Consider the following 71,623-nt stretch of genomic DNA (forward strand, 5'->3'; position numbering starts at 1 on the left):
AACATGAATATTTTGTTGAGTTTATAAAATCCCTGTGCCCTAACTTTCCTACCAAGTCTCGTATCACTGTTAGAAAGGATATAATGGACCTCTATTTGGAAGAAAAGGGTAAGGTGTATGCATATTTTAAAACTCTTCAATGCCGCTTGAGTGCAACTATGGATATGTGGACATCAAATCAGAACAAGGGGTATATGTGTGTCACTGTCCATTGGGTAGATGATGATTGGCGTATTCAGAAGAGGATTATCAATTTCTTCCATGTGCTAGGACGACATACTGGTGAGAATATATCATACCTTAAGTTCATGTATGTTGAAATGGAACATCGAGAAGAAAATATTTTCTTTGACTCTAGACAATACTGCTGTAAATGAAGTTGTTGTTAAGGATGTCATCTTAGGACTCAAGAAGCATTGTCCATTAATCTATGATGGTCTATTTTTTCATGTGAGATGTGCTAATCACATTCTTAATTTGGTTGCTAAAGATGGTATGAGTGCGATTGCATCTTCAATTCAGAATATTAGAGCATTTGTGGTGGCTGTGAAGGGTTTTCCATTGCAGTGGGAGGAGTTCCTAAAGTGTGCTATTGAGTGTGGATTGGACACAAAGTCGGACATCTCACTTGATGTTTCTACAAGGTGGAATTCAACGTATACCATGTTGAGGGATGTCTTATATTATAGGGCTGCTTTGAGAGGCTCATGTCCTGTGAACGTGGCAGGTACGAGAAAATTGCTCCTTCCTCTGCAGAATGGGAAAAGGCAAAATCTCTTTTACCATGCTTGAAAAAGTTCTTTGATCTCACTGAGTTATTTTCTGGTACATTATATCCAACTGCAAACTTATTTTTTAAAGGCTTCTGTGAGGTTAAGTTCTCACTTACTGATTAGCGTCATAGTGATGATCCTACTATTAATAGCATGGTAACTTCTATGAGTTCTAAGTTTAAGAAGTATTGGAAGAAGTCCAATGTTGCTCTTGCTATTGCAAGTGTTCTTAACCCTTGGTTCAAGAGAAAAATTATAAAATTTTACTTGAGAATGGTGTATAAAAATTCCTATCAAGATGAACTTAACAAATTTAATTGTGTTATGAGGAAGATGTATGAATGCTATGCTGCTAGTAATCCTTCATCTTTAAAGAGTACAACACCTACACCTTCATCAGAGACAGATCTGTTTTATGGACACTGTAGATGAGGAACTTGATAACTACCTATATGACACATATGACCTAGATGATGATGCAAATGACTTGGATAAGTACTTGACATAACCACCATTAAAGGTTACCAAAGCCAATTATCATACATTTGATATTTTAGCATGGTGGAAGGGTCAAAGGGACGAGTATCCTATTCTGTGGCTGCTTGCTCGTGATGTGCTTACCATGCAAATGTCAATGGTAGCTTATGAATCGGCTTTTAGTGCTGGTGGCCGTGTCGTTGATCCATATCGTTCTCGTCTTGATCTGAGATGGAACAAGCACTGATTTGCACCAAAGATTGGATAGCTGCACCAAAAAAAGGTGACAATTTAAACTTCTACTCATGTAAAGTCTTTACATTTTTACTAATGTACCTGCCTTGACATTTCATGTTCTAAGAATGTTTCGTCATTGGTCATTGATCTTGACGCTCTTGAGGTTGTTGCTAATAATCTGATGTTTGAGATATAAAATATAAATTGTACAACTACTTCTATTTTCTGTTCTCATTTGTGTAAAAAGACTTGTTGGAGATTAATTAAATAATTTTCCTACAAAACACAGGACGAAGACTTGGCAAGTGACGATAATGAGCTTGAGGTTGAGCTGTAGGCCGCCAAACAAAGTGAAGAAAGAGGAAACTCTGAAGTGATGAGTTTGTGTTGTGCTTGGTCAAATAACATTTGTATGGACAAAACTTATATGGAGACTTAGTGTTGTGCTTGTATGGAGACTTTAATCCTTGTGACGAGGTTATGTTGTGCTTGTATGGAAACTTAAATCCTTGTGCTAAACATTTGCGCTTGTATGGAGATTTTTATCCTTGTTCTTGTCAATTATCATTTGTCTTATCATATAAGATATATTTATATATCATATACTCATGTCGATTATAGTCATGTCATGTATGACTTTGTTAAATTTCTCATATGTGATGTATAACTTGTGAGCTACATTTTGGTGTTTCTGTTTAGAATTATCGATTCCCAATCGATATCGACATATTATCGATCCGACAATACCGTTTTCGATTTTCCGATACAACCGATACCGTATTCGTTTCCAGCATTACCACTCCCGATTCCGTTTTCAAGAAAAAAAAAAGGGAAACAGAAATGGTTTTAGCGTATTTCGACCGTTTTCATCCCTAAGGATAACAACCAACTGACATGAGTGGATAGAAGGGATGTCAATTTTGATCCAATAGCAGAGAAAAGAAACTTAAATTTTGGATGACATATAAGGAAAAAATATACTCCCTCCAGTAAAAAATACATGATGTTGTTGACTCTTCACGATTTTTAACATTCAACTTTGACCACTATTTTATATTAGAATATAGCTATAATATCTAATAAAAGTAATTTTCAAAATAAATCTACACATATAATTTTTATATTTTTAATAAATATATTAGAAGTTATTAACGGTTAAAGTTTTAAAAATTTAATCGAATCTTGATCAAAACATAAAATATTTACAAACGAAGAGAGTAGGTTTTAGTGGCATACAACGAATTGGCTCGATGTTAATCCCCCAATACTTGTTTCCTTATGTGCCATCCAAAATTTACATTTCTCTTCTCTGCCGCTGGATTAAATTTGCTATTCTTTCTATGCCACTCCCGTTACTCCTTTCAGAAAGTCTCGCCGTTTTAGTATTGAATCTTGTTAGATTTTTGTTCTAATGCCCATTTTGCCCCTATGTTCAATGACGACGTGGACTTCAAACCCCATCGGTTGACCACTCGCATCTTCTCACCCAGTCACCTGGCCGATCCTCAAATCGATCCCTAAATCAAACCCATAGTTCAACCCCCTCACCCGACCATCTACAGTAGAACCAAATCGTGAGTGAGAGGAGGGCAAAGCGTGGCTGGGCGACGACATCGGGAGCGATGCGAGATGCGTCCTCAGGCCAGCAGTTGTGATCAGAGCACACGACTAGGGCTATGACGTCGAGAGAGGAGCATAGGCTCGAGCAATGAGGGAGGGCGTTATATATGAATTGTAGTTGTTGTTATTTTGCTTGATTTGTGTGAACCAATGGTCGGAACATGTGGTTATTTTGCTTGGACCCTATGAACCAAGTTGAGAATTTTATGGACAAATGACTCTACCCTAAATCTTGTTATTTTGTTTTTGCTTGGTCTATTTGAACCAATGATATCAACATGTGTGTGTGTATTCATCTATATCCATGTATGTGTGGTGATTCAAAGTTTTTTTGTTATTATTTTGTCTCACATATATATGTACTAGAGTACTTATTCATCCAAATTCATGTATCTATGTATGTATTTTCCCGTTCAAATTGTGTGTTAGTATTGAAATGTAACTTGAGTGAAATGGCAGGAAAGAGAACTAGCGAAATTTTAGTTTATCCATCTAGAGGGGCAAAAATGTCTTTTTAGCCATCACTTCACAGCTGGATAACAAGCAACTGACATGAGTGGATAGAAGGGATGTCAATTTTGATCCAATTGCAGAGAAAAGAAACTTAAATTTTGGATGGCATATAAGGAAAAAATATACTCCCTTCAATAAAAAATACATAACGTTGTTGACTTTTCATAGTTTTCGATATGAAAATTTAACCACTATTTTATATTAGAATATAGCTTTAATATCTAACAAAAATATAATATTATAAAAATAACTTTCAAAATAAATCTACACATATAATTTTTATATTTTTAAAATAAATATTTTAAAAATTATTAATAATCATAATTTTAAAATTTTAAACATAAAATATTTACGACCGAAGAGAGTAGGTTTTAATGGCATACAAAGAATTGGCTCGATGTTAATCCCCCTGCCCACTATTCGTTTCCTTTCTCTCTTTTTTTAGTGAAACAGTACTAAATAAATAATCAACGGGAAAAAAATCTGCAGATATTCATTCCATGGAGATGGAAATCATGGCGTGTTATTTCCTCAAGCTTATACCAGTCCAAAAACCTTTTTCTTTACCCATTTTGGAAACTCCCCGTTGCCCCGGCCCCCGTGGTTGAAGAGATCAGGCTCCTCCGAAAGCATGGTTCCCGTTCGGGCACGCGTGACGTGGCCGTGTCACGGCACTGGGTGGCCAGCGTTAACTCCAATCTCTTCTCCGTGGCCATGGCTGCCTGTACGCCACTACACACCACAGAAAGAGAGCCAGAAGAGTGGAGCCCAAATCAAGGGCGTGTCGAGGTAATAGAGAGCACCGCGAGTCAGTGCGGGAGCGGGACTGGGCGCCGAGGTGAGGGTTGATCGAATTCGCAGGGACTGGGCAAAGGAGAGGTTTTTCGCCGCCGGTTCCGTCGTCAGCGACTGCCGTCGAGCCCAGAAGGTGAGAGCTGCCCTCTGATGCCTGCTGTTCCCCTCTCTCTGATTCTTGGGGCGGGGGGATGGGGGGCAGGGTCGCCCGTGCAGCTGGATTCCCTTCCGCGGCAGCGGCGTACTGGCCCAGCCGTCGGTGCCGGTTTGACCGCCGCCGCCATGACGACGGAAGAACCGATATAGAGGGATGTTGAGGGTGTGGTCGATTTGAGGGTCTAGACAATCTGTGGCAATAGAGCTCCCTTTCCCCTCATCAACTGTTTGCTATTGCTAAACTGCTACCATGCACTAGCTCATATTTGGAATGTTCCTTAGTTAGTTGTCAGTCTGTCACAAATTTGAGCTTGCACTGAGCTTTACGGCCACTAGCCTTGCTATGTTTTAAATCTTGTTAAGATTCTGTCTTGCGCGTTTCTGCAATTGCAGCAGTTTATATATATACACATTGAAATGGTAGGTGCATGTATTGTATACCAAGAGAACATTATAACTGCTACTCCCCTGAGATCGGCAGCCCGCCCATCCTAATAACTTTTTTTTTCTGAGATCCCATTCAGTCTTCAATGATTAGTTATGTTGAATATTGAATGTGCTATGCCTTTTATACTTTCAGTGTTAAAAGTTTGACTTGGATTCCGCAAATTCCTTGCTCTGCCACTATCTACCAAGTAACAAGAACTGAACTTTTGATTTTGTAGAGTTTTATAAAAAAACAAAGGAACAGTAGCTTTGTTCACTGGTTGTGGGTTGTAGAAGGCAGGTGATATTGAAAACCAAAAACAAACTCAGTGAGTGATTGACAGGACACCTTTTTTAGGAATTTGTGTTGTAATGGCGCTCTGTTTCTGATGCAGCTTGCTATCTTGTCTACATATCAACACTTGAGGCTCAACTCTCAAGGATGGCGCTCTGCACAGCTTCTATCTGGAGTTCAGCTCAGTGGTCTCATATATTAACGCCTGGCCCTCATGTGGCGTTCTATGGATCTGCACTTTCAGGTTCCTCAGTGACCCAAAGGAGAAGGCGATCAGCACTTTATGTCGTGAATGCCGTACCAACTGGTGCTCCACCCTCTTCTCAGAGCATAACCGAACTTTCACGCACCAATGGAGCAGCTTTTAAAAGTATATCTAGCGACAAACCCAGCAGTGCACTGGAGCAACTTGATATCGAACGCGGTGTCTGTATCCCATTCCGGAAGTACACGCCAGAACTGGTACTAAACTCTGCAAGTGTTCATGTTTATAGGCTTGAGTTGCGAACAAGTATTGTAATTGTGTCATTTCCACAATTGCTAGGTCAGGAATAAAGTCTTGGAATCAAGAGGCTCCATACTATCCCTCGCTAGTCGGGGAGTGGAGATAATTTGGAAACTCGGATTTTACTGGTCATCTCTAATGTATGACTTCTTGGTTGGACGGGATGAAGAAATTGTTCCATTCCGTGCTCGCCAGCTCCGTAATCTTTTATGTGATCTGGGGCCATCATTCATAAAAGCAGGACAGGTTATATCATTTTTCTCTTTATAATATAGGATAAATCTCATTGTAAAATAAAACTTCACTGGTGCCATCTTTTCTATATAATTGTCCTAACTTTGTTTATTTCCATTCGTTTTTGTTAGGTTCTAGCTAATAGGCCAGATATAATTCGCGAGGATTATATGAATGAACTCTGCATCTTGCAAGATGATGTTCCTCCATTTCCTAACCAGGTATATGGTTACAACAGGAGTTTCTTGCAACAAATTTTCAATATTATACATATTAGGGTTGTGCAGATGAAAGCACGATGATTAACTAAGTTTTGTACTGCTGGATACTTGGTAGGTGGCTTTTGCGATAATTGAGGAGGAACTTGGACAACCTCTAGAGAGATTGTTCAGCAGAATTTCATCAAAGACAATAGCAGCTGCAAGTTTGGGCCAAGTTTACCGTGCCACACTTAGAGAAACTGGGGAGGATGTTGCTATAAAGGTTCCCATTTGCTTCATTTTCTTTATTAGTTTACTTCTTTTCTTACTTGAAATACTCTGAAGTTTTATGACTTGATGCATCATTTTTCTGAGTATGGTCTTTTATCGAGGATGAGTGCGAATGCATTCTCTCACCATGATGAAATTCATTACCTTTTTAAAGCTCATATGTCATGAGCCAAATACTTAAATATGCTTTGGCAGAGTGTCCAGTATCTGACACTACTAGGATTGTTTTATGTCATAGTATGTCACCTGTTTCAATTTTATACTGAATGAAGTGTGTTTTATTTTATGCTTATCTCTTTGATTTCTATGATTCAACATCACAGGTTCAGAGACCAGGGATTGAGCCAATAATATACAGAGATCTTTTCCTGTTTCGCACTCTGGCTTCCTTTTTGAATGGGATTAGCCTTCAAAAACTAGGCTGCAATGCAGAGCTTATTGTTGATGAATTCGGGGAAAAACTTTTGGAAGAACTTGATTACACTCTTGTAAGTATTTTTTGTGCCTTCTTATTGTTGCTGTCAAGTTTTGTGTGTTCTTAACATAAACTAGATATGCTTTTTCTCAGCAACAAAGTATCTTTCTTGGCTTTGCTTTATAGTGAATGGAAGGCTAATGCTTTTAAGTTTTTTGCAAAATATTAGGAAGCTACAAATATTGAGGACTTTCTAGAAAATTTTAAGGACGATCCAACCGTCAAGATCCCTCAAGTCTATAAGCAGTTTTCAGGTTCTCGTGTTTTGGTGATGGAGTGGATAGATGGAATCCGATGCACTGATCCACAGGTTTGTAGCATTCATCATATCCTCTTTTTTCCTTGTTTGAACTGTGGAATAGTTCATTCTAAATCTGTAGCGACATTGAGTCCACAAGTTATTCATGCAGGCTATAAAAGAAGCTGGGATTGATTTGGACGGATTTCTCACAGTTGGAGTGAGTGCAGCGTTGCGTCAGTTACTCGAATTCGGCCTTTTCCATGGAGATCCACATCCTGGAAATATTTTTGCGATGCGTGATGGTCGTATTGCTTATGTTGACTTTGGCAATGTGGCCGTTCTTAGCCAGGTCTGCAAAATTGCTTTTTTTGTAGTTGTATAGCTCATCTTTGCACTTACAATTAATTAGATTCATATTGTTTATTTTCTGTCGATATGTGTCAAGGGCGTCGGCGCCCAAGACAGCAGGACCGCGGCTACGAAGTTCGTAGCCCAATCCGATAGTGGCGCCGGGGTCCTTCCTTGGGCGTTCAATGGTGAAGGGGGCGAGATTAAGAGAGAAAGGGGGAGATTAGGGAATTGGTTGTTATTGCTTGCCGCCAAAGGGAGCTGGGTACATCCCTTATGTAGGCACTTGGCCTGCTAAATAAAAGGAAACAAACTCTAAGAATCCCTTAAATCTAGCCTTCCTTGCATGCTGATCCGCATGCTGCTCTCCCCTGAATGGCAGCCTAGCCACTAATTTCTGCCGGCTGCTGTGGCTGCGCCCCTTCTGGCGCGCCAGACATGCTCCTGGCGGCGTCGCGCGTGCCGGGACGTCGCTGGTATTGCCGTCCCCACATGACAATATGTACATGGGCTAATTGTATTTCTGCGATCTGTTAGCGCTGCTGAGAATGTCTTACCATAGCCTCTCTGTGTTGTCAATGCACTCTTGCAACATGTTGCATTAGCAGATTATATGAGAAACAAAAATTGGTTAACATGTTTTCTGTCATTGCTTGTCCTGTATGCAGCAAAACAAACAAATCCTAATTGATGCTGTTGTTCATGCTGTGAATGAAGACTATGCTGAAATGGCAAATGACTTCACAAGGCTGGGTTTTCTTGCTAGTGGAACAGATGTATCCCCAATCATTCCAGCTCTGGAAGCCATTTGGCAAAACTCAGCTGGAAAAGGCTTGTCAGACTTCAATTTCCGGAGTGTGACTGGTAATGTTGATTTGCTTAACGTTGTATTTACTGCTGATAAATGGAAGCCTGTTTATTTTCGTTTTCTCACGCTGTATGCAAATTCTTGTTTCCTCAATGTGTGGTCCACTTATATGTTTTTTGGAGTGGAAGCACTTGGTCATACAAGTCGTCAATATAATTTTCGAAGGCATTTATGCGCGGTTGCTCATTCATGTTTAAGTACATGTGTTTTTTCCTTCCATTAATGAGGTGTAACATGTTATATGTTCAGATATCTTCATTTTTTTCTAATGGAAATCAAAATCACAGGGAAGTTCAATCAGCTTGTGTACAATTACCCCATCCGCATCCCAGAAAGGTTTTCTTTGGTTATCCGTTCTTTATTGACACAAGAAGGAATTTGCTTTACGCTAAAGCCTGACTTTAAGTTTCTTGAGGTATGGCATGTGCCACCCTTTGAGCTCCCAAGAAAACAACAATGTACACTTCTTTATTTACTTACATCTTTCTCTGTTTGTTTCTTCATATTTAGGTTGCATATCCATATATAGCAAAGCGTCTTTTGACAGATCCAAACCCTGCTCTCCGTGAACGACTGATTCAGGTAACTTGTTCAGACCCTACCAACACAACTGTATGGACTATGGTCCATTGATAGTTTCGACGATTTGATCCTCCACTCTATATGAGCCAAATTGTGAAACAAAGCGTCGGTACAGATAAAGAAAAGGCAACTTTATGCTGTCAAAATGGGGAAGCAGCAAGTTTTATCTTGGATAGCTATACCTTTAACACTTAACAGTTGTGTAGTTTAGAAGGATGTTCCAGTGCTTTATCCATACAATTTTGATATTTTACAATTGTTTATATAATTTTTTAGACTTTAGCACTATTTCCTCATATTATTTTTCTGTGCAGGTACTATTCAAAGATGGGGCATTCCAGTGGAAACGACTAGAAAACCTTATAGTTCTTGCCAAGGAAAATGTGACCAAGATGAGCAGCAATCCTGCACTAAAAAAGAATAGCTCGTGAGTATCAATAAGGAACCACTGTCTTGCCATCCTGTATATCTTCTTCCTAGAAGTTTTCTGACCCTGTGAACTGTCAGGCAAACTGTGAGAAGTCGACAATTGGAGAGTAAACTAGATCTCACTGAAACAATAAAAGATGGAGCACGCATGTTCCTTATTGATGCTGGGATCAGGAGACAACTTATCCTGGCTTTCACTGAAGACTCTAAGTTGCACGTCGAAGAGGCACGCACTCTACATATATTGCTCGATGTTCATGCAAATTGGGGATGTAGCTGTAGAGGATAATAAGATAGATTGCTTTATGAATTACAGTAACTCATTTATCTCTTTTTGCAGCTTTTTGATGTTTACAGACTGGTTGAAGATCAAATAGATATGCCTTCAGTTGCCCTTGAGGTTCTTCAAGGTAAGTTCAATTAAACTCTGTTTACTTGCTCATGTCATCATGGGAGACATTCTCCGTGCTTAAAATGTCATGAATTTATTTGCACCTATTATATGCAGATTTACCATCTGTTGCACGAGATTTTATGCTTTCTTGGAGCGATTCCATCCTATCAGACCGCCAGTACTAACCACCCTTACAGCTGGAACAGAAAGCAGAGTGAAGTAAGCACCCTGCAAGATCATGGTACCTCAAGACAATCTGAACCAAAATAACTAGACAGGCGCATTCCTTCTTGTTGTATACAATTTGTTTTTCGTTTAATTTTTGTATAGCAAAATCTTCAATCTGAAGTTTGTTTTAGAACTTCTCAGCTGTTCTTCCTCTGCCATTTGTATAGCACAAAGGGACTTGTATTATTGTATATAACATGAGCTTGTAATCTCGAACACTGTAGGTGTACGCAGAAAGAATACAGATATATAGCAAGCATGTAGGTGTACAAAGAAATTTGTCTTGTTGTCGACTTCTTTGATCTTTCTGAAGTGTGTTGTTGATCGACGACATGTATAATATGAATGTGGTCAGAACGTTACATGAATGAAATATTTTTTCCTTTTGTCCAACATCAATGAATAAACTTGTTTTTGTAGTGGTTCGCACCAAACGAACGGGGATGTAGCTCAAATGGTAGAGCGCTCGCTTTGCATGCGAGAGGCACGGGGTTCGATCCCCCGCATCTCCATGTTTTTCTTTCATTTTTTGACTCCCCCTGTTTTTCTTTCTCCACAATAGCAACAAGCCAAGAAAACATGCACGTAAAAGGAAAACTTGAGGCTGGACAGCTTGCGTGCGAACTTAAGTGTTTCTGTGGCACACGGATTTTACGGAGATCGGGAAAACTTGCAGTTTTCGCTCCAAGCTATGGCCACCGTTTCTTTTCTGTGGCCACTGGAAGGCAGCAGCTATTTTCATCAATTTCATCCTTCACATGCGTCAGGCACGCTCGTGAAAATCTTGCCCTGGATTGGGACACATTGAACCTGACGCATGAGCAGAGGAAGCATCATCGATTTTGTCTTTTTTCCTTTTGCGTGTTGTATCTTAATAGATCGACAGAACTCCACTGTTCACAAGGAATTATCTTAGCTTGCAGCTGGCATTTTTTCCTCCAATCTTTTTTATTTCTTGTTCTAAAATTACTACTGGCATTTTGTTAAATTATGATCCTGAATACAACATAAAACTCCATGGCTGCATGTCCGGAGAAAATGCATTACCGGTTGCAAATACATTTCCAGGTCGCTATACATTCCATAATTTTAACATATAGTCAGACAAAGTGAAATTTTTACCTTTTAGCCCTTTTGAAAAATATTTTCACGGCGCCATGACCTTTCGTGCCATAGGTCCGTTGCACGGTGTCACCGGACTTGGTGACGTGCACTGTCACGTGGGATCTACACTAGATGCCCATGGCTGACGTGGCCTAGCACGGTGCCATAACTTTGGTGATGTATGTCAATGTCACGGCGCCATAAAATTTGGCGACATGCAATGTACGAAGGAAAACACACCAAGTACTGGAGGGTTTGGGCTCAAGGCACGGCGCCATAACATGTGTCAGCGCAGTATGCAAGTATGGCACCAAAGGTTATGGCATCATACCCCTTCAACATGATGCCATGAATCCCTTCTTCGTAGAAGGATTGGTCTCGGGCCTAGGGCACAACGCTATTATCTGTGGTGTTGTAGTATGCAAATACATTGTCACATATAATGGCGCCGTGCATTGCAAACAAGTAAATATACATTGAACATCAACATACAAACATGCGCCATACTTCTTGTTTCACATCCAAATATCCGCTGCACAACATTCAACATCAACACGACTTCACATCCAAATATCCGCTGCACAACATTCAACATCAACACGACTTCACATCCAAATATCCGCTGCACAACATTCAACATCAACACGACTTCACATCCAAACATCCACTGCACACATTGAACATCAACATATATATCCACAACTTCATATCCATACATCCAAACCGAGTTTACACATGCAAATGACCAAGTAACAGAGTTTATTGCCTCAACCTCTTCCCTGTTCCCTTGCCCTTACCTAGAGCATCTGTACTCGAGGTGTATTGATGAGCCTCACTACGTCAGAATAGGTTTTTAGTGACGGGTAAAATCCCTATCACTCCGAACACATCACTAATGTGTCTACATTAGTGGCGGATCTAGATCCAACCAGTCGCTAATGACACACATCAGTGATGGGTCTGGTATCCAGACCCATCACTGATGAGCACTTGAAAACCTAAAAAAAAAGGAAATGGCCCACAATTTATATCATTGTCCCACTTTCATACTTCAACACCACAGCCTAGAAGCAACATTCTACTTAATTTCACTACCACCGTCTATTTCTGACTAAAAAGACAATGCTCATAACTTTGGATGATTCAACCTGGTATTTAGGAATAGCAGGAAGATTTAGTGAACACAAACATCTAAAAAAGTTGGAAGATTTAAAATGACAAGGTCAGGAAAAAAAAGGATAACAGGGAGGTCCTAAATTATTTTTCTGGAATATGTAAATGATAGAAACAACTTTAAAATGAGAAGACACAAGGCCTGAGACTGTTAGATAAGATAAAGTATCACATTGAAGCACATGTATCCACAAATTAGAAGAGTTTTCAATGTGTATATAGTAAGTATCATTTTAGTTCCTAAATCAACGGAAGGCAATAACAACACTTAGAAAACTCTGGTTAACAGCCATATTTGTGATTACAAACTTTGTAAAGCAGTAATCTAAAATATATTTTCATTTACTCAAAATAGAAAACATTTTCTTACCATTGAGCACCTTAATTAGGTAGATCATGTAAGAACCAGAAACAATTGGACACATATCAAGTATATCAATTGATAATCCTTTTGTGTATTCCAGTTCTTCTAGAATTTAATTGACTCTAACATAGCCTATCAGTTTTCATTTTTTTTTAAACTTGCTGGAACACGCTAAAGCAACATGATATATTAAGGATGAAGTAATGAAAATGAATAGAAGATTACTTTTCAGATACAATCAGAAAAGTCAATTGAAATAGGAAATGCAATGCGATTGCAACTAGGATTGAGGCCTATATACGTTGTCCTAAGGTTCTCAATCAGCTTATGTATTGCCCTTGTCCTGAACACCATAAAACACACACAAATACACAGTCAACAAGATTCAACAAAAAAATGCGCAAATTAGCAATCACAATCGACTAATCAAATTCACAATTTTACCCATGGACATTGAGGGAGATCGGGATGAGCAAGAAGGGGTCGCCGATGAGTTTGAGCACAAGTGCCATCCTCTACTTGGCATCGCAAACAGTGAGAAGCTTCTGCATGAGATAGTTCCTGAACGGGTCCACCATCAGCTACACTTCCTTGGGTAAATGAAGTCGAAGAAGCTGAGGTCGTCGGCGGCGACCGGCTCCGGTGGCTCATCGTCGCCATCGACAACGCCCATCGTGGCGAGCTCATGGATGAGGTATGAGAGGTCCTCTACTTTCGCATCTGCCTCACTGCCGCTAAGGAGGCTGCCATGGTGGAGGAGGGGGATCTCGTTGAGTAGCATCTCCATCTCCTTATCGAGCTTCATCTGTAACACCCTATTTTTTAATTTTCTAATTCCCTAAAATTTTGCTAGAATTTAATTAGGGTTTAAATCAACAGAATAGGTTAAAACCTATTTTCTAAAATAAATTGAATTTTGCCCTAGGTTATATTTTTGTGTTGCATTCATGTTGAGTATAGGTGCATTAGGGTTTTATGGTGTGAAAAGAAATTTTGAAAACCCTGAGGCGCGCCGTTTGATTTTTGAAAATTTTGAAAAGGTTTCATAAAAGAAAAATTAATTTTTCTCCTATGGGCCGAACTCCCTCCTTCAGCCCATCCTTTCTTTTCCTCTTCTCGGGCCAAGCCCACTCTCCTCTCCTCCCCACCTCCCTCTCGGCCTTCTCTTCCGCCTGGGCTGCGGCTCTGCAGCCCGTCTCTGCGCCCGCCTCCTACCTAGGCTGGCCGAAGGCCAGGCCCGGCAATCCCGCGCCGCCGCTGCGCTAAGGCACCCTACCAAATCCTGCCTCCTCCTCACGCGTCGTCGCCAGGTGGGCCCGCATGCGCCATCTCATTCCTCGCGCTACGTCAGTCGAGTCTGAGACTAACCCGACACCATGCGCCGCCTCTCCAAGCCCAAATCCCAACCAACCCAACCAAATCTGAATGCCCTACGCGTTCTTCCGTCTATATAAGTGTGTGCCCCCCCCCACCCGGTTTCATCTATTTTCGCCCCCATGTCGAGCCTCCACCACTGCCATTGTTGCCGCTCGACCAAGCTCTCCACCGGTCGAAAACCGTCGCCTTTTGCTGCATCTGAGCACATCCCCAGGATTGTGTGCCTGCAGGGAGTCGATCCCGCCGCTTTTTGTCACCTCTCCACCGTCGGAACACCACCATTGACAAAGACTCGTACGTCATTGCCTCCTCCATCGCTGCCAACTTCCTTCCCGAGCCACGCCGCCGAAGGTAAGCCTTCAAACGGGTTCCCCGTACCCCTAGGTACGTTTTCTGCCGCTCGCCGTCGTTCTCCACGCCCGGCGACGAGGTTTTCGCCCTCACCGGTGAGTCTGCCGCCACGCAATCCCCTTCCACCGCCGCGCCATTAACTGGCGGAAGCCCTCTCGCCCTCAGCTGTCTGATCCGAATCGAGCGGCCCAGATGGGATCTGGCCAAGCGGGTACGAGCCCGGTCGACTGTGGACTCCTCCGCCCGCCTGGTCCACCGCACCCGTGTGCATGGTCCACCGCCCCGGTCTGACGTGGCAGCCACATCATCATCTGCCTCAGCAGCCCCATCAACCATTTTGACGACATCTTTGCTGAGTCACTAGCCACGTTATCCATCCATTTACCGAGTCAATTCTAATTTCTTTTAATTCGAGAAAAAGGTCAATTTTTTAATAAAGCCCATGGACTTTTCTAAATGCACCAAAAAGCCCCTATCTTTTTACATCTTAGCCCCTAAACTTTCCCATCATTACAAATAGGTGCCTATGTTTTTACAACAAGGCCCTTAAACTTTCTGTTTAATTCAAAATAGGTCCTTTTCTTTTTCAGATTTAACCCTAAACTTGTTTTTAGCGTAACTTTCTCATTTTAGCTCTGTTTTAGGCGTTTTTTTTGCGCTCTCGTGTTCGTAGTAGCGTGTACTATCTTTTAGTACCATTTTCATAGATGTTAGCTATTGTTTGGTATACTGTTCTTAGCTAGTTTTGTGTGTGCTTTTCTGGTGTGTTCGAAAGCAGACGAAGAGCAGTTCAAGAATCTCTAGGATCAAGCCTTTGAAGAGTCTGAGCAGCAAGTTGGAAGAGACAAGTGTCCTTGAACATTTTGATCCCAGTTTTTGAATGCGTTCTTTATTTCAAACATGCATGCTATTAATTTTGAATCCCATTTACTTATAGTACCATGTTTCATATATTCCTTGTCACCTATCTGTCAATAGTAGTTTATGGGTAGTTTATGCTTAGCTTTGCAAAGGGTATGTGTCACACCCGGTTTTAACGGCCAAAACCAAGTGCGGCTTATGTGTGTCCAGAAAGTTTAACACACATAAGGACGTCATAGGTGAAGTAACAAAAGTAATACTTTATTTAATTAAACGTTTACCTCTTACAATAAAAGACTTCACCTAAGCAATCTCAAAATTAACCTAAATGACATCATCTAAATGACGGCAGCAGGATGAAAACATTAGCGACCAAAACTCCACAGGCACCGATCGGAAGACACGCTCCTTAGAACACCAGGTCGTCGTCTTGGAAATCCTCAAAGTCTTCCACTGAGCAGCATATATTTTTGTATGAGAAAGCAAGGGTGAGCACATAATGTACTCAGCAAGTGTGGGAAAATAATGACATGCAGGCTTATATCAAGAATAGGCTGACACAAGGTTTTATTTGCGTAAATGCGAGTAATGAAAACACATTTGGACTCAAAAGCATTAGGCAAGAATTAAATGAATGTAACCCAACAATCCATCATCTAGCATACAAGGTTCCCCACACTGCATACCACAACCGTCTAGTACTCCCTGTACTAAGACCAAAAACCACACCATCTAGTACTCCCTGTACCAGAACCAAACCAAACCAAACCAAACCACCATCTAATCATGTGAGGATCCAAGTCTCTCATATCCGTGAGCACGGCTATTATAACAGTTTTACACTCTGCAGAGGTTGTCCAACTTTACCCACGAGTCAGTGAATTCCATGTTGCCGTGTTTGCAAGACACTTAACACACGTCAGTGATGTGCCACCAAGAATCACTGTATAACACTTTTCACTAACTAGAGACTAATCCAGTGTGTGTCTACCCACTAGGTTTCACCGCCAGGCTTTACGCAAGCAAAGCTCCTACCCAGAAGCCCCCTTTTGTGCCGACCCAACGCACACTGGACAAACTCTAATCAGTATTTCACGCCTTACCCATATCAGCCTCGTGGTTGGTACGTTACTTCTTGGGTTGTCGCTCCACGAACCGGTCCTTACTTAGGTTACTTGAGCAAACACTAATCCAACGTCATAACCATAACAACTATCACCAACATCCCTATGCTCAAGACCTAAGGTTCCATGTTGCTAAATCATTATCATATTATCCATCATTACTGCATATGTTCATTAGTCAAAATTATGACACTTCCCAATATCCCAAAGCAAGCTAAGCAGTCTACCCATAAAAGACTCCTAACCATAACCATTTAGGTTCCAAGGGAATATCTAGGGAAAAACCCTAACATAGGTGACTACCCATCATATTGACAGACATTGCATGCAGTTTTATAGAACAAAACATTTAAAAACATAGGTTCAATATGATCAAGGACACTTGCCTTCTCCTTGCTGCTGCTCAGTGTATTCTTGCTCCTGGTCTTGATGTTTTTCAAATTGATCCGGAACGTTATCGGCTAATCACACAATCACCAGCAAATAAACAAACAAGATACACTAAGAACAGAGCACAAACAAAAGAACAACGAGATAAAAACTAGCTAAAAAAAAGAACACTGAAAAACGAATCCATCGGCGCAAGAATCGCTTAAATCGGAGTTACGATGAAAAAGTTAGGGCTAAAACAAGTCTAGGGTTAAATCTGGAAAAAGAAAAGGGCCTAAATTGAATTAACAGAAAGTTCAGTGACCTTTTTGTAAAAATAGAGGGACCTAAATGTAAATATGAAAAAGTATAGGGACCTAACTACAAAAAGATAGGGCTCTTTTTGTTATTTCATAAAAGTTCAGGGGCTAAATTGCAAAATTACCAATTAAAGGAATTATCTGGGATTTTTGGAATTATCTTTGTACTGGAAAAGCTTGAATTGCTGACTGAGCTGGCATGGCTGACATGGCACGATGACAGGGATGACACATCAGCATATATGTCGACGTGGCAAGATGAGGTGGTAGGGTATTGCTGACTGGTTTAAGTGGACAGGTGGCGGCATGGGATTGGTGGCCGAAGGGGTATAAAGGGTGATCTAATCTGGGCCGTGCGGACTAGATCGGACGGCTCAGGACAGATGGATACCGCTGGGAAGGGAGTTCACGGCGGAGCCGAGCTTGGGCATGGCGGTGACACGCCGGAGACAAGCGCTAACCTCATCGCCGGCCTCGTATCACGACAACAAGCGGCGGAACACGACGAGAAGGTAACGGCGATCTCGTTTTGGAGCTTACCGAGGGCGGCGCGGCACTGGAAGGTGGTCGACGACAGAAGGGGGCGGCGGCTGCTTCGAGAACTTGTCGGAGAGGGCGCTCCGGCGATCAATCAGCGGTGGCGAGGGCCGAAAAAGCTTCGGGTGGGTCACGTGGTTCCGATGGTGGGCTCGGAAGGCTCCGGGACGCTCGGGATCGGCGAGGCGGCGAGCTCGTGCAGTGGCGGCGGCTATGGCGTCGGCAGCGAGATGAATCTCGGCGAGAAGGCTCGGTTTCAACGAGTTGGCGATGGGAACTGGTCGAGGGGGGTCGGGGCTAGCTATATAGGCGGGTTCGGAAGGGCGGGATGCGCTACGACTCCAGGATGACGGCGGATCGACTCGGACACGGCGGCGGGGAGTTGTATACGAGCTCAAATCCGCGATTTCCTTAGAGATAAGGCTAGCTAAAGATAGAGGGGATCCTGGGGATTTGATTTGACTGCTTTCTAGAAGTTCTCGGGTTCGGTTTAGGCTCGGATTTGAACGGAAAACGGCGGCCGGCGCGTTCCCGTGTCTGCGTCGGAGTCCGACTGAGGAGGAAGAAGGTTCTGACATGCGGGACCTGCATGTCAGCGGCTCGGGTGAGCGGTTTGGCGTGCGGGCTGGCACGCGGAGTTGGGCCGAGGCAGGCGGCCCAGGTGGGAGGGGAAGCCGGCGGTGGCTGGGCCGAAGCCGAGGAGAGGCTGGGCCGAAAAGGAAAAGGACAGCCCGGTAGAGGTTTTATTCTTTTTCTTTTTCCTATGAATTCAAAATCCAAATTTAAATTCAAAATCCAGGCAAAAACTCTTCAAATAAATTCATCAAAAATCAAATAAAAATACTACTTGCCTAATTCAGCATGAATGCAAAATATTCACTTATATCCTATGTCACTTATATCTTCTTTCATATAAAATAGTGTTTTCTCTCTTTAAAAATATTTAAACTCATTTGAACTTTAACAAATATTAAGAAATTTTAGAATTGGAAAAATTAGGGTGTTACAGTATGGATGGGTTATCAGTTAAATATGATTAATGAACTATGCAACTAAGAGTTTAGAATTATGGTAACTTGTGTGGAAACATGGAACTTAGGGATGTCGAGCAGAAGGTTGGTTGATGATGGTGCGTGAGGCACAAGTGTGTGAAACACTTTGATGGGTGGTAGTGTTTTCTCAGTGTTCTAAGGACCAGTTTGTGGAGTGACAACCCAAGAATTATCGTCCATCTATGAGGCTTATATGGGTACGGCCTGGCTTAGTAATTAGCGGATCCTCAGCATAGAATGAGCCACTCGTGGTGTAGTGGAAGGGAAGAGTGATTCTTTCCGGAGCTACAAGGCGCATGAGGGGGCTTCTGGGTGGTGTGACTCCACTTTGACAGTGGTGAAACCTTAGCGGGCTTATTCTTGTTGGGAGGATGCTTTGTAACAGCCTTGTAGTGATCTCCGAGCGACACACCACTCGCATGTGTTAAGTGTTTGCGCAACACGGTAACAAGGAAATCACGACTCGTGGAAAAGCTGAACAACCTCTGCAGAGTGTAAAATTTGATATATCAGTCGTGCTCACGGTCATGAGAGACTTGGATCCTCACATGATTAATTGGATTGGTTTAGTTGTTTCGGTTGGTTACCTTTGAAGTGTAAATGTCAAATGATGGTTCTTGGTTACCTATGATGGGTATCAAGTTGGTTGGTTTGAGAATCTGATGTGGAATTCAGGTACTTGGGAAACATATTGAGATATTCCTAGGAGTTGGGAGTTTAGTGATGAATCACATAGTTAATTAGGATGCTTTTATAAATTTTTTTTATGATAGCATAGTTGGAATTTATGCAAATTTACATGTTATAGCCTATTCCTTGAATCAAGCTTGCATGTCATATATTTCCCACACTTGCGGAGTACGATATGTACTCACACTTGCTATTTTCATCCAAATGTGCATCAAACTGCTACTTCAACAATGGAGACATTGAAGGAGAGCTAGACTTCTACATCGATGAAGATGAAGATTGCTAGGCTGGTGGATCCCTCTGTCAATTGCCTGTGGAAGATGGGAGCTTCGTTGTGTTTAGTTTGTGTGCTTTAGTTAAAGACTTTGAGGTCTATCTATTTTGTTTAAGTTAAACGTTGTAATAATAGCACTGTGTGTGATACACTGATGAAATCGCTGCATGTATGAAACTTGATCCTGGTATACATGTGGTTTGCATCTAGTTTTGTCCCTTTATAAAACGGGGTGTGACAATCTCCAAGCAGCTTCATCTCCCTCGTGGAGGTGCATGCAGATCTCGTGGATCCGCCCACGCGCCTCCTCCATGAGCCGGCACCATGCTGCTTCTCGTCCCAATGCCGCCGACTGCTTCACCGCTGCACCGTTCCCACTCCTCTGCAAGTCAGCTCACAGTCGTGTCATCATACCAGAGCCCCCGGTCCCTCGTCGCCCCGCCCTCAGGTCGCTCTGACCACCACTCACACCCCGTTTGGCAATACGTGCCTCACACGCAAGAGGAAAGGAGGGGAGGAGCCACGACTGACGGTGTCATGGCTCCCGACGATGATGCATAGGGGTGGCTCACATAGGGGCTGCAGCGACTGCCACTAGTGGTGGCTTCCATGGGAGGCGCGGGGCAGGGGCAGAAACCCTAACTGCCTCTTTTCAGCCTTATAACCGGCTGCCAGCCCACCTAGGTCGAGAAGGCCAAAAGGCCACCAGGGCCATGGCCCAGGTTGCCTTGGTCCTCCCCATTATATTCACATTAGTGATGGCTGTATTTAACACCCATCACTAATGACTTTAACATTAGTGATAGGTGTTGTTATTACCCGTCACTAATAAGTGTTCTCTCTATACCCGTCACTAATGGCTATGTTATTAGTGACAGATTGTGAAGTGATCTGTCACAGCTATCATTAGTGACGGGTTATTTCCACACCCATCACTAATGAGTTGTCACTAGTGACGTGTCCGAGATAGGTTCTAACCTAGGGTCACATTAGTGACGCGTCCTCATTGGACCTGTCACTAATAAGACATTAGTGACGCGTAGTGAGCAGCAATCATTAATATGGTGTCTCCTTTGTTGATTTCTTACGTAATGCCCATCAATGAGGACGCTAGGATGCCTGTGTAGGCGGTGGTGTGTCTACCAGCTGTGACATCCCGAGCTCGTTGTGGGTGTCGTTGTGATCATCGATGTCAGCATCACTATCCTCATCATCCGAAACCGAGAAAGTAGGCGTGCGCGAGGAGCTTGGTCTCGCTGTTACCAATAATCTGAAAATTGAAAATGACCAAGAACAATGTTATAACAAACTGTAATTGGCCTTCTCACTGGAAGTCTGAAAATATGTAATTTTACCAAGCAGTTTGCCCTATTCTTACATGATGTTATGCTCTAATTAAGAATATGCTCCCTTACAATTGTACCTGGAAATCTGGCAATGTGTTTTGATGGGTAGATTAGGTGCTAAATTAGGTCAACATATCCTGGGTTATAGCAACATGTACATAGGTTCTTTTATCGATTATGACCTGAAGAAAAACTCTAATTTTGCTACATTTTCCCAATCTAAAACATTAACTTTTAGAGATATAAACAAAGGATTATACAAAATGCTGAATGGAAATCAAGCTAGGCAACGTTGTTAGGTGAATTTTAAAGAAGCATCAACCTGAATGATAGGAACTTAATTCCTGAAATGAACATGTCATTTGTTTTTAAAATTTTGCAACTACAAAGCACTTAACCTGCAAATACACTTCCACGGCACTCCCACCAGTAAAATTAGCACATATCTCATGGTCGATTTAATTAGAAATATAAGTGCATGCTGCAAGTGACTAAGTAATGCAGTCTCATCCTATAATACCATACACTGTATCATTCTGCATTTGATATTGTGCAAATCAAAATTAGGATCTAAGATAGACTGACTGAGTGACTGTACAAACTGACTCACTCATTCACAGAATTGTGCACAGAAGGCGCGGCGGCAGGCGGTAGGTGGCCTAAATTGTGCCAAATTGACCACGACTCACACGGGGCCGATGTGGTGGGCGGTGTCCGGGTGGTGTAGGAGCTCGGAGGCAGTCAGGCGTGGAACGGGGAGTGGCGGCCGGGTGGCATCAGATCTCAGAGGTGGCTAGGTAGAGGATGGATGTAGCATCTAGGCTTGTAGGTAAGTTGTAAGTGTTTCAGTGATTAATGAAAATCGTATCATTGTGTCTAACAAATTTGTTTTGAAGGATATCAAAAATTTTAGTTCACAATGATGATTGGACATTCTTGGTCCCTAAGTTGATTATATGGACGATCAAAGGACATGTGCTTCAAGATTAAGGATCTTTTAGTTCTAAGTGTCATAAAGGAGATGAATGACACTTAGAGTAGTATATGTCTTCTTTCTTAGTCATTTTGACCGTACTATAAACACGAGTTAAGAGTAGTAGCTTGACCTAGTTGAGATGTCGTGAAGTTAGAGCTCAAGAAAAGATAGAATTGGACGAGCTCGGTGATTTTAACCCTATTGGATAGTCCGATGTTGTGTTTTTCTATTCTCACCGGATCATTCTCCCTTGATCTAGAACAGAAGACATTGAGTGCACAGGATGATCTGGTCTATAAGTATGGTATTCATCAGAACCTTTTCTCAGTGACACGTGGCCAAAGTTTTGAGAAGTGTTACATCGAATAGTTCGGTGATAGTATGATGGGAGCACCGGAGCTTTTTCAGTAGAAGAAAATTTTTTCCTAGGTGAAATTGAAGTTGAACTCACCGGATTATCCGGTGATGGAAAGATGGGAGCACCAAAGCATTTCTTGTACAGAAGAATTTTTTATTTCAGAAGAAGCTACACTCACTAGATGGTTCGGTGAAGGAAAAGAGGAATCATCGGACTAATTTTTGCAGAGAGATTGTTTCAGACAATTTAAAGTTGCTCAGTTCATCGAATGGTCAGATGATGGACCAAATGAGCACCAGAGCAATTCTTGCAGCGAAGGAAATAGTTGTTTGAAAATTGGAGATCAACTGATCGGATGGCACAGTGTGGCTTTGAAAGTTGTGCTCACCAGATTGTCCGGTGATTGTGAGGAGATACTCATCGGATCATCCAGTGTTAACAGAAAGTTGTTAGGCAACAGCTAAATTTGGATATCTAGCCTATAAATACCCCTTCACTTGGTTTTAGATGGCTCTCTTGCGACCCCAGAAGAGCTCATACATTGTATGTGTCATCAAGAAGCAAAAGAGTGCACTTGAGTGAATTCCAAAGTTCTTAATTGAAGGTTAAGGATATTTTTAGTGCTTGGAGAGTAGTAAGTGTGCACCTAGCTGTAGTCTATGCTTGATCTTGGTTAAGTGAAGCTATTGGCTTGTTACTCTTGGTGATTGGCAACACCTAGCCAGTCTTTGGTGATTAGACATGGTGAGCTCTTAGAATTCTTGTGGGAACCTTGGGAAGAGCTATGTGCTTAGTTTGATGCCTGTCAATCCAAAGATGGAGAAGTAGCAATCATGAGTGAGCACTTGAGACTTCATGACTCAAGGAGGAGCGATATCCTTTATGGATGCTCCAACGAGGACTAGGGGAGAGTGCCAACTACTTGATACCTCAGGAAAAAATCGATGTTCTATTGTCCATCTCCTTACTTTTCTGTATTTATATTTGAGCATTTTACTTACTTGCAAGCTTTACTTTCTACATTTACTTTGTGTTCTAGCTTGCTTGTTTTTTACGCATCTGTCTAGTTTGATCATGTAGTCATATTTTAATTTATCTAGGCTAAGGTTCATACTTGTTCTAGAATTCGGTAGGATTAAAAATTTAATAGCCAAATTCACCCCCTCTCTTGGGTCATTCGATCATTTCAATTGATATCAGAGCCTCGTGCTCTTAATTGGCTTAAAATCCTAGAGCAATGGTCCCCGGGAATGGAAGTAGCGTTTCAAGGTTCGAGGGAAAGAACTTCTCCTATTGGAAAGTTCACATGACAAGCTATCTTGAGGATATTTCTCCCGAAGTTTGGCTAGCTGTTTCCATTGAGTTTGATCAATCATTTACCGAACAACAAATTAGATGAAATGCCAAGGCTAAAAATACTATTTTTGAGGGAATTACTGAAGAGGTGTTTTCTAGAGTAAGGAGCAAGGAATTAGCTTATGATATTTGGACTGGTCTTTGTGAAATTCAAGAGGGTTCTATAAAAATTTGGAAGGAAAGATATCATGGCTAATGAACAACCTTAATCAATTTAAGATGCTTCCAAATGAGCTATGCAATAATATGTATTCTCACATGAATATGCTTGTTAAAGAAATCAATTCTCTTGAACTCACTCAATTGTCTCAAGAAGACATTATTCGTACGATCTTGATGGTGCTTCCCAAGCCGTAATACAACATTGTCATCTCTCTTCTTCATAAGAAAGACATTGTTGGGGAGAAAATAAACCAGCCTGGGGATAACGGTTGAAGATCACCATGCAGGTCCCTCCGGAGCCTTGATCTCCAAACCCTCTGTCAAAAGCTCGATCTCCGATATCATCAAATCCTTTCACGGTACCCCTTCACACCCACGAAGCCTTCCCTTGGCTCTGCTAGCTCGACCTCCCAAAGCCTTCCAAAACACGACCTCCCGAAGCCTCGGTCCTCCGAAGCTTCAGCCTCCCGAAGCCCCAGCCCTCCACGGTCCCGCTTCCCAAAGCCTTCACCTCCCTATTCTATGCCTCCCGAAGCCCCCGCCTCGGGTTGATCGGGCCACCTTCCCGAATGCAGCGGGGTGAGTCAGCACGCCTTGGGAAAGATTTGCCGAAAGGGGAGTGCCGGTCGTGCTTTGCATGTAAGGAAGTGACCGGCATTAAAGGCCTAGGCTAATGGATGCCACTTTGACACGCCGGCGTAATGAGGGCTATCCTGACACCCCTGACAGTGCAGCGCCGGGCCGCAATTGGCGACCAGCTCGCCCCCTTCAGGGGGTAGGCACCATGATAATTACCACGACGGATATTTATCTCCCCGATAGGATAGAAGGTAGTTATCTGGAATAAGGCCCAATAATTTGATCAGATCCCGAATATTTGTACATTATGATAACTTGTATGTCAAGCTACGCATAGCCCTATAAATAGGAGGCCATGGTGCTCTGGGCATGGACACAGCGGAAAAGAACACGCAAGATAGTGGACACTGTGATACTCCTCTCAGAGTGATACATTTTTCTATCATCAATATATTTGTGGTGTTCCTTCCTCTCAAACTTCGTCTCCAAGCTTGAGTCTCCTCCTTAGAAGAAAGTCTCACCGTACTTGCTGGGGCAAGATGAACTCTTGCTCCAACAGACATCAATGACATGACCATCACTGATGCCGTGGCCAAGATTCATCCTCATGAGATGTTCTTATTTAGAGATCAAGAAGAATCCTCCTCCAAGAAGAATCTTGCTCTCAAGGCCAATCAAGAAGAAGAAGAAGGTGAAGATTCCATCAACAAGTGAAAGCGATGAAAATGACGATGAAGATGATGATGATGACTCCAACACCGAGCTTGCCCTCCTCATGAGAAGAACCACAAGGATGATATCCAAGTTAGGCAAGAAGGGCTACAACTATGATCCCAGGAAGAACAAATTTCGCTCCATGAAATTTGACAAGTTCGATGGCAGAGACAAGAAGTGTTACAATTATGGTGAATATGGCCACGTGTCATATGATTGCCCTCATCCTGACAAGATAAACGAAAATAAGAGCAAGAAGATTGATGCAAATAAAGATGAGGACAAGCACAAGAAAAAGGGTCAAGACAAGAAGAAGAAGAAGCTCTTCAACAAGAAGGGTGGAGGCCGCAATACTTATATTGTTGGTGAATGGGTCTCCGGTGAAAGCTCAAGTGATGATGAAGACAAGGACTTTGCAGGCCTTGCCATCACCAATGACGATCCACTACTACCTTTACCACCTATGTACCTAATGGCAAAAGGTAATAACAAGATGAGTAGTGAGGATGATGATAGTAGTGAGGATGATGGTCTTTCTTCTAATAATCTATCTAAGTTCATGAATGACTATGCTACCATCATCAAGAAGCAAAAAGCTAAGATTGAGTCTCTTGAAAATGATAATGCTAATCTTAGCTCTAGTCATAATGAGTTACTTGCTAAATACAGTGATGTGCTTAAAAAACATGATGAAGTAGTTGTATCTAGTAAGTCTCTTGAAGTGAGCAACAAGAAGCTAAAACTTGAGCATGTTGACTTAATATCAAGAACTTGAATTAGCTTATAATGCTATTGATCCTAGCATAAATGAATTTCCCACTATTGATATTGTTAAGGTCAATGCATCTACTTCTTATAATGATCTTCTTGATATCACATGCTCTTCTTCGTGTGATACTATATCATCTTCTAAGACTAACCATGTAAGGGAGCAAGAGCTCATGAATGAGATTGCAAATCTCAATTTGTGTGTGGCCTGGTTGACTAAGGGGGAGTACAAGCACAAGAAAATCCTCATGAAAAATGCTATATACTACAACAAGAGAGGCCTTGGATGCTTCCCCAACCTGGTGGAGAACATCACCAAGTCACCACAGATCAAGAAATGTTTCATCAAGGAAGTTGGTTCATATTGCCAACATTGCGAGGTCACTGGCCACCACACAATGGAGTGTCCAACTCCTACTAAACCCCTTCCTATTGTACCTCCTAAATACAAGTTCACTTTCAATGATCATCATTTCTTATTACATAAGTTTAAAAATGGAAAGTCATGGTTAAATTCATTAGAACTCAAGCTAAGGGCAAGCTTCCTAGGCAACTTTAGGTGCCTAAAGCTCTTGTGTCTCACATGAAAGGTACCAAACTTAGTTGGGTACCTGAAAAAAAGCTTGATCCTATGTGTAGGTGAACTAAAAAGCCGGTGAAAAACATTGGGTGCTTGATAGTGGATGCACACAACATATGACCGGGAATATCAAGATGTCCACCTCTCTAGAAGATGAAGTGGGTGATCATGACAAAGTCATTTTTGGTGATAATTCTAAGGCAAATGAGTAGGTTTGGGTAAGGTGACAATCTCCAATGATCTCTCTATTTCTAATCTGCTTTTAGTAGAGTCTCTTAGTTTTAATTTGCATTCCGTAGCTCAACTATATGATTTAGGCTTCACATATTTATTTAGTGATGTTGATGTTTTCATAACTAGCAAGAAGCATAATGATCTAATCTTTAAAGATTTTAGACATGGCCATATCTATATTATGGATTTTTCATCTAATGAAGCATGCCTCTTCACCAAGACATCCATGAGTTGGCTTTGGTATCGTCGACTTGCACATATTGGAATGAGCCAACTCAAGAAGGAGTTCAAGAAGAGAATCACTACTACAGAACTGGCCTTATATGTCGGCCCATTACTGCCGGTTCCTAATGGGCCGACAGTGATGGGGCATCACTGCCGGTTCATAAGCCGCGCAGGAAGAATCAGCCATCATGCCTTATGAACCGGCAATGATAAGGGTCATCATTGCTGATCGATGGATTGAGCTGGTAGTGATACCCTACTCCCTCATCACTACCGTCTTAATCCACTGATCGGCAGTGATAGCATAACATCACTGTCGGCTGGTTAAATGAGTCGGTAGTGATGTCCCGGCTATATAAAAGTCGCCCTTTCCTTTCGCAAGCTTGAGCGCAACAGAGAGGAGTTATATTCTTGCTCGGTGGTGGCCATTTATGCTCACCAGGATCTTGGTGGCTTCAAAATTTTGAAGAATCCTCATACCCTAGGTGTTTCAATGTGTGTAACTTTCTCTCCAGTCCATTTCTATTTGAATTTTATTTGCTAAATTGCTCTAGATGAACCTATGGCCATGATGTTTTGAGACAATAGATGCAATTATACCTCATTTATGATATGGAAGCTTCAATTCTGGTGGAAAGTGTCGTTATTATTGATTTACATTAGCTATATGTATGAGCATATTTATTTTTGGTTTTTAATGAATTAGAAATTTTAGCCATGAAATTAAGGTATATAGCAAACTCTAATTATATTTTTTATATTTTAATTAATTAGCAAGCTCCAATATAGAAACTTTAGGTATGAGCACATATATGGTTGATTTTTAGTGAATTAGAAAAATTAGCCATGATATTTAGGTATGTAGAAAGCTCCAATTATATTTTTTCTATTTTAATCAATTAGAATGTTCCCAATATGGAAACTTTAGGTATGAGCGTATTTATTTTGATTTTTAATGAATTAGAAAATTTCGCCATGATATTTAGGTATGTAGCAAGATACAATTATATTTATGTATGAGCGTATTTAGTTTTCATGTTTCCTTAATGAGTCATAGATAAGGTGTTGAATAATAAAGAAAATTTCTAGGGGGCACCAACAAATACTCATCGGAAGCGGACGCGAAAGCATGCAAAAGGTGGCTCCTCTAACCCAGGTCAATTGCCGGTAAGAGATGAAGAGGTAATTTATTTGTTGGTGATCGCAAAATATTCTAGATATTATGAATTTGGATTTACAATAATGATATAATTGTAGATGGACAGAAGATGGATGTACGATGCGAGCCATGTGAGCGCAGAGTACAAGAACAGCATGGATTGTTTCTAGTACAAGCCGGAGTACACCGGTTCCGAAATCTAATCGTAGAGCTCCTATGTTCAAAAAGAAATCTGTCTTTTACGACTTAGCATATTGGCCGGATTTGGTGGTTCGACACGCAATCGATGTCATGCACATCGAGAAGAACATGTGTGATAGCTTGATTGGTACATTACTAGATATGCCTGGCAAAACAAAGGATACACTCCAAACATGGAAGGACCTAAAATGTTTGAAACTCAGACATGATCTACATCCTGAAGAGATGGAAGAAGGCAACAAATATCTTGGCCCCGCAAGCTACAATCTGAGCAAGGCGGAAAAAATTACAATGTGCAAGTGCTTGCATGGAATCAAAGTTACATCCGGTTACTCCGCCACCATAAAGAGACTAGTAAACATGAAAGACATGAAATTAACTGGCATCAAGTCTCATGATTGTCATGTGATGATGACACAGATGCTTCCAATTGCAATTAGAGATATTCTGTCACTGAAGGTCCAAACCGAATCATAAAGTTGTGTTCATTCTTCAACGTGATATCACAGAAGGCCATCGATCTGACCAAGCTAGATAAGCTGCAGGAAGACATGGTCGAGACTCTATCCGAGCTTGAGGTGTTGTTCCCTCCATCATTTTTTGATATACGGATTCTTGGTCCCGTGTTTCTACATCAGATGTACCATTTTGAGAGGTTCATGGGAGTTCTTAAGAAATATGTTTGTAACCGAAATCAGCCAGAAGGCTGCATGGCCGAGTGCTGGGGAACCAAGGAGGTCACTGATTTCTGCGTCAACTACATGAATCTCAAATCGATTAGTGTGCTTGTATCTCGCCATGAGGGAAGGCTACAGGGGAAAGGGACGAGAGGTGCAAACGCATTCTGCACTAACGATCCCGTTTCATTCACGCAAGCACATTTCGTAGTTCTACAATAATCAGTTGTGGTGGACCCGTATGTAAAAGAATACTAGAAGATGCTACGCACCAGAAACCCAAGGAAGTCTGATGTTTGGATCGCGCGAGAGCACAGAGATCATTTTGGCACTTGGTTACGCAGACAGGTGATGCATAAGCAGATAGAGTGTGCTCAGTTGAATGTGTTGGCTCATGGACCGTCTACTACAATCCTCACATTCCAAGGATATGACATGAATGGCTATACATTTTATACGAGAGCTCAAGATAATAAGAGCTCCAACTAAAATAGCGGTGTCCGTATAGATGCCTACGACTGCAATGAAAATAGGGAGACCTATTACGGATTCATAGATGAGATCTGGGAGCTCGACTATGGAGTGTTAAAGATTCCTCTTTTCCGGTGCCAATGGGTCAGACTCCCAGGAGGTGTAAAGATCGACAAGTACGGTATAACTACAGTGGACCAAAAACTCGTTGGATACAGAGAAAAATCATTTGTACTTGCGAATGATGTTATGCAGATCTTCTATGTTAAGGACCCGAACCCGGCTAATAAGGAGGAGCGTCACGTGGTTCTTCAAGGAAAAAGAAGGATTATCGGAGTGGAGAATGTTGTTGATGAGGAAGACTACAATCTCTTACATCTCCGAGTCCGACGCTTCTCAGTTTGTGATGCGGCCTTCTTAGACAGCGTTAGCTCCTTCATCCCCTCTGGCTCCAAATGCTTAGATGTGTTCTCTTTTTGGTACTTAAATGCCAAAGGGGGAGAGTCTAGTGGTAGGGGAGTTGGGAGAGTCTTAGCATGAGTGTCTAGAGAGCTTTTGTTTCAGGGGGAGTTTAGGAGTTTGAGTAGTTAGGTTCGGCTTGTTGGATGTTATGGTTTTTTATGTAATGACAGGCTATTTGATTCTCTCTATTGATGTGTTTTGATTGTCATCACATTGTGTTTAATTTCATGCTTATTTAATTCTTATTCTTATAACATGATAGGTTGTTATATTGCTGAACTTTCTCTTACTTTATTGATATATGCTGTCAATTGCCTAGTATGATAGGGTGTATTTTGATTCATATTTCTATATTCTCTTTTGTGTTGTTATCAATCACCAAAAAGGGGGAGATTGTAGCATCTAGGCCCCTATGTAAGTTATAAATGTTTCAGTGATTAATGATAACTGTATCATTGTGACTAACAAATTTGTTTTGAATAGTACCAAAAATTTTAGTTCATAATGATGATTGGGTATTCTTAGTCCCTAAGTTGATTATATGGACGATCAAAGGACATGTTCATCAAGATTAAGAATCTTCTAGTGATAAGTGTCACAAAGGAGATGAATGACACTTAGTAGTATATGTCTTCTTTCTTAGTCTTTTTGACCGTACTATAAAGAGAGGCTAAGAGAAGAGCTTGATCTAATTGAATCTAGACTTGGTTTGATGCATACTTATAAAATTCTAGCACTAGGTAGCTCATAGAATCCTATAGTTGAGATGTCGTGAAGTTAGAGCTCAAGAAAAGATTGAATTGGACGAGGTCAGTGATTTTAGCCCTACCGGATAGTCCGATGTTGTGTTTTTTTTGTTCTCACCGGATCATTGTCCCTTGATCTAGAACATAAGACATTGAGTACACAGGATGATCCGGTGTATAAGTGTGATATTCACTGGAAACTTTTCTCAATGACACGTGGACAAAGTTTTGAGAAGTGTTACATCGGATAGTTTGATGATAGTATGATGGGATTACTGGAGATTTTCAGCAGAAGCAATTTTTTCCCAGTGAAATTGAAGTTAAACTCACCGAATTATCCAGTGATGAAAAGATGAGAGCACAGGAGCATTTCTTGCAGAGAAGATTTTTTTGTTTTAGAAGAAGTTACACTCACCGGATGGTCCGGTGAAGGCAAAGAGGAATCACCGAACTAATTTTTGCAGAGAGATTACTTCGGACAGTTTAAAGTTTCTTAGTTCACCGGATGGTCCAATGATGGACAAAATAAGCACCAGAGCAATTCTTGTAGAGAAGGGTGCAGCTGTTTGAAAATTGGAGATCAACTGACTGGATGGTCCAGTGCTAAAGTTATGATCACCAGATGCTTACATCGGGCTATCCTCAGTAGTAACGGCTAATGACAGCTAGCATGGTGTGGTTTTGAAAGTTGTGCTCGCCAGATTGTCTGGTGATTGTGAGGAGATACTCACTAGATCATCCGATGTTAACAGAAAAGGTGGGTTGTTAGGCAACGTCTAAATTTAGATCTCTAGCCAATAAATACCCCCTTACTTGGTTTCAGTTGGCTCTCTTGCGACCCCAGAAGAGCTCACACGATGTGTGTGTCATCAAGAAGCAAGAGAGTGCAGTTGAGTGAATTCCAAAGTTCTCAATTAAAGTTTAATGACATATTTAGTGTTTGGAGAGTAGCAAGTGTGCATATAGCTGTAGTCTCGGCTTGAGCTTTGTCAAGTGAAGCTATTGGCTTGTTACTCTTGGTGGTTGGCAACATCTAGCCAGTTTTTGGTGATTGAAGGTGTCTCGGTGAGCTCTCGGAGTTCTTGTAGGAGAACTGGAAAGAGCTATATGCTTAGTTTGATTCCCACCAATCTGGAGATGGAGAAGTGACAATCATAAGTGAGCACTTGAGACTTTGTGACTCAAGGTGGAGCAATATCTTTTGTGGATTCTCCAACGAGGATTAGGAGAGAGTGCCAACTCTTCGATACCTTAGGAAAAAATCGGTGTTTTCTTGTCTATCTCATTACTTTCTCGTATTTACATTCAAATATTTTACTTCCTTGCAAGTTTTACTTTCCACATTTACTTTGTGTTCTAGCTTACTTATTTTTCATGCATCCGTCTAGTTTGATCGTATAGTCATATTTCAATTTATCTAGACTAAGGTTACTACTTGTTCTAGAATTCGGTATGAGTAAATTTTTAATAACCCAATTTACCCCTTTTTTGGGGCCATTCGATCCTTTCAATGGGGCGATGTCGGCGTTGACCGTTCTGGGCACATGCGCCAGGCGAGAGGGGAGCTTGCAGGGCGGCACGACGCATCGGCGCAACAACACATGTTGCAGGGTGTCGGCTCGAGCGGCGATGGGAAAAGTGAGAGAGAGAAAACAGAAAAAGAAGTGGAACCCTTTAGGCGTGATGCCGTACCTTTGACCTACGGCACCATGGTCTTTGGCATCGTGCTGACATTCCAACACACATTTTACGTGGCAAAGAACGGCACTAAATGTGGTGACACTGAGCAATGGGCTAATAACGCCAAAGGTCATGGCGATGTGCTAAAGGTCCATTTTTAAACAAAGTTTTCTGGAAGTATAAAATTGTTTTCATAAAGGGTCAAAAGTAAAAATTCCATGTCAGACAAATGTCAATGACCTTTCAAAGGTAATTCGATGTAAGAAACCGTATCCCTGGTAGGTCCCACCTCATCGCCTTCCTACCACACTCGCACGTACTGACACCTCAGGCTCAGCTCCCGTAGTCCCGTCCATAACCTCGAATACTCCCCGGTGCCGGTGCGCACAAGCACACACTCCTCCCTCATGGCAGCATCCACGACCTCTCGCCCCTTCATGCCCTCCCTCGACCGGAACCAAGCTCGCAGCCGGCGGCGCACAAACGTCGTCGTCGTCGCCGCTGCGGCAGGTAGCTCGCCGGACGCCGAGCCGGCCGCGGGGGCGGCGGGACAAGGGAAGAAGAAAACGGTGGACACGCGAATACACTGGTCAGACCCGGACGAAGGGTGGATAGGAGGGAACGCCAAGAAGGACGGCGACGACGGCCGCGGCAGGAGCAGCGAGCCTTTGGGAGGGAGGTTCGCCGACCTCATCAACAACCCATCCGAGTCTCACTACCAGTTGAGTTCGATCTCCAATCCAAATTGAAATTCTAGCACAAGTAGAAGGCCTGTAGGTAGAAAAACAGAGCACAAATGCCGTTCTTATCTACAGTACTTCTGGATCGTAGCGGAAATTCAATCGATCTCAATTATTATCCTCCTGATGGATTTATTTTTTTAGAAAAACAAGCGCTAAACTCTTTCCAGGATAGTGTTCTTCAGCTCAGTATGTTCCTAATGGCTATGTAAACTAACCCAACCAGGTTCCTGGGGGTAGCACCTCAGGCGGACATAGAGGAGATCAAGGCGGCGTACCGGCGGCTGTCCAAGGAGTACCACCCGGACACGACGACGCTGCCGCTCAAGTCGGCGTCGGAGAAGTTCATCCGCCTCCGCGAGGTGTACAACGTGCTCAGCAAGGAGGAGACCCGGCGGTTCTACGACTGGACGCTGGCGCAGGAGGCCGAGAGCCGACGCCTGCAGCAGCTCAGGTCCCGCCTCGAGGACCCCTACGAGCAGGACCTCCAGAGCTACAAGTCCGTGCCGGACATGGTCGATCGCCTCGGCGGCAAGAACATGAAGCTCAGCGACCAGGCCATGACCGCGCTCACCGTCGACATCGTCATCATCATCTTCTCCGTCTGCTGCATCATCTACGCTGTGTTCTTCAAGGAGCAGTACTGACGGCAGCATGTCAGCAGCAGCAAGCTTGCAGGAAGATATAGGTAAATTAACTGATGATAAGATTGTCTTTTCGGACATTATATAATCCTATATTTGTAATGTCAAATAGAACAAGACGGTAACTCATCGGTATATTTGTGTCCTCAAATCATAATTCCAGTATAATTCTCTGGGACAATAATCTTGGTTTATTGAGTCAAAAGATAACAAAGGGGCAAAAGCGCCTAACAAGACAACTGGGGAATATGCTGTACTCTCTAGTCATCTCTGGTTAAAGTGAAAGAGAGAAAAGGTAATCCCATACAAACATGAAACAATTGCACGGGAGTGTGGTGTGTCTAATGCTTAAGAATCGTCGCACTCAATGATCTTAACAACAGAAGAATCACCAATCTTTTCAAAAATTATCACCCTGTCAAAAGGCTTTACTATACCGACTGACCGACCATAGTTCAGCGCAAGTTTTATCCCATACTCTTCCTTTGTCAGCCCACCAGTTTCAGCCTGTTGCAGAGTTCAAAGATACCTGATTACTTCTATTTTTACATAGCTCTAATATTAGCAAGTAATAATATTAGCAAGTAATAATATTAGCAAGTAACAGCTGCATACATACCTCATCAGTACTCCCCATTAAAGGGTACACGCCTCTTACTGCAAAACATTGCCTTGCCTGAAAGTGATTCAACAATGGAAAAATATAATTTTGCAGATGGTGAAAGAATGAAACTCAATTAAAAATTATGAAAGAATGAAACTCAATTAAATCTAGAGATATGAAAGTTAGTTACCTGCGTTGTGCCATAAGAACGCCACTTTGATGGATCAGACCCTTCACGTGGGAAGATGACTGCTAAAACTGGCATTGGCGGCCTGTACTTAGCAACTAACCTGCAGACAGATAAGCATAAAGTGAATTAGTTGCTTTATATGACGGGAACTTGTTTAGTGAGGCATTGGGAGTAATGTAGAGCACCTAGCAGCTCTCCCTGAGAATGTGAACACAACAATTGCAACAGCTTTTACTTTCATTGCAGAACGAACCTAGAGATAAAGAGTGAACAATGGTTGGTCATTAATATTCTAGATTAGAAAAATTGTATCTGTTACCAATGAACTAACAGTATTTACCGCTGCTGATGCCACGGATTCCTCATGGGGCATTGGGTCACCTACATGCCTCATTACTTTCTTGAACTGAAGTGGCTGGTTATACACGGTCTCAGCCTAGTGGATTTATCATTGATCAGTCAATTATTTCCAATGGTTCTATTACAATTTATTCTTAAATAAGAAGAGACATACTTCCGCACATATTCTTCCCACAGTACTCACTGTGTCAACAGGATAAAGCCCTCGAAGTGTCTCCGCACCAAGCAAAATACCATCAGTTCCTGGAATTTGAACAGCACAGGAAATAAGTATGGCATTCATATAGTGGTTGAAATAATGAAATGTAGTGAATGTTCACAGACCATCTAGGACAGCATTTGCAACATCAGTTGCCTCCGCACGTGTAGGGCGTAGGTTGTCAATCATGCTGTCCACAACCCTAGTGATGATCACAGGTTTACCCTCCAGATTGCATTTCTGAATAGCTGTTTTTTGGAACATGAAAACCTGAAGGGTCAAAAGTAAACATGTTATGACACAGCAAGAATGATACGCAGTTATAAATAACACTTATACAAATTCTGCACAGACACTAAAGGTTGCAGCAGTATTTCCAGGAGTTTCTGCAGCCTATAAGAACCAAATGAGACACTAGAACTGGACATTTATAAGCATATAAATGGTGGACTTTTGCACCATAATAATGGAGATTGTGTTGTATTTATATCACTGTATTAGTTAACAATTGAGTACTATCGCAAGGCTTAATTCATAGACATGAATATAGACATATCTGATAACATGCTAGGGATAAACAATGGGGATTTTATGAATAGGGATAAACAATGGAGATTTTATGAAAGATCAGAATTTACATTTTCTGGTGGAAGGTCGATTCCAAGGTCTCCTCGAGACATAATGACACCATCTGCCTCTGCGATAATTTCATCAAAATGATCCAAACCCTAGCAAGAAATACACAATGCAATAATCACAACATAGCAATGAAACTGACAGCAGTATCTTCATAAAAGCATGAGAATTACCTCAGAATTTTCGACTTTCGCATATATCTGTGTGTCATGAAGGTCATGTGATTGTAAAAAGGCTCTAAGCTGCATACCACAAATATCTGGGGATCAAAAGTGTATCCAAGACTATCATGAGGATAGCAAGAATAGCTTATAATGGTACGAAGAATGTGTGGCCTCAGATAAAGGGAGAAACAGTTACACACTAACACCATATCTATGAAATATAATGCAAAGATCAAACAAATTGATCAACATATTATTTGTATTGAGTTTCTCCGGGCACCAACCAATTTCTGTTTTTCCTAGTGGAATCAACATCACATGAAAGCCGCAGATAAATAATTTACTAGGAAAAAAAAACATAAAAGGAAAACAAAGGAGTAGGAGGGTGATATAGTATTCAACTGAATGTTTAATTTAAGTGCAATAGTAGCATAATTAGGAAAGAAAACTCACCTCCCTGACATCCTCAGCGGAGCGGGTATGGGAAAGCGATATAATGTCAACGTTGTTATGTGAACCCCAAGTTGAAATGACCTATTTCAAGAAAACTGTACTCAGGACAATCTTGAAAAGATATAACAGCATCAATATGCACTTGTACACAGATATGTGTCAAACACAACTTGGGAACAAAGAATAAAGTAATATCTAAAGAATTCAGTGTTTAACTTTAAGGAAATTGGTTTGATGAATCTGCAGCTAGAGACTTAACAACAGAGTGAACATCAGAAAGAAACAAAAGATATCATGTTCACATGTGGCTTGATAGTTGTGTTTACATGCTGTGACAGCAACACAAATCTTTCATACTTGCAGCATATTAACTTGTGACAGGCCAACCAGCAAAAGTGTTCTCTTTCTCTTAAGAAATCATATAATTTCTCCGGTTGAGTTAATATCGAATGAAAATATAAATAACAGAATACCTGAAATTGAACCATCGTTACTACTGTACAAAAAAGCTGTTTGCCTAAATCTTTTGTACAGGCAAAATGTAAAGTAAAAAAATGTAATGACAATATAAACCCCAGTGATAAAAAGAAACTTAAAGGCGGTCCACATTACTTGTTTATCATATTCGCTCAAAGTCGGCAAACTGATGTGGACTCGTGAAACATGCAAAGTGAAAATGGGGCCAGCAAGTGTAGCTGTGTTCTTCACAAGACAATTCACATTTTCACCAGAAGTCTCCAGAACCTGCAGAGTAAATCACACAAGAAAATGTAAATACTGCAGAATGGCATGTAATTGAGAAGCATTTACAAATCCACATACCTCAAGCCACACAGATGTTGTTTCACTTCCTGTGAAGAGATATTGACCCATGAAAAGAGTATCACCCTTCTTCACAGCCTGAATTCACAGAAGGGCAATATAGTTAAATATGCGATATCTCCAAGATTTTGATTATGAAAAGTCTATAGAAACGGTTACTACAAGGTATTTCACTGACACAATATAATTTTTTTTTAAAAAGGTTTCTTACTACTGCGCAAATACCTTCAATTCTACCTGATGCAGTAACACAAAATGCAATATTTCAAGTATAAATAATACATTAACAATTCAAATAATAAATTGTCCGCAATATCCACTTACTTTTGCAAGATTACCAAATTTGATTGGTAGGATCTCAGCAGAGGGAGCTTTAGAAAGATCTGGAGTTATGATGACATGATTCCCAGCTTTCAACTCAATTGGCCCACCAGTGGAATTATGAACTTGAATTTCTGGACCCAGTGTATCCAGCATTACCTATATATATAATAAACCAAGTTAGATATTGATATGGTATGCCTCTTAACATCAATCTCAAAAGTAGAAAACAAAGGCAACACATACCAGTACAATAGCATTAGAAGAATGGACAAAGCCAACCAAAATGAAAAAGTTAAAAGGCATGAATGTTCCAAAAGCTAGAAAGAATTTCAGTATGCTAGCTCAAGAAAAATAAATAAATTAAAGAATAGCACGGAAATTAGTATGTACATAAAGCAAATCTAAACAGGCATTTCCGAATATGGTGTATATCAAAAATGGACAAACTAAACTAACATTTACCATTGCCACAACCAGTCCAAACAGAAAGTTCACATTTTTGTCAATTATTTCAGAAAACATGTCTAAGTCCAGACCCAATAGAAGACATTCTGACAACGTATCACAAATGGTAAATTAGATTAATTTCATGATACAAGAGCAGCAATTCTTTACTTATGTCATCTCCTATGTCACTGCTGAAGCCAGAAGCTCCATTATATTTCACCAAGTTCCAGTGAATAAATCATTTTTCAAAAATTCGAGCCTTTCACATTGCAAGATGTATGCATATGGAATGACAAATGGAAACTTTGACATAGGAAAACTGTAAAGCGGAAATCCCATGTGTCAAAGAGTTTTGGACAATTCCATAGCTAACAACATAAAGTAAATAGAAGCATGAATAAAAATAAATTAACCAAGAACATGGGAAGCATTTTTTTAAAGAAAGGAACATGCTCTACATCGGCATCTACAGAAAATGGGGAAAATCTGATGTGTATGGATCTAAGCATTTACTATTCTCCGTATGCCCATTACGCATTAGAAGACCAAAATGATTTCATAAGTGGCATTACAAAAGTCTGGTGAAAGTTCACTTTTTACCTAGAAACCAAATTTCAATAATAAAAAAAACATGTTACCTTGAAACTGATTTAAATGTGTAAACCATAAAACACCCCACCAAGAAAGTCAGAAGTGAAAAAAAATATTGATCCATAATGTGACATAAAGTATTATGTAGCTATATTTTTTCTCTTTTTTGGAAGGTAACTATTAAGTAGAACAGACACATTTTCCCGATATTCTAGTTACTGTATGCTCAACCGTATCAATGTTTGCACACCAAAAGATAGTTCACCAATCATGTTCTGAAATGTTAATATTTGAATATGAAGCTGTCAAGTGCCAACTTACAGGGCACAACTTCTTGACATTGTGTGCCGCTTTCCTCAGATTGTCAACGGCCTCCTGGTGATAAGTAGCATCCATCCATGAGAAATCGAACCGTGCAACTGTAAAAGGAAACATACACATATCACCATCACTATTGAGTAATGTAAACAATCACAACAGAATCACAAGACTAGTCCTGTTGCAAATAAATTAAATCCAGTTACTGAGTAAGTTGTGTCCAAACTCAAACCTGACATTCCAGCGGTGAGGCATTGTTCAATAACCTCGACTGAGTGCGAGTTGGGCCCAAGCGTCCCAACAATCTTGGTGAGGGATGGGAATACTTTCTGCACAGGTAAACACGGCAAGGCGTAAGGGCCATATACGTCATCCTCGAGACCAAATCGATGTTTCGTTTCAGCAATCAATGTTTCAATGCAATTATGCTAAAGCTTATCAAATCCTCTCAATCACAAATTCCACACCATTTCAACAAATCTGTGCCATCACAGGGTGTCGCACGCAACTTGACCCTACCACTAAACCCCACCCCGCGCGGCCTCCCTCCTGCGCGACGCGAGTCGCACGCATCGATCGTGAAATGGATCACCTACATTTCCGCGGACCCCACACTCTCTCCGCATCTCCGCGCACCAAATCGAATCGAGTCGAATAAAACCAACCGACCGACCAAACACACGATTCGCCGCACCCAGGTGAAGAGCTTCGAGCCGGCCAACGCACGCACGCCGCAGAGGCACGGTCGATTCAAGCGCGACATCCATCGGAGGCGAGGAGCGAGAGAAATGGAGGCGAGGTGAGGTGAGGACGCGTACGGGCTTGGTGGGGACGAGGACGGAGGCGAGGCGGATCGGCTCCTCGAGGAGCATGTGGCTGGCGCCCTGCATCTCCTCCCCCTTTTGGAAGCTTCTGGAAGGCCCTGAGAGCGGGGGGAGTTCCTCCTCCGACTCGATGCGATCGCCGCGGCTTCGAGCAGGGCAACGACGAGGGCGAGAGAGAGGAGAGAGCAAGTCGTGGAGAGAAAGAAAGAAAAAAAAAAAGAAGAGGAGCGAGCGAGCACGCGTGGCGTTCGGTTTTGGCATCTCTTTTGCTTTGAACTCCTCGACGGTTTGAAGCGACAACGCACCCCCTACCTGGTGTCGCTGACTCGTGGGCCCCGCATTCCGTGCAACCGTTGGCATCCTGCTGGATGTGGGGTCCCTCAGCGTGAGATGCGCGCGGACGGCGGAGGGTTAGGTTACTCGAGGGCTTAAGATGAAAAGGCTTGCGCTGCGTCAGCCACTGCGTGAATGGGCTGGGCCTGTGGGTTGGGTTAGAAGGGGAAGGCCTAGTGGAAATGGCTTAAGATATGGAGTTTTTTATTTTTTTATTTTTTTATTAAAAATTTAAATAAATATATTTCTCGTGAAAAAAATTGTAAAACTAACACTGCAGCCCTCTGAGAGGGCAGTTAGGCCCCTTTACCGTTCCTAGAAGGACGAGTGATCTAACCGCCCCCTCAGAGGGCGGCAAGAAGGTGCCCGCCTCGAGCCAACCCCTTATCGCCCCCTAAGAGGGTGGGTACGGCTCCTTACCGCCCTCTCAAGGGGCGGTAAGGGGGCTGCCCGCCCGCACCCACCCGCCTCCACCCTTTGCTCCCTCCTCTATAAAAGACCCTAAAATTATGTAAAATTCATATTTTTTCGATAAAAGAAAAAACTTTGAAGAGGATGGAGAGGAGAGGAAGAGAGCGCGGTAAAGCCCTGCTGTATTTGATCCGCGGATTTGAAGATCACTTTCTGGTAAGTTCTTGTATACTTATTGTTGTTAATTAGTACAGTAGCACTATATGACATAGGGTTTAGACATGTATGACCTACGGTTTAGAAAATGCTGTATTTAGTATAAAATTATCAATATTACTTACAACATGGTAGGACAGCAATTAAATACAGAATATTTTTTGTAGTATGTTAGTTTTGAATATGTAGATTTTATAGAGTAATAATTGTACGGTTGTATTGTGTGACATATGAGCTAGCACTGTATGATAATAGTATGACCTAGGATGTAGCGTTTAGAAAATGGTAGTATACTCTGAAGATTAATTCTGACATGGTAGGATAGCTATTAAATGTAGATTGTATAGAGTAATATTTGTAGGTAAGTTTGGGTAGGGTTATTATTGAAAATCTATTGTTATGTATGAATTGGTGTCGGTAAATTTTTTTATCTCCGATACTGAGAAATATAGTTCGTCGGTCTTAACATTGGTTATATTTGCGGATGTTTCCAGGGATGGTAGATAAATTAATTTTTCAGATATATTATGGTGAGGGTAAAATTAGGTACGGTCCTAACGATGTAGATCTGTCTGGATTTCGTCATGTCGTTAAGGGTCTTAGTAAAGCTAATGAGAGTACCATTGCGGGTGTGTGCAAATGGCTCATGCGGTTTTTCCAACTGGATCTGCAGCAATATGAGCTGAAGCTGAAAGCTGTCCTCAGTCGTGCTAGTCATGGATACTTTGGCGAGCTTGTTCTGATCGAAGCCACATCAACTTGGAGGCATATATATCTTGTGAACGTGGCCTGCCTCTGGTTTTGTTAGCTGAGGCGTACCTGAAAGATCAAATGGAGGTGAACTCTGCAGAAGCAGTAGCAGGATCAAGTGAGGCAGTGGAAGATGAATCAGACCCGGTTAATCTCGGGACTAAGGCAGATTTTGGAGATATTCCTGAGATGCAACCGATGAGTGTAGCTGATGAAGGGGAGCATATCCCTTGCATCATTGAAGAGATGGAGTTGGAGGATCAAGAGTTGAAGGAAGGCCTTGCCGATGGGGATTCATCTGACGAGGAGGGTAATGCTCCAGTACTTGCAGAGTGGAGAGATCATAAATTTTTAAAGCTGGTGGTTAGCGAGGCTGATCGGACACCGTGGCAGTACCAAGAGAATGAGGTGTCTCAGGGTGCTATGTACCCTATAAATGAGGCAGTTATTGATGCAGTTAAATTCTAATCGCTATCTCCTCGGAGACAGTTCAAGGTTGTTAAATCCAGTAAAAGGGAGTATGATGTGAAGTGTTTGGTGCCTCAATATCCTTGGCGGGTGCACGCATTCAGAGTGAAATGGGTAGACTACTGGCAGTGCTCAATAGTCAAGGAACATAATTGTCACATTGAGAAAATAGAGTTCGCCCACCAGAACCTGTCATCTACGTTTATTGCTAATGTTATGTATGGGGAGATTGTGGATAACCTAAGGTATGAGCCACGATCAATAATCCGTGCTATTGAGCAAAGGTTCCAGTACACAATAAACTATACGAAGGCATGGAGGGCGAAAAGAAGGCTATTGAGATGAGGTTCGGAACATATGAAGATTAATATCACAATCTACCTCGTCAATTAGCCATAATTTATGGAAGGAACCCAGGCAGCTACTATGATATCAAGTATTACCCCTCGACTGATGCGGAGTACAGCGGGAAACGAGTATTACAGCGTGCTTTCTTTGCATTCGCTGCAACCATCAAAGCATTTCGGTATTGTCGACCCATCATATGCCTGGATGGAACATTCCTGACTGAGAAGTACAAAGGACATATATTGTCTGCAATTGGGGTCAACGGTAACAACCAAGTCCTGCCATTAGGGTTTGCTTTCGTGGAGAGTGAGAACGGGGACAGCTGGTATTGGTTCCTTGAGCGGGTGAAACATGCTATTGTTCTTGACCGGTCAGATGTGTGTCTGATTCATGATAGATATGCAGGGTTGTTGCAGGCTTTGCTGGATATGCAACATGGTAGTGTTCGATGGGGTATAGCAGCACAGTGGCCCGACCTGAAGAGCAGGTGGTGCATGCGCCATTTGGGCGCGAACTTCTACAGACAGTTCAAAAACAAAGAGTTGATGAAGCTCTTCAAAAAGTTATACAGTCAAAACTAGCAACAAAAGTTCAATACCCTATGGGCAAGACTGGACGAACTAACTCTAAAACAAACAGCGGAGGCTGCAGCAACTGGTGATGAACCGATAGCTCTTGGACCTCTCCCAACAGATACTCCGTAGATAGTAAGGAGGTCAGGATCAGCTATTAGGAGCTTTTCATAGTGGATACGTAATGAGCCAAATAAAAAATGGGCTTTACTGTACGACAGTGGTGGGGCAAGGTATGGAGTAATGATAACAAATCTTACTGAGGTTTATAACTGGGTCATGCGAGGAATGAGGTCTATCTCACTTGTTGGAATTGTAGAAGACATTTTGCATGGGACTTGTAAGTATTTTATTGATCGGTACGCAGCTGCTAAAAATGTAATGGAGGACAATCGTATGCTGTATAGACGGATGCTATGTGAGTATATGGAGAAGGCCCAAAGAAGGCCCACATGCATCGCGCAAATCAAGAGTGGACTGTGGAGCATATGTTCAGTGTTCTGTGCCGGGATAAGGGTCGGAGGGTGGAAGATATGAGCGGCATGTTCAAGAGTGTGTGCTAAGGAGTGGGACATGCATTTGTAGTTGCCAGAAGCCACAATTACTCCACAAACCTTGTATACACGTCATAGCTGCGTGTGCGGAGCACAATATGCTTTCCAGGCAATATGTTTCAAAGTACTTCATGAAGGATCAAATACTGAACACCTAGAATTATGAGATGTATGGTTACGGCATTGTTGACACTTTTACAAGTAATCCAGGGCCTTCACAAATCTATGTGCCTGATTTGGAAAAGATGAAGAACGCACCTGGCCACCGACAAACTCGCCAGATTCGCAACGACATGGATGAATCTGAGGCAGGTCCTAGGGTCAAACGATGCAGTCGATGCAATGAAACAGGTCACACGTATAAGTATTGTCCTAAAAATACACCTGTTGTCTAGGTGAGTATTATGACGCGTTGTAGTGTGATTGTATTTAGCGTAGCTTGTTGTCTTAATTGTACTTCGCTTTCTAGCATTTGAACCTTCATTTGTAAGTACATGTTGCAATATATTCATGTTGCATATAGTTGTAAAGTGAATTTGCATTCAATGTATATTGTTCCTGTCTACATCTAGTAATGCATTAATGTACATGTCTTTGAAATGCAGATATGGCGGACCCTGCGACCCCCGAGCTTCTGGACCCTGCAGTGGACAAGAGGCACCGCAGCTTCTTGTCCGCCGAGCACCAGACGGAGTTAGGAGTGTTCCGACCACGTGGCCCTGGAGAGCTGCTTACGATCGACGATCGGTGGAAGCACAGGTACTTCGATACTTTCATATGAAATTGCCATATGATTGATATATTGCCATATCATTGATGTACTTCGATACTTTCAGGTTGGCAGCGGCGGGACTCCTACCGCTTTGCCGTTTGGTTGAGGCCCAATCGACGGAGAACCTCGAGGCAACGGCGCGTCGTTTCTATTTTGACCGGTCGCTGATAGCAACACTGGTTGATCGATGGAGGCCGGAGACACATACGTTTCACCTCCCGTGAGGCGAGATGACCCCGACCTTGCAGGACGTAGCCTACCTCTTAGTTCTACCTTGCGTGGGAGCTGCGGTTGGGGTCATCGATATGGATGCTGACTGGATCAACATCATGCATCAGCGCTTTGGCCTGGTTGAGCGGAAGGCCGACGCACCCCCTACGTGCCTGAGTTCTTGTCTGATGCACGAGGGCCAACGAAGAAGTAGATCCTACAATTTCAGGTTCAGTACAATATAACCTCTCATTTACTATTCAAGTATCTAGTTATGATCATTATTGACACCTGTCATATTTGCAGCCGGCGTACATGCACCCGCAGGCCAACGCAAACTCAGTCTCCAGGCATTTGGAGGACTATCTGTTTTGGCTGTTTGGGTGGGTTATGTTCACTAGCGGCCAAGGCCACCTGGTTGCGAGGACCCTTGTGCGTACTCCAGGTTGATAGCGGATGCTGATGGCGAGGAGGTACTGCAGTTCAGTTGGGCATTTGCTATCCTTGCTGCGACGTATCGTGCGCTCTGCGACACGTGCACAAAGAAAGAGCCACTTGCCACTTTTGCTGGGTGCCCACTTCTTCTACAGCTGTGGTCCTACGAGCGGTTCACCATAGGCAGGCCAATGGTGGACCTCTCCCCGTACCCAAAGGAATGGTATGGCGAGCCGGAGGAGGACGCACCTACATGGCCTCACTTTGGTGTCGTCGTCGGGTACGTACTTTTTGTTAACACTTTCATTGGCACGCATGTTATTTCTAATGAATTCTAACGATGTTTGTCACATAGCCACACTGGGCGCATGAGCAGCCTCGCAGCGCTTACGAGCATTTTTGGTCGCAGTTCGACGGGCTACGTCCAGACGACGTGGTCTGGCAGCCGTACAGCTTCTTGGCCATCCAAGGCCGTTCGGGTTTGGGTTTGTCGCCGTTGTGTACCCGCAGTGAGGAGTACTGGCTTACGACGGCACTGCTTGTTTTCGACATCTACATCGAGGAGTACTCATTGCACTGCATCATGCGGCAGTTTGGCCGTCACCAAGCATTCCCTCTCGTCCACATTCGTACTGTCCCCGTGCACGTCCATAGGTACATATACAGAATTAAAATTTTTGTAACATTCGTCTTACTGTGAATTATAGTTAACATGGTTCATTTACAGGTACACACACAAAAACCAGCTGGCTGGCAACGTCTGAGCAGATCGCTTGGCCCCATACGCCTCAGCATGGGCTCAAGCGCTACAGGATGTCGTGGAGGAGGCGCGTCCCTTCGACGAGTGGAGCTTCAACGACTACCTATGCTGGTACATTCCATGTACACGCACATGGGTCACCTACACCCCTGAGTGTGTCCGGCCCCACGTTGCGTCGACTACGGAGGCGTATCTGGTCCATTGGGATGAGGACGCTGCTTTGGCGGTATGTTTTACTTACAAGTCAGTAGTCCATACTCGAGGAACAAAAACTGTACATTTAAATTATTTTTTTCTTGTTTGTATCCGCATGCCGATATCATTTACGATATCCATAGGGATGCAGCTGGTACCATGGACCGTCTCAGGCAAGGGGTGCACCTTAGTGCGTCAGATGTCGCGGGCTTTGTCAAGCGGGTGTTCGACAAGACCGCGCGAGCCTTGAAGCTTACTTCATGCCTGTCCACCACAGATGTAGCTGGAGCACCTCCCAGGTCTAGTGGGGTCCACGCCGAGTCGTCCCAGAGGTCAGATGTGCACCACCGTTCATTGGTGTCGGCACCCACACAACCCTTTTACCACGTCATGCAGCCTCGGAGCAAATAGGTACGAATTTTTAATTCGCACAGCATTGAAATATATTCATTTCTTACTGGTGCAATGATTATTAAATAAATATTAGGTGCACCTACACAAGCCTCGACGTAACCTCGTAGACCGAGCCCTGTGCGTCCACCCTCAGGTACTGGGCGCCACTGCATCCCCGTGTTCAATATATTCAGCAATTCATCTAATGTTGTCCACAGGTTATTTCGGTGATGAGGCCAACCCGTCTTCAGCTGTCCCACGCCCTATCCTACCAGCACTGTTCGAGCCATACTACGCCACGCCCGTCTGGCCATTTTCTGCTGCACCGGCATACCATGCAGATACAATTGTGCATTTTTTTACTACTACTTTCATTTCCACATTGTCCATATCTAATATAATTATTTGTTCGTAGGCCCCTCCAGCCAGTACACATGGACGCCAGCAGATCCTTCACAGTCCTTGTATCCTAGTCAAGAGGATGAGGCTGGCTCGGACCCCGCGTACGACCTCGTTCGGGACTTCTTCGGGGGCACAACTGACTACGACGTCCTCCAGCGGTCCTAGGTACCCAGTGCTCCACTTCGAACACAGCCCACGCAGGACGAGGCCTCGACACCAGTGCTCCCTACTAGGCCTACCAGACACGTCGGTCCACCCGACCCCCTCACCTACTCCAGGGGCCACGTGAGGGTCAACCAGCGGCATCGGGACCACGATAGGGGGTACGACCGACGGCAGTGAGGGAGACAGCAGTAGGATTTTACATTTGTTTTTGTAACTTACATATGCATATTCAATTCGCTATGTACTCTTACGTATTCAGACGCGTGTAATCTTTATGGTCCACATGGTCCACTTAGCATGTCGTAACTGCATTTCTTATTCCAATGTGATGGCATGCTAGTTGCATTTCTTAATCTGACATGACCACACGCTACATTATATCTTCCTCACCCTTGTATGAACCGTTCACGACAGATCTAGAAAAGTATATCTTACAAAGCTACTTATACATGAAGTGACTGCTCTCTTATTCTGTCGGGAGTGTAACTTTAATCAATAAGTAACCACACTACTGAATTTTAACCATGAAATGACAACATGTCTCCTTGCGCAGGCTTTAGACAAGAAGTGACAACACCGGATAACTTTTACCACACAATAAATGACAACACAGGTACCAATACACACAGAATCTCTGTCCATCATTAATGACACAACTTTCCCATTCTTTAAGATGGAATTCAATGCTCCTACCACCATCTGAGCCCTTCCACTCACTCCTTTCTTCAAGAGCGAATCCAATACTCCTGCCTTCCCCCACCATAAATAGCCGAACCTCCATACGTTGATGCACCACTCATTTCTCAGATCTCTCAAGTGCAATGTCTTCTTCAGCTCCACCAAACCCACCATAGAAACATTGGTGGATTTTCATCCCTCAAGGTATCAAACTACCGATGTGCTTCTGTGGTGACCGTTGCAGGCTCCGTGAGTCGCAGGACATCTCATACACCTATGGACTGCGCTTCTTCATGTGTGCCAACTACGAATATGACAAGCTTCAACATGGAACATATGAGTATCCACCGGTATAGCAACAAATATCAGTCACATCTTTGCCAATTTTGCACCATGTTTACTAATTGCTCATCTTGTTCTATTTCTTCAGTCCCCTCCACTGCTCTGTAATTTTATTCAATGGCTCGACAATGAGCAAAATGAGGAACAGAAGCAGTGGGTCGACATAAACATGAGGTGGAGAAGGGAAGCTTATGCACGTCGGGAGTACGAGCAACAACAAGAGGAACTTCACCTAAAGCGGGAGGAAGAAGAGTGCATGAGGAAGGAGGCGCACGACCATACCGTGGCTCAGGCTCGGGAGGCTGAGAGGGCAAGGAAGCGGGAGAGAGCCCGCCGTGCTAAGGCGGTAGGTCCCGATGCCCTCTAAAAAGGAAAATATCATAGATGCACTCAGTAGAGAGTATCTAATGTAACCCGACATACTTCCACTCCCTAAGGCATGTTATGACTAGGAGCAGCGCACTAATAAGTAGGTCTTAGTGCGAACCGTACATACCACCTTCTTTTCCTTGTCGTGTCATCGTGGTTACAGTCTCATGTAATGTTTTCCACCGTATGTTTAATATTATGTTTGTCACCGTTCGCAACCTCATACCCGCGTAATATGCTGCGAGTGCTTCACTTATACAATTTGTTCACAAATACTGATTTTTTTATTCTCCGACAATTACGTAACCTACTCCAAATTCTCACTTCCTCAGTATACTGTTTTCACTCCTCTTCAATCTTTTTAATTCCAAAATTTGTAAATTCCCTATTTTAAATTTTGACAAAAAAACATAAAATTTTGCAATTTTTAGCAAAAAAATACCATTACCGCCCCCTCAGAGGGCGGCTAGGCTGCTAACCGCCCTCCCGAGCCCTACCTGCCCCCTGAGAGGGCGGTTAGCACCCTTGCCGCCCTCTGAGAGGGCGGTTAGGTCACCCGTCCTCTTGGGGGTGGTAAGCAGGCCTAACCGCCCTCTCAGAGGGCTGCAACCCTCTCAGGGGGCTGCAGGCGCCTAGTTTTGCAATTTTTTTCACGAGGAATCTATTTATTTAAATTTTTAATCAAAAAATATAAAAATAAAAAAACCTCTAAGATATGTACATCTGACCGAACAAAGAGGATCAGTTTAGGTTTATGTCATCGTGTCAATTGCAGTTTTGGTTTTTGCTATCGCTTTTATAATTATTCGGTTTGTGTCACTAATTTTGAAAACTTATTTTGTCTTTGCTACTAGTTGGCATGGTTGGATAAAAAAATTATTTTGTTTATGACATTGATTCGATCTAACTAGTGATATAAGCCTAATAAGGTTTGAACCAGTGACATGATGCTAAATATTACAAAATTGATGGTAAAAGCCAAAATTGCAATCGATACGATAGCATAAACCTAAATTTATCTTGTAGAAGCTATAATATTTTTGAGCATCTCCACATAATTTCCACAAAAAGCATTACAGTTATTAACAAGAATTAATATATGCTACCAACATGATATCACTAGGGATGGAAACAAATAAGAACGGTCAGAAAAACCACTTAACCGTTTTTACTTATATATTTTCTCTCGAAAACAGGATAGCTGAAAACAGGAATGGACTTGGGATATAAAAATGAACCAATCCAAATGGAAACACACTGGTATCGGTTGAGAACCGATAATTTGATCCTGAAACACCGACTATATGCTACCCAAAAATTACTATAGTAGCATACTAGCAGTTAGTTCTTCTATGATTAGTGGTTTATCTCCTTCTGTTGAATCTCTTGTTCACTTTTACATCAAAATTTTGGCATCTGCTTCCAGCATTTAACCAATTACTATAGTAGCATACTAGCAGTTAGTTCTTCTGTGATTAGTGGTTTGTCTAAGAATTTAGTAGTAATTGATCCAAGAAAGTATAAACAGTGAGAAACGAGTTCATCTGGTGGTCTAGTTGTCGTGCACGTGCTCTTGTAATCGGACCTTGTATGATTTCAGAATTATTGGTTGCATTGATCGTATCCGAAGGAGCCATGAGCTTAGGAATGTGAGAGAAACACCACAACCTTGCCCATACGTCACCCCTCAAAGGCCAAATCTACTCAAACTTGAGACTGAGCTCTAGTTATGGTCGTGGTCGAGTCTCATGACAGTACGTCAGTAAAACGGGCGTAACTCTCTCATATGAAGTCCATTTTAAGTGATCTTGGATATTCTGGAAAGCTTACGATGAGCCCTTTCCAATGGATATGAGATTGATCGAATATTTCTTATAGTTTAGTCAGAGTCAAAGAAATAATGTATTGTGCCACCATTTTAGACCTAGTTAGATCTTATAATCGTGTCGGGGTCAGAGTCCAGGTTGTGTACGGTTCTTTCTATAGCTGCATAACCCTAAGTTGACCTTCCCACGTCCCCCTATAAATATACAATAGCCGTCATAGTTTAGGCTTAGGTTTAGCTTAGTTTATTCTGTTTTAGACAATTTCACTGTCTATCGATTTATTGAACCCCAACTTGAGTACTTAATTGGTAATTAGTAATATTTAGATTGTATCTACTTATTCTTGCTTATGTTCTCGATTTGCTGGCAGGAAAAGCTTTCTTGGCAAGGTCAACCGTGTCTTCGCATGGTTGATAACAACGGAGTAGTGGTGTAGTAGTTGCGAGGGTTTTTGATATGTTCTGATTAAAATCTTTAGATCATCAACATCGAAGCTGCACCAAATCGACTTATCATATTACCTACAGAAGATCGGGCATCCCCGTATCATATGGTATCAGAGCTAGGTTTGCCCGTTAGGTAATCTCAGTTATCCCCTTTGTTTAGTTTTGTTCCATTACCTAAAGTCTAGAAAATTGCCCCACAAAAAGATTTGTCCAAACCACTTTGTTCCCTTCATAATTTTGTTTTTAGTTTATTGAGTTTGAATCCATCATTGGTATCTTTGTTGCTGGTTAAGTCATCGTGTCCTATTTTCTAGTGTCGAGTCCTTGTTTGTTATAGCCGAGTAATCACTCCGATCACCCACTTGGGGTTCGACCAGTCACTCTGACCATCCACTCAGGTTCCAACCAGTCACTATGACAACCCACTCAGGGTACGACCATCTAGTCACCGCGACCACTTAGTCGGAGTTGCTCACCTTCTCGGATCCGACCACCATAGCTGAAACAGAGGTAGCCAAAGTTCAGAGAGAGAGAGATAATCTTTTTATTACCTTTATACCCCTGCTCTTTGGAAAAATTTGTGACCCACGTACCTCACTGGTCTTAGAAAAGACAGTAGAAGTGTTTTAAGTTTGTGTCACATTCGCAAAAAAAGAAGAAGCAAAAAGCAAAGAGCTTCAAAAAAAGAGAGAGAATTAAAAAAATCAGTATGTATTTCGAATTTGTTCCATTGTGCTTGTGTCTGTGTCTGCTATAGTTTCTGGCTTGCTTGAGCTAGTTCTAGGAACGTGTTCGGGCCAGCAACTGTGATGAGTATTGTAGACTCTTATTCAGCTTTTCTAATCTGATTTCAATTATTGCTATTCCTTGCTACTAAATACTGTCTATTCAAGCTACACATTCTCTCGATCAGAACGGTTTCTTCTCTTGCAACTACCACACGTGCACCTGATAAGGTATCACGAACTAGCCACCGGTTGTGCCAACTGTTGTGATTGGTAAGAACACTTGCAAGAGCGTGGTAAGACGCTTAAGAGTGTGTGACTCAACTTCATTTTCCACTATCTAGTAATCAATAGGAATAATATCTTTTGTTATCTTATGTCTGCTACTAACTATGGAAGGTCAAATATTATATACGAAAGAGTGTGTTTTGAGGGAAGAACTCATAATGTTGTTGGATGATCATCGATAAACTATTAATGATGATTGACAAGAATTTTGCGGGAACCAATACCGCATTGCAGCGACTCAATGAAATCATTGCAATGCTCAATACACGCTTTGATCGATTGGTTAATCCGCCACCAAACAATGGTCAAGTGGATCCTCATGGTGCAGCTCATGAACAAGAGGAGTCTGTCGTGGATGAGGAAATTTTGAGGCAAGAACTTGACACCTCTGATGAACGACAAAGGAACCGATTGAACTTCAACCATCAAGGTATAAGAAAAATAGAATTACAGGGACGACAACAGAGGCCAAGGAATAATTTTGAAAGCTCGACTACTTCAAAATCAATGCCAGGTCAAGACAAAGCAGCCCCACGTCCAGCTTCACGGTTTGTTGCCCCCTTCTCAAGTAGGACGCGTTCAGTAGTACCCTCGACACCATTACACGCTACCGAGGTAAGCAAATTTGCTAGTGTGCAGGTTCCAGCGAAGAGCTCTTCTTTGGTTGGTTCGACTGGTCGCATGACTGGAATTATTTACCACCGATGTAAGGGAATAGGCCATGTCATGAAGGATTGCTCAAGTCAGCGAGCATACATTACAACAGAGGACGGTGGATATGTAAGTGCTAGTGATGTTAAGGATGAATATGTTCTTGCAGCTAACCTTGCATGTGAAGAGGACGAACACGAGGAATATTGACCATGAGAAAGAATTCGGTGCTACTGCCATGGAGAATTATGGACCTTTATTGTGCAGCGAGTGTTAAGCACTCAAATAGAGCAAGCGGAATAGCTACAATACCACAATTTATTTCAGATATTCATCGTAGTTAAGGATTACCATGTTCGCGTCATTATTGATGGAAGGAGTTGCAATAATTTGGTAAGTTTAGATTTGATCAAGAAGCTTGCTTTGCTGACAAGAACCCATCCTCACCTTTACCATATTCATTGGTTCAACAACAGCGGTAAGGTGAAGGTAATGCAAATGGCTAGGATATATTTTTCTATTGCTTCATACCATAATTGTGATGATTTTGATGTAGTACCCATGCAAGCATGCTCTCTTTTGCTAGATCGACCATGAGAGTTTGATACAGATGAAACACATCATGGTAGAAGTAATAAGTACACCCTTATGTATAAAGGAAAGAAAATAACCTTTCAACCTTTAACCCTTGCTGAAATTGTGAAAAAGAAATAGCTGAAAATAAGAGAAAGGAGCATAAGTATGAATCTGAAAATCAGCAAGTAGCAAAACAAATTTTTCCACCCAAAAAGGAGAAGGTGACAACAACTTCTAAGTCCGATAGAATTAAATTTAAAAGGTGTGTTATGCTTGCTATAAAATTTGACCTTACTGAAATTTATGACAACCAGCTACCATGTTATGCTTTGATATGCAAAGATGTTTTAGTTTCACTCGATGATATATCTAGTTCTTTGCCTCCTAATGTTGCTAACCTTTTGCAGGAGTTTGTGGATATTTTACAGCTGAAGTATCCCTGGGATTACCACCAATTTGACGAATAGAACATGAAATTGATTTGATTTCGAGAGCAACTTTGCCAAATTGTGCTGCATATAGGACAAACGAGGAAGAGACTAAGAAAATTTAGTGACAAGTCGAAGACCTTTTGGATCACGGGTACGTACGAGAAAGACTTAGTCCTTGTGTTGTTCCTGTTCTTTTGGTTTGTAAGAAAGAGAGTAGTTGATGTATATGTTTTGATTGTAGAGCCAACAATAATATTACTATAAGATATCGTTATCCTATTCCTAGGCTGGATGACATGCGTGATGAGTTAAGTGGTTCTATATTTTTTACTAAAATTGACTTGCGAAGTGGTTACCACTAGATTAGAATGAAACTAGGAGACGAATGAAAAACTGTGTTTAAAACTAAGTTTGGCTTGTATGAGTGGTTAGTAATGCCTTTTGGGTTAACTAATGCACCTAGTACTTTTATGCGATTGATGAATGAAGTTTTACGTGCTTTTATTGGAAGATTTGTGGTGGTATACTTTGATGATATCTTGATTTATAGTAAGTCACATGAGTCACACTTTGATCATCTATGTGTTGTTTTTAATGCTTTGAGAAATACACGTTTGTTCGGTAACCTCGAAAAGTGCATCTTTTGCACGGATCGAGTCCCTTTTCTTGGCTATGTTATTACTCCATAGGGAATAGAAGTGGATGAAGCAAAAAAAATTGAAGTCATAAAGAGCTAGGCAATCCCTGAGACTGTTACTCAAGTGAGAAACTTTTATAGTCTTGCGGATATCTATCGGCGCTTTGTGCGGGATTTCAGCACTATTGCTGCCCCATTGAATGAATTGATAAAGAAATGAGTGGTTTTCAAATGAGGACCTACACAAGAAAAAACATTCAAGTTATTTAAAGAGAAACTTACTCATGCTCCTTTACACAAACTTCCTGATTTTGGTAAGACCTTTGAGCTAGAGTATGATGCTAGAGGGATTGAAATTTTGTGTGTGTTAATTAAAGAAGGTAAACCTATTGCTTATTTTAGCGAGAAATTAAGTGGGCCAAGTCTAAATTATTCTACCTAGGATAAATAATTGTATGCTTTAGTTCGTGTGTTTGAAACTTGACAACATTATTTATGACATAAAGAATTTGTTATATATTCTGATCATGAATCACTAAAACATATTAGGAGTCAAGTTAAATTGAATAAATGACATGCTAAATGAGTCGATTTTATTGAGTCATTTTCATATGTCATAAAAGCATAAGAAAGGAAAGGACAATGTGATTACTGATACGCTTTCTAGGTGTTATGCCATATTATCTCAACTTCATCATAAGATTTTTGTTTAAAGACTATTAAGGACTTATATGCTGCTGATTTAGACTTTAAAGAATTGCTTGAACATTGTAAAGAAGGGGAAATATGAAATAAATATGTGCTAAATGAAGAATTGCTCTATTGTGCTAACAAGCTATACATTCCAGCTAACTTTGTTCATCTTTTGTTGTTACATAAGGTATATGGAGGAGGATTGATGGCACATTTTGGAACAAAGAAGACTGAAGATGTGCTGACCACCCACTTCTTTTGGCCAAAGATGAGACGTGACGTTGAGCGCTATGTTTTATGTTGTACCACTTGCAACAAAGCTAAATCTCGTTTAAATCCACATGATCTTTATATGCCTCTTCCTGTTCCTAGTGCACCATGGTAGGATATTTCTATGGATTTTGTTTTAGAACTTTCTAGGACAATGAGGGAGAGGGATAGCATATTAGTAGTTGTAGTAGATTTTCTAAAATGGCACATTTTATACTTTATCATAAGAGCGATGATGCTACAAACATATCTGATTTGTTTTTCAGGGAAATCGTTCTATTACATGGAGTGTCTAATACTATCATCTCGGATCATAACACAAAGTTTTTGAGTCACTTTTGGAGATCACTTCGGAATAAATTGGGGATGACGCTTCTGTTTTCTACTACGTGTCATTTCCAGACCGATGGTCAAACAGAGGTCGGTACACTCCACCACCAAGATTTGGACCCTACTTGGGAGAAGAAGAAGAGCTTAAGTCGAGAACGACTCCAATTTAAGAGGGGGAGGATGATGAGTCTATGGCTCCTTCGAATATGATAAATACCGCCAATGATCCTCAAGGCTCCTTCGGATACGATCAATACCGCCAATAATTCTCAAGTCATACAAGGTCCAATTACAAGAGCATGTACATAATAATTAGACCACCAGGTAAAGTCGTTTCTCGCTGTTCATGCTTTCTTTGATGAATTGTTACTATATTCTTGTGATGTTTTATTATTTAAGAATGTGGGAGAAGCACCACAACCTTACCCAGACATCACCCCTCGAAGGCCAAGTCTACTCGGACTCGATGCTGAACTTTAGTCATAGTTGTGGTCGAAGTCGTGGTTGTGATAGCATGTCAGTAAAACGGGCGTAATTCTCTCATACGAAGTTCGTTTTAGGCGATCTTGGACATTCTAGAAATCTTAAGATAAGCCATTTGCAATGGATATGAGCTCGATCAAATATTACTTATAGTTTAGTCAGAGTCAAAGAAATAAGGTGTTGCACCACCATTTTTGATCTAGTTGGGTCTTGTAATCGTGTTAGGGTTATAGTTCAGGTTGTGTACGCATCTTTCCATGACTGCACAACTCTAGATCGATCTTCTCGTATACCCTATAAATATACAGTAGCCGTCATAGTTTAGACTCGAGTTTAGTTTAGATTATTCTATTTTAGACAGTTTCGCTATTTATTGGTTCGTTGAACCCCAACTCAAGTATTTCACTGTTAATCAGCAATATTCAGATTGCATCTACCTGATCTTGATTGTGTTCTCGATTTGATGGTAAGAAAAACCATCTTGGCAAGGTCAACCACGTCTTAACACAGTTGATAACCACGGAGTAGTGGTGTAGTGGTTGCGAAGGTTTTTGATCTGTTCTGATAAGAGTCTTTGGATCATCAATGTTGAAACTCCACTAAATTGACTTATCATATTACCTAGGGAAGATCGGACATCTCCGCATAAGTAACCATACTATAGATCAGGATATATCACTATATCAGTGCATATTTTAGCAAAATATACCGCAAATCATTTTTATTTGGAAAAAGTACTCTTGCCAGCTTAATCCAGATTAGAATAGCAGCATCAGTAGGATAATCCAACGAGGAACAAACTCTTGCCAGCTTAATCCAATGAGGCAATGACAGGACTGCACCCCCTTGAGTTCCCCTGTATGCAGAAAATGGAAGTTGAAGCACATGAGCACAAACCAAAGATGATTTTCATAAGGGAAATTTGAGAATATGCAACACTATAAGCTGATGTTTTGGGACTTAGATATGCGTCACAATCCAGTTATCTAGACATAAACTTTCTTCCGAGGGCCGCGAGGAAGGAGGGGGCGGCAAACACTAAGGAGCATCTCCTGTGCCCTAGGAAGCAAATAAACTGTCTGCTGTTAAATGCTCATGTATTGGTGCAGATGTTGTTGACACATTTCTTGCTTGCTGTCATAAATGTAGTCCATCCACTCCTTAGAGGCAACCATTGCAAAACAATATATTCTCACAAAATTCTGCCCATTGTTTTTTCAAAAGTCTGCAGTTTTGACTAGATTTGGCCAAACCCAGATACTAACTCTGATATGAACATTTTTTATATATTTTTAACCTTGGTGTGTGTTGTTGTAACTCACCCTACTGATTATCCATTCTAAACTTAAATTAAACAAATAAAAAAACATGGGACAAAAAGATACCAGTTATCATCTCTGTTTCAATCCAAGCCGAAAAGCCACTTAATCAGAAGCAGAGCAACAAAAAGGAACTCTAATACGCATGCGTCACTACAGAACAGTTTTATTGGTAGTCATAGCTGCATCAGCGATTCACAGGTGCTTTACTCAACCCTGACACCTAACCAACTTAAAAGGATCATGTCAACTGATGATACTATCTGGTTGAACCATCACACAAATTGACCATACTGGACGAGGGTTCACTTCCACGCCTCTACGCTTTCCTAACCAACGGACACTTGCAATTCAGCTTTTCTTGGGTTCCACGTTGCGCTAGCCAACATAATTCTAGCTCAGCTAGCGCTTTTACAGTTTCACGCAAAGTGAACACGGAGAAAAACCATCAGATCTAGTAGCAAACAAGCAGCCAGTAATGGCACAAACCGGCGGTACTGGATGGGCATGACGCCGGCCTTCCAGAGCGCAATCTTCTCGAATGCTTGGATGGAGAGGAGGAAATGGTGGTTGGGTGGATTGCAGTGGCCGCGGTCGCCATCTCGTACCCGTGCTTCCCCAGATCCCCGATCCCTCACTCCCCACCTGCACGCAGCATCGCAGAGCACAAATCAAATGCGTTTCCGGGGGCGGCAAGGAAGGCGGAGGCAAGGGTGAGCACGCAAGACGATTAGGGTTGGAACGGGAATTTAGGGTGGGCGGGTGGTCCATCGAGAATGGAATGGAAACGTGATCTGTTAGTGGGTTACTGGACCGGTTTGAGTGGCTGTGAGCTTAAATAAAAATATAGAAATTTTATGAAAATTTCTTGAATAAAAATAGGATTTAAAAAATACGGTCGAAAAATTTTATAAACCGTTTTCAACACTATTTTCGCATTAAATTTCCTATTTTTGTTCCGTTCCGATTTAAATCTAAAAATAAAAAACAATCAAAAGAAATATAGAAAATAGGACAGGATTTCTCCCGTCCGTTTTTACCCTAGATATCACAACCCAATAGCACTTGAACCGTGCACAATAACAACTAGGATCCCTGAAAAAATCACCACGAAAACCCAACCATACGTACGTGCAGAGGCAGTATATATATATACGACATGCACGTACTTTACGTGCGTACGTGCGCCTACACGCTCAGGTGCATGTCGATCCGGAGCACGGCGTTGTTGGTGCTGGCGTTGAAGGCGTGCGTCCTGAGCAGGCCGTACCCGGCAGCGCCGCGGAACCCGCCGGTGCCACCGATGACCGGCAACTCCCTGACGTCGTCGAGGATGGCGTCCCTGGCCAGCACGGCGACGGCGCTTCCGTTGTGCTTCCCCGACGTGAACACCATGTCGGCGCAGAGCAGCAGCGCCGGGTCGGACCGGGACGCGAAGAGGTAGAACCCCTGCGCGCGTCCAACGACGGGGGACGCCGCGCTGGGCCCCTCCGTCAGCGGGTCGTCGATCACGTACAGGTCGCCGAAGCGGTTGACGGGGTCGCCCGGCAGCGGCGCCGCGCCCCTCACCACGCGCACCGCCGTCGCGGGGCTCCCTGCCGATGCCGTCACCGTGTCGTGCATGTAGAAACGGAACTGCGCGGTCGTCGAGGCGCCGTCCACCAAGGCGGCAAGCGCCAGGGAGATGAATGCCAGCAGGAGCTGCGTTGCGTGCTTGTCGTTGGCCATGGCACGCGAGAGGTGAGAGAAGATCAGCGAGAGGGAAGTGTGTTTTGGATCTGAGGAGAGGAGATCATTTAGAGGAATGGACGCATCGTGGCTAGTGCGTTGGACGGTCCCTCTACCAAAAGCACGACATGATGCGTTGGACGGTCCCACTACCAAAAGCATGACATGATGGATTAAGCGACTGTTTGATTGTAAAAGAGAGGTTGTATTGTATAGTTTGGCTAAATGAAAATATGTTGGAGGAGCCCTATAGTTTTTGATAACAGTGTTTGGTTAGATGTATGCAATGACGATGTAATGAATCCGTGAAGGTGTTTTGTTGTTTGTATGAATGAATGCAATGATCCTGGGACTTAAGATTGACAAGTGGATCATACTGACACTGTAACTCATGTAGCATGTATCCATACAGCCTGAATGTGAGTGAAGCTCGATTTAAATGTATCGAATAACTAAGAACGACTCAAGCAAATTGCGTCCATCATGTAGTTAATCAAACAAACTTCTATATAGAAATACATAAACAGATATAAATTTCTTATATATACAGACTTAGATACAGCAAACTAAACAGACTAAAAACTTTAAATGAATGGACGCATCGTCGCTACTAGCTAGTGCGTTGGATGGTCCCTCTAGCTAAAGCATGACATGATCGATGTGGCGTCTGGTGCAAAAGCAAGCGTGGCCGAGCTGAGGGGTCGGGGAGAGGCTTTGCACCTGCACGCTTGTGCGGTTGAGCTCGCTAACATGATAGTAGGATACCGATAGAGTACTGTACGTGTGTGCCGGTCCAATCGTCGAAGGTTGTGATGATTGAATTTTTAAATAATATTAAATTAATAGAAAATTGTAAAAATAATATTTGCTTTTGAAAAATTGCAGCTGTAGTATCCTATTGATAGGCAAAATGCCGACAGGGGATATGCCGTCTCATGAGATGCTGATATGTCCCTTGTCAGCACATGGCTTGCCGACAGATAATCCTGTCGGCAAGACACTATGCCGACGGGACTTGTCGGCCACATGATGACAGGATACCATCTTGGTGCCGACGGGATGTCCTGTCGATGGCCCATATATTGACAGGGGCTGTTGGCAAGCCATGTCCATTTAATCTCTATTTTCCTAAAAAAAGCTACTTTTGAGGAGATTTTTTTTTTTCAAGCGGTTACGATTGTTGTTTGGAACCGGTAGTACGTGCACAGACAAATGAAGAGGGCATCATGTAAATAACATAAAATTAGTATGGAGTATAAGTTTTAAAAGGAGTCATAAACTGTAACGATACAAATGTATGCTTAAGTACATCAAGGGGCACGTCCTCCTCTGGCCCTCTTGTTGGGCCCTCCTCTACCACAATGACGGATCTGATCCGTCAAATACGTCAAGGGGTCTGGTGGGTGCCTAGGGCGAGGCATAGTCACTGGGGTGAATGTATCCTCCTGAGTATGTTGCGGGGCTTTAGGCATCTGAGAGAAGTCTTGGGTGACGGGAGGCTCGGTGAACCAGTCATCCAAACTGTGACCGTAGGTCCCTGATGATGGAGAAGTAGCAGGTACTAATGCCCCCGACTGCCACTGTAAACCTATCATTATAAATGATATTTTTTAATATCTAGAAACTTGAATACAAGGAAACAAATTTTGTGAAAATGATATAACATCTCTTGTAAGGATCCCATCCATCCTGGTGCAGACATGAAAGTGAGCCCAGGTTGTGGCACCTGGGATGACGTCCCCTCCTACCTTGGCAAGAGGCTTGGCGTAGTACGTGGTGGGGAGATCTTTTCCTAGACTCAGCCATGTTGTCACGTCTAGGGCAGAAAGAAGCACAACACATGGCATAGTGACAATGTTGCGCAAGGTAACGTAGACTGCTGACCAGCTCAGGCCGATCCACTCTTGGTGGATGCCAATTCACCCGGTCTACTAGGGAAAGGAAGTCGTCTCCCACCTCCTCGCAGATGACCGTTTATAGCCAAGTTAAATTTCAAAGTTATGGAATATTTTGCGATTCACGAATAGATTTAAGGCGTACTTAGCTCATTGTATGTGGCCGGAGGGCGCATGGCGAACATGTCGCTGATGCTGGTTTGGTGGGAAAGCCCACTCTACTGCTCCGGGAAGCACCTCTATCAAGTGGCCCCATGGAACCAATGGAGGTAGGTTAGGTACGTCGAGTGGTCGTAAGGCCCTACAGGCTCGTAGACGTCTAAGGCATGCACCATATTGTCCATCCACTTCTGCATCTTCGCGGGGAACATGGTCTCGTGCTGTAGACTGAACCCCTTCCTCGATAGCCTAAAAAATAGAAATATTGTTTAGCTATATTTAAGTAAAGAAATACTAATCGAATTGTAGTGCAAAATAGAACTTACTTGTGAACGGCCTTTGGCATACAGTGCCTCCTCGGCAAAGGGAACTCCTATGAAACCCTAAACTACCAGAGAACATGGTTTTGGCTATATGGCTCGACATGGATGTCGAACACGAGATTTCTCCTTGTCAACCATAAGGCATTATCTGCGCTACAAAGTGAGCAGAGCCCAAATGGTGCACGAGCCCTGACACCGGTGACTGTGTACGGTGTCCAACGCATGTGGTCTTCCATAAGCTAGTCAAGGCATGCGACGAAGTGGGGTTGACATCACATGCTATACCAGTAGTCCACCGCGACATAATATTATTTAAAAACACATTTGCAATTACTTACATCACACTGGCACCAAATCAAACCCATTGTTAGTCCATCCATAGTTCAGGCATGCCGTACTCTGCAAAATTGTACAAGTTTGGTGTGTACACTTTGTATGGCGATAGCGTGGGTCAACCGATGTCAAACTGCTCAAATGTGACCACAACATCAGCAGCAGTGGGCACCCCGTGATGGAACCCACAACTGCGGTCTGTACGCACGCGTCACATAGTCTGGAGTACGTTGAAGCTAGAATTGTAGGACTCCAGCTGTAATGCGGAACCTCCTCTAAAGGGCCATCCGCTGCTACGACGAACTAATGTGCACCACATCATATAACATCCATATCACTTGACTGCACCGTAATTCACTAGAATTATTCAGACCAACCTTCAGACCCGAGAAATTGCTTAAATCTACTCCACTGTCACATTGCATAACATGCCATTCTTCATAATACACACTAAATATCACATCTGCTGACATCCCTGATAGAAAATCATTTTATTGTCCATTAATTCATTCCAATTAAAAAAACATCCTAAATTTGTTCCTAAATTATGTTATAGTTATTCATAAAATTATTTCTAAACTTCCTAAAATCAGTACTAAAATGTCTAAAAAATATCATAAATCATGCTAAATTTATTAGTAAATGGCGTTATAGTTTCTACAACTTTATTAAACTTTCTATACTATTCTAAAATTATTACTAAATTTTACAAAATGTCTAAATATTTCCTAAATCATGCTAAAAAATTCTACAACTAAACTAAAATTTCTAAATCTATTTTTTACATCGTGCTAAAATTTGACAACTAAACTAAGCTAAAATAAATTCATTAAACTATTTTCTAAATTAATTTTTACATCATGCTATAATTTCTATAACTAAACTATTTTCTAAACCTATTTTTTACATCACTCTATAATTTCTACAACTAAACTAAATTTCCTAAACTAAAATTTCTAAACTATTTTCTAACTCTATTTTAGATCGCGCTATAATTCTACAACTAAACTTCATTTTCTAAACTATACTAAAATTACATCTAAATTTTTTAATATATTCTATACTATTTATACGAACAAGAGAAATATATATAAAAAAATTACCGTCATGTGAGGATGCCTTTCTCCTCCTCCACTCTTCCTCTCCTTTCCCTTCCTCCTCATCCTCTCCTCCTCTCCTCTCTCTGGAACCGAATGGAATAATGGGGGCATTTGTCCCCATGGGATGGTGATGCACCCCTTAAACAGGGTTCCTGTCCAATTAGCAAACCAAGTGCTGATAGGGAGCCTGTTGCACAGCCAATCATAGTAAATGCGGTGGCTCATCACATGTTGGTAGGTGAAATGATGATATATCTATGTTGGCATCTCGCCTACCGACAGGTCTCTTATCGGTATTTCACTTGTCGATAGCATACTACTTCTGCAATTTTCCAAAAATAGATATTATTTTTGTAATTTTCTATTAATTTAATATTATTTTTTTAAAAAATTCATGATAATTCGATCTTGATTTTCATGTCAGGTGATCGTTTGGTCATGTATCATGTTGTTTCCTGTTCAAATAAGTAGGTAACTTGTGCCACACCCAAGCATCTCACATGCCTGAACGGTCGTCGCCTCTGCAAGATCCAATATCATGCTACCATCTCTTCTGTCCTATTTCTGTTTTGTTAAAATTTCAAACTTTTAAGTTAAATAAATTTGAACTTCATACAAAATATAAACTCTACTAGGAATTTTATGAACTTTCATCTACAATCAGAATAATGCTAGCAGAGAGAGAGAGAGAAATAGAGAGAGAGAGGTACTATGCACACAACAAAGGATGGAGCAGTTGCCTCTCCCTGGCGACCACAGGGGCAACTCATCTGTCCCCTCTACCTTTGGCCCCAAATCCACTCCTCTTCTCTCCCAAAGCCTAGATCCACCTCCAATCCAGCTGTTTTGTGCCACCCCCCTCTAGATCCACAATCTCCTCAGGAGTTTTTGCCTTCGCATGGCATCTTGGCACCCCCTGCCTCGAGTCCAAGCTGCTCGAGCTCCGGCGCGCTGGATCTTCTCACTGCTGGCATGAGGGCCCTGTGGCTGGCCTCTGTGCCCCCAATGTGCTGCATGACTCCGTCGCCTCCGTAACAATCCTCCACAAGATTTGCTCTGCCTTCAATTCGACATCAACGCAGTGTGCCCTTAGCAATCCAACGCCAACAACCAAGAGATGCAGCGTAGGGTTTTTTTACTCCCAACATTCAAGCGGCATGGGCCTTCTTCATTTAGGAAATGCGGGGTATCAATCTAACACCTTGGTTTCCTTCAAGGCAACACCCTCAGCTGCTATCACTCACGGGGCCGAGGCAATGATAAAGATGTTCTTGATGAGGGCTGGTGTTTGGTCCGTCCGCTGCATTGGTGGAGAAAGTTTGGGGCTCATTCATGCCTTTTTCTCCAGTGGGTTGCTCTCTCAATGCTGAAGTCAGCCTACAAAGGAAGAAAGCCTTCTTAAGGAGAGCCCATGGGAAGTGCCTCAATTGGTTTTCCCCGGACCACAAAGTTGCTTCTTGCCGTGACCCTCCACGGTACTGGAAATGCAAGCATTTAGGCCCTTGATCCTTTGAGTGCCTCGGTAGATATTCAGCTATAGCTCCTTCCTCCCTAGTTTGCTTTGCTCCATGCCCCCCTCCTGCACCTTTGCTCGCAAGCAACTCGTCCGAATCCCAGCCCTATCCCTCTTACAAAGAAGCTCTGCTAGGAAGCTCACCCACTCAAGCCCCATGCGACTGAGTGGCTATGGCATCCTTTCCTAGCGATTTGGCAGCTAGACCACTTCATGACGAGGTGGTCATCTCCACAATGGGCACTGTGAACCGTAGGATGGAGAAGCTTTTGGAACGTGCGGCGGTGTGTTGGATGGCCGAGACCAGGCTAGACTCTGACAAGTCTCATCTCGTTGATGTGCTTGCAGTGGAGTTTGGCATCGCTGTTCATGAGTGCCAGGTGGTAAAGCACCACCCTGAAGACTTTCTTGTCATCTTCAGTAACCGCAGGAAGCGCAACGAGGTCGTCTCTTCCCACAGTCTACTTTACCATGGGAGAGACTTCCACTTCTCAAAATGGAGTGAGCGGAGGTACACGGAGAGCACTCACTGCAACTTCCATGTTCGTCTGAGTGTCGAGGGCCTTCCGGCCCACTCCTTCTTCGAGGAGATCGTTGCAAAGATCATCGACAAGCAATGCACGATCCACTACATCGAGGAGCACTCGCGCAGGAGGGAGGGAACAAGGACCTACATTCTATGGGCGTGGTGCAAGAACCCATCCGAGATCCCTAAGGTCGTCTGGTTCACCATTTTGGATAGTGACTAAGAATTGCCATCCATCGACATTCCTCTTCCTCAAGTGGAAATCTTCTATGATGAGCCAACTGGATCCAAAAGGGGTCAAACTTACCGGTGCTTCATCCATCTAGAGGTGATCCATGATATTGCCCTCCTCACTGATAACTTGCACGGGACCAGCCACCTCGAGTCGCTGGGAATGTGTTCTTGGCTGGAGCTACGGCTCACCAAACGCATGATTGCTCCTCTAGCCCTGACCCCATGATCCTGCCGCTCCGACGATAGGCCTCAGTGACATCACGATGACGACGCAGATGATGACCAGCCCAGTCGAGGCGCGCGGAGACACCGCAGCTGCTCCCTTTGGTCCTGCCACTCCAGGCCTTACCGGGACTCAAGGGACTTCATCAAGGGTGTCACCACGAGGGCTCTATGTCTTCATGCCGCAACTCGGTATGCAATTGGTGCAAGTTTGAAGGCCTCTCTATGGCATCTTCTCCCCTAAAGGTACATTTTGCCTTGCCTATCACCATCTTCCTGGGCAATGAAACAAGGGAACAGAAAGAGTCAAACTCCTATCCTCTGCCGGATGATCTGGCTGTGTTTTCCATGTTGGAGCACCTCCCATTCACTTCTTTTGATCCAATGCTGGATGAGTGCTATCTTATGCCCGTGTCAGCAAGATTGATGGAGCTACTTCCATTCTCTTAACAGTGTTTTGGCTACTCCAACCATCGAGCCGTCATCTTCTCCCTTGTAGGTGGTAGCGGCAACTAATGACCTTCCACCAGATCTTGCATGTACTCAAGCCTGCACCATCGATAATGGTACTACTCCACACAGTGCTCTGTAGGGGCTAGCCGGGGGCGCTTCCGACGTAGAAGACAGCTCTAGGCAATACAACTTCCTGGCGAAAACATTCACGCCTGCCATGAAGGCCCTACTCCTAGCGCCATGCATGACAAGGCCTCGATGTCGCTCTAGAGCAACCACCATGAAGGCATCAAGATTCAGTGTGAGCCTCAAGAAGAACGCCTCCTCCATTCCGGTGGCATGTTGGGCGCAACATTGTCTCATCCGTGAGCTCGACATGGGGTGCCTTGATGAACAAATCGATGAACAGGTGGTGGAGACCTACCTCAACATGTACAGAGACAAACTCCCACCCAAGGCAATTTAGGCGATCTGAAAGCTCACCAGCCTAGACGCCGAGGCGGTCCTGAAGGCTTCTGCAGCCCTAGTGGACACGGCTACTGTCGTTGAAGCTGAGTCGGAGGTTGTGGCCTGACCCCTAGCACCCCTGGCTTTAGTCATTCTGCAGTGTTTATGTCTCTATTACTCCCAGCTTCTTCTTATGTGTGTTACATCGGGCTAGGTCTGCTCAGGTCCTTTGTGATGTATGCGTTTGGCGATGTGGTCAGAATTTGGTAGGGCACGGTTTTGGGGCGGCCTTCATCTGGGTCTGGTAGCATTTCCCTTCCTCCAGGTTGTGTGTTTTGGCCTATGTATTTGTGGTCAGTTGTGCGCTTGTTGCTAGTTGGTAATGGGGTTAGTTGTTCATCTATCAAGGGAGCTTGTCTACTTACAGATGTACGTGACCTGTTATCGGTTGAAATTAGGTTGTTTCATCTCCTTAAAGATGAATGAAGCAAACCTCTCAGCTCTAATCTGGAACGTCGAGGTCTAAACAACCCTACATGGCGGGAGTCTATCCTGGATGTGCTAAACTCAGCTCAGCCAAATATTGTGGCACTATAGGAAACCAAGTTGGTGAATGTTGATCATCTTCTGGCCCGCGATTTCCTTGGTAATATATTATTGGTCTTCTTTTATATCCCTACAGATGGTACTTGTTGTGGGATATTGCTAGCCTGGGATTATGTCCTAGTGATAGTGTCGAGCCCCTTGATCAGAAAATTCTCAATCATAACAACAGTTGCTCTACATGCATCAAACACTCCCTTCCAGCTTACGACCGTTTATGGTCCTTCGGATGACTCTGGAAAACAAGATTTTTTTCGATGAAATGCAATCCCTCAAGCCTCCAGCTGCCACGCCATGGATGATCGTAGGTGATTTTAACCTAATATATGAAGCTAAAGATAAAAAAAACCTCAATTTGAACAGGCATCTCATGGGAAAATTCCGGGCAGCCTTGGACGCAGTGGAGCTCATGGAAATCGCGCTTCAAAACCAAAAATTGACCTGGTCTAACGAGCATTAGAGCCCAACCATGGTGCGTCTAGACCGTATCTTTTGCAATCCCTCAAGCCTCCAGCTGCCACGCCATGGATGATCGCAGGTGATTTTAACCTAATATATGAAGCTAAAGATAAAAACAACCTCAATTTGAACATGCATCTCATGGGAAAATTCCAGGCAGCCTTGGATGCAGCGGAGCTCATGGAAATCGTGCTTCAAAACCGAAAATTGACCTGGTCCAACGAGCGTTAGAGCCCAACCATGGTGCGTCTGGACCGTATCTTTTGTAATGCGTATTGGGATCTTCTCTTCCTGTCACACTCATTGTAGGCCCTCTCCTCTTCGGTCTCTGATCACTGCCCTCTGTTCCTTGCTGAGCAAAAGAGCCCACTGAGACTTGCCACTTTCAAGTTTGAGGAATATTGGGTCAAGGCACCAGGCTTCATAGAAACGGTCAAGGAGGCATGGGACAAGCCAGCTCAGGGTCTGGCGAAGGTGGTGTTGCAGACGAAGATGCAAGCAACAGCAATGGCCCTCCGACAATGGACCAAATAGCTATTTGGGCGTGCAAAACAACAAATGCATATTGCCCAAGAGGTGATTCTACGCCTAGATATGGCACAAGAGGAGAGGGTGCTCTCAGAAGACGAGTGCAAGTTGCGGAAAGATCTCAAGCTACGCATCCTTGGGCTTGCCGTAGTACAGTGAGCCAGACGCCGCCAATGCTCATGGCTAACTTGGTTGAAAGCCCGTGATGCTTGCACACGTTTCTTACACTTCCAAGCAAACACGCGCCGCTGGCAGAACTACATCCCAGCCCTCACCAAGAGTGATGGAAGCTGTGTTTGCGCTCATGAAGATAAAGAGGCCATGCTACACCATTACTTCAATGGCATTTTCGGCACTAGAGAGACGCGCTAGTTCTCCTTCGTCTAGGCGCGACTCAACCTGTCCAAGTTTAATGATGCAGCTATGACTCAACTGGATGAACCCTTCTCTGAGACAGAAATCATGATAGCCATTGCGCAACTACCGGTAGAGAAAGCGGCAGGCCCGAATGGATTCATTGGGTCCTTCTTTAAGCATTTTTGGACAATCATTAAACAAGAGGTGCTCAATGCTTTTGATAGCCTGTACAGCCTCCATACTTCTACTCTACCGTGGATCAACAAAGTCACCATCATTCTGATTCTGAAGATGGAAGTGGCGATTCAACAAAAAGACTATAGGTCAATGAGCCTCATCCATTCCTTTGCAAAATTAGTATCTAAGGTGCTGGCTCTCCGTCTCTCGACACACATTGCCCGCCTGATTTCCTACTCGCAATGCGCCTTCATAAAGCGCAGGTGTATCCAAGACAATTTTTTATATGTGCGTGCTCTGGCGTGAGCCTACAATCGAAGCTGCACCCCAGCATGACTTTTCAAGTTGGACATATCAAAAGCTTTTGACTTGGTGTCTAGGGAATACTTGTTCAAGCTCATGCAAAATATGGGTTTTAGCGCACGATGGAGGAATTGGTTAGCTGCCCTTTTCTTGTCGTCATCTTCCTCTGTCCTACTCAATGGCATCCCCGGCCCTGAGATCTTCCATGCACGTGGGCTAAGGCAAGGGGACCCCCTATCCCTCTACTTGTTTCTTCTCGCCATTGACACCCTGTAATGTCTCTTTGAGCTGGCTACAGAAGCACAAGCCCTCACCCCACTCCGGGGTCATCATGCTAGACTTCGAGTATCTCTTTATGCCAATGACGTAGTTGTCTTCATGAACCCAAACAAGCATGACATTGACATGATGATGGAAATTATGCGCTATTTTGGAGGAGCTATGGGCCTACATATCAACCTCACTAAGAGCGTTGTGTCCACTATACACTGTCAAGGTCTGGACATGGAGGCAGCACTCGAAAACTTCCCTAGTCTCTGGGCTCCCTTCCTGATTACCTACCTGGGCCTGCCACTCTCCCTTGGCTGGCTTTCCCTTGCCTAGTTATAGTCAATCAAACACCGGGTCAAGGTGTGCTTGGCGGGCTGTCAAGGGAGACTTCTTTCACCTGCCAGAAGGTGAGAGCTTGTACGCACTGTCCTGAGTTCACTCCCTACCTACCTCCTAACGGTTCTTCAGCCGCCGGAGCAATTCATTAAGGATTTGGACAAGGCACGGTGACGTTTTCCTATGGGCGGGTGACCAACAGCTCACATGAGGCAAGTTTAAAGTGAATTGGACTCGTGTATGCTGTCCCACCAAATATGGTTGCCTGGGAATCAAAATCTGGATTTTTTTGGCCATGCTCTTCATCTTCGATGGCTTTGGTTTGAGTGGATGCAACCGGAATGTCCTTGGCTGGGTATGCATCTACCGGTCAGTTGAAGTTTATCTCTTTAATGCTGCCACTTCGGTTCAGCTTGGCGATGGAAAGAAGGCTTCCTTCTGGCTATCCAGTTGGCTGAAGGGTGTAGCGCCAGCATCCTTGTTCACCTCCCTGTATCATCACATAAAACACAAAAACCACACAGTTTCTGATGCCCTCACTGATGATAGATGGATTTGGGATCTAGACCACAATCTTACCCCACCTCTTCTAGCTGATTACGCTGACCTTTGGTCTCTTATTCATCCAGTGCACCTGGATACGAGTGGTACTACTATGGACACAATCACCTGGATGCATACTCCTTCAGGGGAATACTCTACCTGATTAGCTTATCTCCTCTAGTTCAATGATGCGGTAACGTCTGAGATGGATATCATGGTATGACGGCCCTGGGCTCCCCCAGGATGTAAGTTTTTCCTTTGGCTTCTCCTCCAAAGATGTATATGGATTGCTGATCGGTTACAACGACGTGGATGGCCGAACTGCTGCTTTTGCCAGTTGTGTTTGCACAAACTTGAGATGGTGGATTACTTGTTTATGGACTGCGCTTTTACGCAAGAGATTTGGACCAGGATTGCCTATTAGGTGCAGCAACCCAACATTGCACCGGGTCTTTGGCCAATGAGCACATCTGGGTCTTGCGGTATAGAATGGTACAAATCCCTTAATGTGCATCAGGACAAGCAACAAAGGGTCTCCACTCACTTTGCACTCTAGTCCTTTGGACTATCTGGAGGGAGCGAAACAATCGAGTTTTCAACAAGCAAGGAAAATCCTTAAGCTGCGTTGTGTCTGATTTGCAGGATGAGGCCCGGTAGTGGGTACTGGCAGGTGCAAAAGATCTGCAATTAATACTGCCAGCAATGGTCGACACCGAAGCCTTACATCCTCGTAGCATCTTAGCTTCTATTCTATTTCTGTTTTTGGCCTCTAGTTGGTATTACTTAGCAAGTAATCCTCTTATCATCTCAGTTGTCCTACATCAGCCTGGTGAATGTCGGCTATTTTGCTTGAGTGTGTTTTCCCGTGTGCTTTGCAGTATGTGTCTTACATGTTGCCTAACTTCTCCTTCTTAATTAATATAAGCTGTTTCGGATCTTTCAAAAAAATGCTAGCAGCTATAATTTTGGAACATTCGACTAGGATTTTGGGCTTTCCTAAAGATTTGGAGATATTTAGCTTGAAAGTTCAACTTTCAACTCAAAGCGAGCTTAACTTTTAGCTGCTGGTTCGGACCGCACATCCTCTTGAACATGTTTATGATGATCTTGTTCTTCAATTGGCGGAAGAATTTTGCACCCAAATGCCTCATACAACTACTCTGCAGATCTGGCCACAGAGGTCCTATCTTTCCATCGTCTGTTCCATTCTGCAGATCCTGAATAGCTTGAGCATCCCTGCATGTCAGTCATGTATAAGGCACATGTTCGGTCGAGCACCTACAATTATCATCCTGACATGGTACAGGAACCAATACCAACTGTTGGAATTCTCACTCTCTACAAATGCAAAGGTTAACGGTAGCACTCGGTTGCTCCCATCAACCCTAACAACAGTTAGGATTTGTCCCTTGTACATACCGGTAAGGAAAGTGGCGTCAATGTAGAGGATAGGCCGATAATTCTTCAAAGCTTTGATACATGGTTCTAATATGAAGAAGCATCGCTTTAGGACATACTTGTCAAGTTTGGATAGCAATGAGTGTTTATCAATGTCGTGCCGCCAGGCCACCTTCGCCTCTTGTGCCCCGCCTCTGCTGCTCTTGCCTAGCCAAGGCCACAAAATAGCACACCAGGCACCAGCAGGCCTGCGCTTGACATCCCAGCCCAGCTCCTTGAGCCTCCATGCATCAGGCCTCCTGTGCACCTCACCGTTGGGTCCCTGAAACTCGCCATCACGCGCATGCTCTGCCATAGTTCAGAGCAGCTGGCCCCCACAATCGCCGCAATGAATTGCGGATCACATCCGCGTGAATCTCACGTTCATAGTGTCACTCGCTGCCATGCGGCCCTCACTCGTGCACCCTCTTTGCCCCTCGCTGCGGCTGTAATTGACCAAAAGTGAGACGACAGTCGTGTCATCGAACAAGTGTGAAACCAACCACCGCTATTGCGCTGCTGAATAGCCTACACAAATCACACTAGGCCGGACTACCCCTACGCACACCCCGCGCCTTATGACCTTGACTCCTTGATGATGACATATGTCTAGTAATCCTAGCCGTCGTTGACCCTCCCATACATGCCTGTGCACACCACACATCTGCAACACCTTTGCACTGCCATTCGTGCTGCACTGACCATACGCCTGCATTGACTCGCCACAACCGCATGCACATCGCTTTCTCTCAAAGGCCGCAACCATGCTACACCTTGTGTCATGTCCTCCCCACACCGCCTGTGCATTGCACAACACGTTGTAGATGCATAATCATCGTGCCTCCACTTGATCTTCCACCCACCGCCTCTAGATCCAATCCAACCATCGCTCTTTTACCACTTGTTAGGAGATTTATCCCTGCGGAAGCGGCGGAT

At 42.9% G+C, this 71,623-nt stretch overlaps 4 protein-coding genes and 1 non-coding gene across 7 annotated transcripts; 3 read left to right on the top strand and 2 right to left on the bottom strand.

Moving 5' to 3' along the window:
- Positions 1-4,332: 4,332 nt before the first annotated feature.
- LOC133886689 (protein ACTIVITY OF BC1 COMPLEX KINASE 1, chloroplastic) lies at positions 4,333-10,380 on the top strand. The gene is made up of 15 exons (XM_062326468.1): positions 4,333-4,548; positions 5,393-5,754; positions 5,837-6,043; positions 6,163-6,252; positions 6,368-6,514; positions 6,846-7,010; positions 7,167-7,307; positions 7,408-7,587; positions 8,255-8,450; positions 8,742-8,869; positions 8,965-9,036; positions 9,351-9,463; positions 9,544-9,691; positions 9,806-9,875; positions 9,974-10,380. The coding sequence occupies exons 2-15, from the start codon at positions 5,440-5,442 to the stop codon at positions 10,042-10,044; spliced, it is 2,043 nt and encodes a 680-aa protein (XP_062182452.1). The 5' UTR covers positions 4,333-4,548; positions 5,393-5,439; the 3' UTR covers positions 10,045-10,380.
- A 146-nt stretch (positions 10,381-10,526) lies between these two features.
- TRNAA-UGC (transfer RNA alanine (anticodon UGC)) lies at positions 10,527-10,599 on the top strand. The gene has a single exon. It is a non-coding gene; the product is annotated as a tRNA-Ala (tRNA).
- A 22,088-nt stretch (positions 10,600-32,687) lies between these two features.
- On the top strand, positions 32,688-33,912 carry LOC133886703 (NAD(P)H-quinone oxidoreductase subunit T, chloroplastic). Its single transcript, XM_062326492.1, has 2 exons — positions 32,688-33,098; positions 33,344-33,912. The coding sequence occupies exons 1-2, from the start codon at positions 32,785-32,787 to the stop codon at positions 33,762-33,764; spliced, it is 735 nt and encodes a 244-aa protein (XP_062182476.1). The 5' UTR covers positions 32,688-32,784; the 3' UTR covers positions 33,765-33,912.
- Positions 33,901-39,941, bottom strand: LOC133886702 (pyruvate kinase 1, cytosolic-like). Its single transcript, XM_062326491.1, has 16 exons — positions 39,688-39,941; positions 39,102-39,198; positions 38,873-38,970; positions 37,514-37,669; positions 37,190-37,267; positions 36,980-37,111; positions 36,368-36,448; positions 35,924-35,992; positions 35,753-35,842; positions 35,240-35,384; positions 35,070-35,158; positions 34,896-34,991; positions 34,741-34,808; positions 34,556-34,655; positions 34,381-34,437; positions 33,901-34,268 (listed from the first exon to the last, which is right to left on the bottom strand). The coding sequence occupies exons 1-16, from the start codon at positions 39,757-39,759 to the stop codon at positions 34,110-34,112; spliced, it is 1,587 nt and encodes a 528-aa protein (XP_062182475.1). The 5' UTR covers positions 39,760-39,941; the 3' UTR covers positions 33,901-34,109.
- A 15,968-nt stretch (positions 39,942-55,909) lies between these two features.
- Positions 55,910-58,614, bottom strand: LOC133886116 (dirigent protein 21-like). 3 transcript variants are annotated; one of them, XR_009903342.1, is made up of 3 exons: positions 57,911-58,614; positions 57,231-57,386; positions 55,910-56,278 (listed from the first exon to the last, which is right to left on the bottom strand). XR_009903342.1 is itself a non-coding variant. In XM_062325847.1 (2 exons), the coding sequence occupies exon 1, from the start codon at positions 58,467-58,469 to the stop codon at positions 57,930-57,932; it is 540 nt and encodes a 179-aa protein (XP_062181831.1). In that variant the 5' UTR covers positions 58,470-58,614; the 3' UTR covers positions 55,914-56,278; positions 57,911-57,929. The 3 variants fall into 3 exon arrangements, 2 of the variants coding, with proteins under 2 accessions (XP_062181831.1, XP_062181830.1); XM_062325847.1 differs by lacking the exon at positions 57,231-57,386 and having other exon boundaries at positions 55,914-56,278; XM_062325846.1 differs by lacking the exon at positions 55,910-56,278 and having other exon boundaries at positions 56,856-57,386.
- Positions 58,615-71,623: the final 13,009 nt, after the last annotated feature.

The sequence above is a fragment of the Phragmites australis genome, chromosome 12, assembly GCF_958298935.1.
Source record: "Phragmites australis chromosome 12, lpPhrAust1.1, whole genome shotgun sequence".
Classification (NCBI taxonomy): Eukaryota; Viridiplantae; Streptophyta; class Magnoliopsida; order Poales; family Poaceae; genus Phragmites; species Phragmites australis.

Excerpts from the sequence above, each read along its gene's own strand:
- LOC133886689 (XM_062326468.1), top strand. The coding sequence starts at position 5,440 with ATGGCGCTCTGCACAGCTTCTATCTGGAGTTCAGCTCAGTGGTCTCAT. Across the intron at positions 5,755-5,836 it reads GGAAGTACACGCCAGAACTG|GTCAGGAATAAAGTCTTGGA; the intron begins GTACTAAACTCT and ends CACAATTGCTAG. Across the intron at positions 7,308-7,407 it reads TCCGATGCACTGATCCACAG|GCTATAAAAGAAGCTGGGAT; the intron begins GTTTGTAGCATT and ends TTATTCATGCAG.
- LOC133886703 (XM_062326492.1), top strand. The coding sequence starts at position 32,785 with ATGGCAGCATCCACGACCTCTCGCCCCTTCATGCCCTCCCTCGACCGG. Across the intron at positions 33,099-33,343 it reads CCATCCGAGTCTCACTACCA|GTTCCTGGGGGTAGCACCTC; the intron begins GTTGAGTTCGAT and ends TAACCCAACCAG.
- LOC133886702 (XM_062326491.1), bottom strand. The coding sequence starts at position 39,759 with ATGCAGGGCGCCAGCCACATGCTCCTCGAGGAGCCGATCCGCCTCGCC. Across the intron at positions 38,971-39,101 it reads CCTCACCGCTGGAATGTCAG|TTGCACGGTTCGATTTCTCA; the intron begins GTTTGAGTTTGG and ends TTCCTTTTACAG. Across the intron at positions 37,670-38,872 it reads ATGTCAAGAAGTTGTGCCCT|GTAATGCTGGATACACTGGG; the intron begins GTAAGTTGGCAC and ends TTATATATATAG.
- LOC133886116 (XM_062325847.1), bottom strand. The coding sequence starts at position 58,469 with ATGGCCAACGACAAGCACGCAACGCAGCTCCTGCTGGCATTCATCTCC.